Raw genomic sequence first — 72,089 nt, 5'->3', positions numbered from 1 at the left:
TTCGGCTCCACTACAATCTCTTCATCAACTTGTTCATCTTCATCCTCACTATCAACCTGCATAGGAACATTAGTAGCACTAGAAAGAGGAGGAGAAATAGGAGAATTAACTACCTTACCGGACCGAGTAGTAATGGCATTGACATGCTCATTCCTAACATTCGGGTGTTGATACTTATTACCTCCATCATTTGAACCAGAAGGCTTAGGATTTTGTTCGGTATTACTTGGCAAAGATCCTTGTTGACGATTAGAATTACCCATTCTATCAAGCCTCACACCTAAATCCTTGATCGCCGCTTGTTGACTTTTGATATTTTGATTCATCTTATCATTCAAAGCAGTGATATCGGTTCGGTAGTTCTCATTCTTCTTGTCTTGATCAACCATAAACTTTTTAACAAGATCCCTAAGCTCGGCATTAGGATCAACAACTTCATCCGGTTGAACCGAAGGACCTCCTTGATTTCTTCCTTGCCATGAAGCTCCCAATGTAGACCTATAATTTCCTGCACCATTAGAATTAAAATTAGAATTTGAATTACCATGGTACCGGTTTTGATAAGCTCCATTCCTTTGAAATAGCCCTCGATTTGCAAACGGTGGTTGATATTGATTTTGAACATAATCAACTTCTTCATTTCGTGGTGCTTTATCACAATCTTTCGTGTAATGCCTATCACCACAAATATCACAACCCGCAACCGCCGTCTTCAAATCCTTTTCAATCAATCCAAACCTACCATCCATACTTGCAAATTGCTTATCCATGTGACTTGCCAATGCCTTAATTTCAGCCACAACATCATTACTTCCACCACTATCAACCCGAGCCACACTTCTTCTTCCCGTTTTCACAAGATCCGGTTTAGTTCTACCCGCTTCTCAAATCACACTTGTATGAACCATATCTTCCATAATCTTATAGGCTTCGTTGTAAGTGACATTGTTAATGTTACCTCCACAAGCCCAATCCAATTCCCTTTGAGTGCGACTATCTAAACCCCGGAAGAAAATAAGAATGTGCTCATTTAATCGAATACCATGCCTGGGACAATTTCTCATCAACTCCTTCAATCTTTTTCAAGCATCTACCAAATCCTCACCACTATGTTGCTTAAACGCCCGGATCTCCAACTTCATTGTTTCAACCAATTGAGCCAGAAAGAACCGCTCAATGAATCCTTCCCTCAATTCTTCCCATGTCTCAAATATGTTTTCATCGAGATTCTTATACCAAGTCGCCGCCTCTCCCGTGAAAGACAACGGAAACAATTCAAGCTTAACACGTGGCATTTGAGTCTCCCCATACTTGAACAATCGACAAACCTTTTCAAACTTCTCCACATGATCATACGAATCCCAATTAACAACCCCGTCAAACTGATTTTCCTCACCTGAGACAAATGATTACCCTTGACATTGAAATTCGGAGTGGTGGTTGGAGGACGGATAACCGAGCCCCTATTAGGTGCAATGACTCGAGTACTCTCCCCAATAGTCCTATCAAACGGATGAACCATGTCTTCGACCATGTTTCTAGGTGTAGTAGGAGGTGTAGAGGGTGGAGTAGAGTTTGGTGTTGAATGTTGTGAATTTTTAGGTGAAGTTTTGGGTGGAGTTGGTTGTTTATTTTCCGGTGGTGTGGAATGGATGGAACTTTCAACTTCAACGTTTAAGTTTAAGGAATCTATTTTGCTAAGTGAAAGGTTAACGGTTTTAGAAGGTTTCTTCCCACGTCTCTTCGTTTTTCCCGGATTATATTGAGGACTTACTAGCGGTACACCGGCAGCCCTTGTGGTCATCAACTAAGAAACAAACTTGAAAACACAAACAAAGAAAACCGTAAAATGCACCGAGTTACACAAACAAAACAAAACAGAAAATTTAAAACTAAAAATCGAAAATTAACCTAAGAAAACAAGTAACTCTCTTGCATGTGAGTACAAGAAAGGATCAACTACGAAATCTCAAACTAAAGCTCTTAAATTAATCCCTGGCAGCGGCGCCAAAAACTTGATGTGTGAAAATCTAGTTAAATTAAAATCCTTAAAAATACTCCGAATCGAATACCACACACAATCGGGCAGTAGACTCGTCCGTATGCAATATAGATTAAAGCAAGTAATGGTTCGTTCCACGAAGACTACAAAGAGCTAGCGAGTTTTAAGTAGCTAAAAAGATTTTTGTTTTTAAAAGACACCACGTCATCTTGATTTTTATATTAAAAAGTTAGTTGATTGAAAGAATTAGAAATTCCTAAGAATTTATCGAAAAGAAAATCGTCTTATATTAAATAGGATGAGAAGATCATCCACTTTTGACTCCGTGATACACTAACTCCGGTTGCATTTAAATCAAGACCCTATCCAAATATGTTGACAAGATAACCTAGACTCGAACAAAGAAACTCACTTGGTGGCCGACAAGCTTATAACTCTATTCAAACCCATTAACTAACTAGTTCAATCCTAGAAAATTGGCACCACCAACGTTTAATAAGATTTACCCCTATTAATTAATTTGTTTTGGTTAAGTATTAACAATTATGTCTACTTGAAATTAATGTGACACCATCAACTATTAACTCCAATTAACAAATCGTTTCCTATAATTACTATGCCGTTTACTATCACTCCATGAACTAGCACCAATTACTCATAGACAAATAATTGAAATCAAACTTATATACTTCGACACAATCGGCAAAGCATGTAAGAATCACCAACAAGCACAATAATATAGAACAAGAAAACTATTCATTAAGATCACGACATAACGTTAATAAAATCAACTTGGATTAAAAATATGCAACCATAGTCAATGTATCACTTCATCTCAGTGGATGACGAATTATTTAACTACTCATAATCATAAACATAGCACAAAGAGTAAAAGTATGAAAGAACATATTGTACCAATGTGTAGAAAACAAGTAGAAGCTAAGAAAATCGATAACCAAATGCCTTGAAGCTCACGAACAACCCCTAGACCTTGATGGACGAAAAAGCTGCTGAGTATTGCCCCAAAGAACCCTAAAATCGACTGGAGGTGATTGTATATCGAATGGGAGGATTTTGGTCTTGTATTTATAGTGAAAAATCAAAAACCCTTCAGCCGACCTAGTTTATGCGCCGCACAAATGGTCTGTGCGCCGCACAAACCTTACTTTCCTTATTTTTGGGCGCCCGATATGCGCCGCATGCCCCTCCTGTGCGCCGCATAGGAACTTTTGCCAAATTCCTTGATCAAAATTCCTTCTTCTTGTGCGCCGCATAGACCTTCTGTGCGCCGCATAAAGCTCCAGAATTCACGAAACTTGTATTTTTCAACTCGTCTTCACTCGTACTCGTCCAAGAATTATCCTAATGCATCTTTTAACCTTCCAAATGCCATTTCTAACCAATGTACCTGTTCTAAGCCTGCAATCACTAACAATGCCATCAAAGTATCGAATATACATACAATTTGCACATTATTAAGCTTAAAACGACTTATAAACGATATGGGAGTATACATATAAATGGACATATCAGTGGAGCAATTGTTATGCTCTGATTACCATATTGATGAATGAATTGCTTGCATATTATTGATTCAATGAGGGCTTTAAATAGCCAATTACAACTTGTTCTCCAAGACTAAAGATCTCTATAATCTATTAAATAAATAGAATATAAAATACATATATAACTAAGGTAATTTCCTTAATACCATGAAGGTTGGAACTTTGAGTTACTTCATAGGCTTGTAAATCGTTTCATCATCAAGACATCTTGGTGATAGTTGAACTATGTTACTATACTAGTGCTCAGACTCGTCCAATGGAGGGGTAATCTCAAAATATATTGATCAAATATCACAACTTAATCAATACAAAAGTTAAAGAAAAACATATGAAAATTAATTCCATATAAATATTGATTCCAGTTTACTCTATTTTTTTTTTCAACTTTAGTTAAATAAAATTTTGCAGTTTGTTATATCTAAAGTTACTACAAACACAAACAACAATTTTCGATTAAACGATTTAGAGTTAAGCTCAACAAATAGAAACAAAAAATGTATAGTATATAATTTGAAAAATACATACCAATTCATCAACAAAGACCATCTAGAGTGTTTTAATTTTTTTCGGATTGTTCCACTCCGAAATAGTTCTTACATGCACAACACGGAGTCGTAGATGATGGTTAATATGTGTTGGCTTAAGATCTTCAAGAGAATAATGTGGTCTTATATTTTGTTGTTGAAGAATAAGCCATAATGAACCTATAATAGACAACAAACTAAATTAAAAGAGATAATAATAACAATAACATAAGAATTCAATGTTAAATAGTAATAAGAATAATAATAATTAAATATGAACAAAGTATTATATAAAAAAAAAACCTTTTTGGTAGTCAATTGTAAGATTTTTTTTTTGGTTGAAAATATGTGAGAAATTTTTTTAGGTGGTATACATAATAATAATAATAATGATGATGATGATGATGATGATGATGATGATGATGATGATGATGATGATGTTGATGATGATGATGATGATGATGATGATGATTTTAAAAAGATTATTAAATAAATATTAAAAAAATAGAGGATTAATAAGGAGAGAGTATTAGGCTAAAAGAGGTGATTATGGGTGACCTCCTCTTTTAGTTATATTATAGATAAGTTTTGTTTATTTATTATACAAAACATATAATTTTGGATATTAAACTTGAAATTATGTTACTATATAACATCTTTTTATTTGTAACTGGGATAGCTAGTTAACCAATAACCATCATTAACAACAACAACAACGGTACTCAATCCGGCAAAGCAGCCGGGTTTGAGGGAGGTAAGATGTAGACAGCTTTACCCATACACAAAGGTAGGGAGATTGGTTCAGAAGGACCTCTAACCTAGGGTTTTACCCCGTATAAAAGTTCTCGACAGCAAGACGGAGACAAGCCGAAAAGGGGGAAGTCTCAATCTCAGATCTACTCTCGATCTCAAAGAGAAGCTGCGAAAGCTCCCAACGGCTCTCTAGAGAGAGAGAGAGAGAAGAGAGAAAGAGAGAGAGAAACAGACCTAAAATGATCATCATTAAGCTTGGTGATTTATTAGTCAAGATGTCTTGAACGATCATGAAAATTCCTGTTAGATCACATACATATCAGTCAAAAACTCATTCTTTTTAAATAAAAAAATTTTTTTCCGTATAATTATGAACAAATTAATTGCATATTTAAATTCTTTTGATGAATGACCAAATTAAACTACACTAGAAAGTAGGTAATAGACTGTATTTATTTTACATGTCTAACAACAAAAATGTATAAAATGAAAGGAAAAAAACCAAGTTTTTTGACACGGATGAAAATATCCAACTGTCTAAAAAATGAATTCAGAAATTTTGACAAAGTCATGTAAAAAGCCCATTAATTTCAAGGTTAACGTTTTAACACAACTTTTTACAAAACTTTATGTAAGAAAGCTAGTAAAAAACCTCATAAAATTCCACGTTAAAGTTTTTACACAACTTTATTCAAAACCGGTGTGAAAAAGCTAGTAGATGGAAGTCATGAAACCCTACTGATATATCCCTTATTAGATTATGACCGTGTTATCATGAATTTCACAAGATAATTAGTTTATTTGTGGCAACATAAAAGACATGAAATAAATATTATTCATTGAAGATGTAACATGCACTCTTAAAATAAAAATATTTTATATACATTGCGAATTTGGAAAAAATTGTCACTTTTGGAGAATTAGTTAGGAAAATTAATTTGAAGAAAAATGTAAATATAAGAGAATTAATTAATTTAAGAGAAAACATTTAAATTACATTATATTTAAGAATATATATTAAGAGAATTAATGATCATTTTTCATTTAAATAATTATTTTACTAGATTGAATGATGATTAAATGGGATCTTTATTAAAAATTTTCTTGTGTTATAAAAGAATTAATTATAAATAATATATAAGAATATAAATAGGATTAAAGTTAATAGTTGGAACATGGAATTAAGTTAATTGATTATCACCTCATCAATCCAAAAAATCTTATCTTCTTTTCATAGATAACACTTATCCCATCCTCAACTCGGTAATTTTTACTGAGAATCAAGAGATTTATTTTCAACCAACAAAATTGAAACTTATCAAATACTGTAACATCTGTCGTTTAAAAGTATGGATTTCCAAAAGTTTTCGTCTAACGGCGTCAAACGATAGCGGAAGTAACTTTAAAAGACCAAACCAAAAGAATCTGTTTGGTGCATTTATCAAATAGTGTTATTAGCAATGTCATCATAAATAGTTCAAATAGAAATCCAACGGTTGCCTTACATAAAACAACCGACATCAAAGTAATTGCAAGTCATCAATGTCAAGACAAAAGCAAATGTCTAATATGGGAAGCTAATATGGGTAAACTAAAGCCAGCTTCATTGTAATCTACCCATGCCTCTCACTTTATCATCATCTAGCTCAAGCTTGCTAAACCTGAGGGAGCAACACATTTTAAGAAATAAGTGTTAGCTAACGAATTAGTTAAGTAAGATAACACATAGTTTATAAATCATTTATCCATTAAAATATTTGAACGAATACATTATAATCGTGAAGGCACATGCCATAGCATAAAATCATCTCACATTACATTAAACATCATAGGATTATCAATCCTAATTGTGCCTGTCCACATCAAGCATCACACATCTCACGTTTGCACCACATATCATATCTTACGTTTACATCAAATTATGTGCGACTTAAGCCACACATCTCACGTTAGGTGAAAGTTTAAGTGTTGGCGGTCATAAGACCTCACAACAACCCTCACACCCGACTCGATGCTGAAACCTTTCGACAATCTATCTTTGTCGTTAAGGAAAGATAAGTCGATCCAGGAGTAGTCCGTATGCTCAAAGACATTGGTGGCTAGTTAGGCTTACCCGGAATTACTCATCTCTTGTTAACTATGTTGTAAGAAGCCACCCAAGCAACCACATCTACGCACTCGCTGGGTAAGGGCAAGTATGGGTTAAGCTTAACACTTCTCACATCAATAGCTCAAGCATTTCTCACATATAGTTTAGGTGTTTACATTACCTAAACATTAATAACATATCACATCACATCTTATTAATGTTTGGGTCCTTAAACGTGCACGTGTGATGGCAACTTACAAAGTCTAGTGAACTAGATGTACACGCCATGTAACATATTAAGCTTCATTACATATCGTACATTGTTACATCACGTACATCATCATATATCTCATATCGTTACACATGATATGTGATTGCATATCGTATATCATTACATATTATCTTTCATTGCACAACATAGTTCATTACATATCGTATTTCATAACATCTCAAAGCATTTAATATCATTTCACATCATATCATCTCATAACGTCACATATCTTTGGGGTAGTATTTCAGGCTTCAATATGCATATACATAGCCCATATCACCTCTCGTGTAGTCCCAATTAACCATAAGTAAACAACATACCATTTGGGGAAGTTATTATATGAAAACCTTGTTTGTTGAACCCTCAACATGTCAAAACTGTGTATCTTACCTCATGGAAGCGCACAACAAATGATAACGTAAGTTACCGAGCTTTGCAAGTATTCCCGACTACCTATAATCATTGAACGACCATAATGAGCTAAACAAGTACCTACTTAATTATGTTCATGAATCAAGCTTAAATATCTTTAAACATGACTTATGACAATGCTTGAAGCATCGAACATTTGATTAATACTTTAGAGCTCACAGAACTCGACGAAACTCAATCTTCACTCACTCATTCAACCTTTCAAGTACTTTGAAATTAGATTAATCTTTTAAAAGCATTACCATTAGAAAGTCGACTCTCTCACGATTCAGTAGATAACTTATTTGTCAAAAACGGAGTTACGGTTCAAAAGTTATGGTCATTTGAAAATTATGTTGTTATTGCGTCGCAGTGGGCAAACTGCGTTGCAACTTAAGTTACTGTATTTTAGTTGCGTCACAACCTAGGTATTGCGCCCGAATCTGCATACACCTCATTGTTTAACCTCCAAAACTTAACCAAACACACGCCAAACAATCGCAAATCTTATGAACGACCTTTGTACCTCAAAAGTCATCATTGTAAGACCATAATGATGCAATGAAATCATTGATTAACCCCTACTTGATTTGCATTACAATAACAAATGTTTTAGGTTACCAAATCGATCAAAACATACGTTTTTGACATCAATCAACCCTCTCAAGACCTAGATCAGTTATGGAACGAATCAATGGATTAAAAGGACATGAAATCAATGTGATAATACCTCAGATACCTGGAGATTACAAGAAGGATGCAAACTATAGATCAAAACCTCTTCAAATCATCAAGAAACGAGCAAAACGCGTGAGGACTGATCAAGGAGTTGGAGGGGGAGGCTAGGGCTTGCAAAAGATAGGCTAGGAACTGAAATGAGAATGTGATTAGGGCTTAATGAACCCTTAATTAGCTGGATCATCTTTCCTAATCTCACACTTAGGTCCCTCCACTAATAAACATCACATTTAAGGTTTAAACGACTTAGCGGTAATACTTACCGACACATTAAACACCTCTTAATCATCTGAAACACATTAACACATAGATCATCAAGGCTTTAAAACCTTACACATAAAGCACAATAATCACACATAAACATTAAATCTCCTGGAGACTTAACGGGCACGTAGTGTTGACTTAATGACTCATGTCAACCGTTAATCAAAACGTTCGGGATGTTACAATTACCTACCCCTTAAGAGGATGCCTTCCTCGGAATCACTTCTGCATCACATAGGTCAGGATAGTTCTCCCGCATCATGGACTCGGTTTCCCAAATTAAGCTTTCTCCACTAGTATGCTTCCATTATACACAAGCACAAGGTCAATGTTCTTCTTACGGAGTTTCTTTAGCTTCTGGCCAAGAATTTCAACCGATTCATCTACAATCCTCTCTTAGCATCAATGCTCACAGATTTCCAATGGAGTCACGGTGGTTTCATCGTCAAGGTTTATGCTTAATAGCACCCATGAGAGTACTATAGATATCATCCAAAAGAAATACACATGTACTTATAATACATCATCAAGTTTTTGAGACAAACCTCTTATTTAGTTCAAAAACAACAGAGATGGAACTCCATGCTTAGTTCACCTTTATACAAAGTGGCAAGCTTCAACAAGCACACACTCCCGTGAATAGCAAGAAAATGAATACTTTTCGTCCAATGGCTCATGATGACCTATATCATTGATGTTCGTTTTTACTTCTGCTTTTAAATTTGTAATAATGTTGTACAAGTAACTATCTTAAAACACACGAACACTTACAAGTAGAGAACCCAGTCAGTGCAGTATAGTCTAGTGATAAGCTATAGGATCATTCGCAAGGACGCTTGCACTACCTAATCTAATAATACGTGTAATTATAGTGGTTGGGTTGTCACGATTTCCTATTATACTAATACAATAAAAAGTAAATAAAAGTTGCAACCGCTTATTCAGCGAGAGGCTCAGTCTGAAAATAGTTTGAAAAAGCAATTAATAGTAATAAAAATAAAATACTTGTTTGGCATCTCCGATCTCATGGTACGACCAAATACTATCCTTCCCGTTTGTTGGACTGTTGGAAACTTAATCACGGCTCTGATTCTCGTTAGATTCACTTTACCTAATTACTAGTGCTATCGTTAGATTCACACTAACCTATAAACAAATTGTCGTTAGATTCATTGTTTAAGCATTAATGACCTAAAGTTTGTGTTACTAGTTCATCGTTTAGTTACTTGGCTCTTAAGCCATGACCAGATAATAATTCTCTCCGGTAACCACAGTGTGTGGTTACAAGTCGTTGGATCGCGTCTGACATTGTTAAGCATCATGTTCAATTCATTCTAATTACTATGGTTCTGGATCCCTCGGTTACAAGTGAATCACCTTTTACATCTAGTTATAGACCGACTAGTGTTTTCCATCCTAGCATATTAGTCCTAATGTATTATCATAGATAACCATCAGAATTAAACTAATATATTCGGATATAGAACCTATAACAAAATGAATTACAAATAAACATGGATCTACGATAAACAGTAAAACACACTCCAACAGATTCTCACAAACAAAGTAAAACAATAAACGTCTACATGATCACATTGATCCAAACAAGTATTCAGCCTACTAGCCTAGCATTATTAAAGGAATAACAAAGTCTGAAATGATGAAAGACATTGTTTACCAAACTGAAAGTAAAATAGAAAGATAAATCTAGACCGCGGATGAAGATCAGAAGGCGTTAGAAGCTCCAAAACCTCTGGAAATCTGGAACTACGAACTAGGGTTGATAAATTGGCTCTCTCTTAGGGTTTTTGAGGGTTAGTTCAACTTAAATAGAGCTAAACGTCGGTTGCTGAACTGCGCCGCCCAGCGGCAATGGCTGGGCTTGCCAGCGGCGCTGGATCATAGGGAGCGGCGCTGGAATTTAGCCAGCGGCGCTCGCTGGTTGGTCCTGCTGCATTTCGTTTTTCTTCGTTCGGCTCTTAAGTCGACTCCTTGTGTCTTGTAACTTCATAGGACTTCATCTTGAGTTACTTGATGTCATTTACACTCTCTCGCATCTTCCGTGAACCTGCATAAACATAAGATTCCATTAAGTACCAATTGTAACATCCCAAACTTTTCAAGATTGACTTATTGACTTGACCGTTAGTCAACGTTAAGTTTCGTCAAGTTTATATGTCTTAATTGGTTTATGTGTGATGAAGGTTCTATAGGTGTAAGGCTTTAATGCCTTAATGGTTGATGTGAATAAGTGTTTAAAGGTATAGTTTAATGCCTTTAGAGGTGCTAAAAGTGTTGGAGGTGTTGTAAGTATTCCCAACATGTTTTTAGCCTAAAATGAACCATACGGAAGTCTAGGGACTAATTTTGACATATGTGGAAAGTTAAAAACGTGATTAGGGATTTCTAATCAGATCATTAGCCCTAAAATCTGATTCATCATTCTTTTTGGAGCCCTAGAACCGCCCCTTTGTCTCTTGAGCAATTCTAGAGAGTTTCTTGCGATTTCGGGTTGAATCGGAGTGATTAACCGCTTGTAGATCGAATCTATAATCATCTTTAAGGTAAAGATGGTAATTTCTACTAATTTTTGGTAATGTTCATCTATTCAATTTGTTCATACCTGGTCTTGATCGATTATATGCTTTTCATTGCTACAATCGTTGATTTCGGGTTACCCGGTAACCGTTATTGCAATCTATTGGTGTGTTGGAGATTCCGAAGGTATAATCTTGTTGTTACTGATATTTTTATGATATAATGGAGTCATTATGGGTGTCATATCAGATCTGGACCATAGGGTGTGTTAATCTATTGAAAATCGTTCGTTTTGTCGATTCGGTAACCTAAAACGTTTGTTATTGTGATGTAAATCAAGTAGGAGTTAATCAATGATTTCATTGCATCATTAGGCCTTAAAAGAGTCTTCTTTTTGGTGTAAAACCCATTTTTGGAAAAGAAAAAAAAAAGACAAAAAGAGACTAACTACCTGGGGTAATAGTCTAGAAATAGACAAAAGTTGAGAATAGACAAAAAGAGACTAACTACCTGGGGTAATAGTCTAGAAATAGACAAAAGTTGAGAATAGACAAAAACAGACTAACTACCTGGGATAATAGTCCCGAAGTAGACAAAAAGAGACAACTTACCAGGGGTAATAGTCAAAAAGGGACTATTATCTGGAGTGATGGTAATTACAGGGTATGTGACACGTATTTAGACTGTAGGTCAGTTTAGTCTCGTTATACTCATAAATCAGTCCTATGTTGATTATAGGTAGTCGAGAATACTTGCAAAGCTCGGTAACTTGCTTTATCATTTGTTATACGCTTCTACGAGGTAAGATACAGTACTTTGACACGCTGAGGGTTCAACATAAACATGGTTTTCATATAATAACTTCCCTAATAATAACTTGTTTGCTTATGAGTATTCGGGGTTATACGGGAGGTGATATGGGCTATGTACATGACTATTGAGACCTGAAATGCAGTCCCTATGATATGAAATGTAACGATATGTTATGCAATGATATGATATGTAATGATATGCTATGAAATGTTATGCAATGATACGATATGTAATGATATGCTATGACATGTTATGCAATGATATGAGATGAGATGTGATGATATGAAATGAATTGCTATGAAATGTGATGTATGATGATGATATGTGAAATGTGCATGATTATATGGCTTGTTCATCTAGTTCACTAGACTTATTAAGTTGCCATGACACGTGCACGTTTAAGGGCCCAAACGTAAAAGATGTATATGTGATTATTGTTTAGGTCGTGTAAACACCTAAACTATATGTGATGTGAAATCGAGCTCGTAAATTTGATGTGAAAGTGTTAAGCTTAACCCGTACTTGCCCTAGCCCGGTTAAGTGCGTTGATGTGGTTGCTCGGGTGGCTCCTTGCAACGAGGTACAACGTGAAGAGTAAAACGGGAGGTCTTACCAGCCCCATTGTCGACCTTGAACATACGGATTACTCCTGGAATTGGCTTGTCATTCCTTAACGACATTGATGTACAGCTGTAAGGTTGTTCATCTAGTCGGGTGTCACTTATGTCTCACTTATAATGATGTATATGTTATACGAGATGTGTGACTTATGTCACAATTATAAAGATGTTCAGATGTGATATGTGATGATGCAAAAGATGACTAGGCACATTAGGATGACCCATCCTAATATGAATGATGTTGATGCTATGATATGTATATGAGATGATATGTTCGATGATATGTGCCTTAACGACTTAATATGACTTTTATATAATGTTTTAAATGGACAAACGTGTTATAAATTATGTGTTATCTTACTTAGCTAATTCGTTAGCTAACACTTGCTCTTTTAAAATGTGTTGTGCCCTCAGGTCCAACAATAGTGAGCAGGTAAGGTAAGGTTAAAACCCGTTTTTGTTCTTCAATCGGCAGATGATGATGTCCCTAGCGGATGGTGTGCGCGGATGACGTATATACATCATCCGCCAGAATTTGTCCTCCCCGGATCTCGTCGACTACTTTTCATTTCCCACTTCGTTCTACATTCAATCGACTTATAACTTTCAGGGAAGCCTTATATCATCATTCTAAGGTCTGCAAAATTGTTAAAACACATTTCCAAACACTTTGATTCTACGTCAAATTTTGGTACTAAGTCTTTAAACCGTGCCTAATCAAAACTCTTCCTTTGTTATCCAAACATGTCGAAATCACTTCTAATGTACCCTTGGGGATTGTAGCATGACTTAAACTAGCTAGGCCTTATTGTTTGGGGTGTGTTAACTCGATACTTGTGAAGTAGGTTGTGATCATTGTGGCACTACGGTCCTTATTTACTCATCTTGGAAAGCGGTAATACTTGTTTGATCGCATCAGGTGAGTTTCGTAGCCCCTATCTTTATGGAACTTTGGGGTGGAAAGTGTACTCATTTGGTTAAAACTAATGTCGATTAACAATGAAATGCATTATATGAGAACTAATTAGATGCTTGAGAAGTAAACTCGATTCTTTTTGTGATCATTGGGTTGGATTATTGATACTTGAGCTATCACACAATTTAGTGTCCCGTGGGGACTTGAGCTTAAATATGCAAACACTTCGCCAAATTGTGTGTCCTACGGGACTTGTGAGCTTTATGAACGTTCATTATGATGATTATGGATTGTGATCTTGTTATTTAACATGGTTGTGTGTTTGTGTGATCTTATAGAGATTCTTGTGCCCTATTTTAAGAAGTTGCAATATGTGCATTGATTTGGCTCTCTTATTATCGTCTTACTTGCTATAGTCACTTTTGGAACTTGATACTTATTTTGATGCTTAAACCTACGAACTCACCAACCATGTATTGACTCGATTTAGTACACTTTTCAGGTAAACAGGTAGAACAAAGGTGTGCTGGTTGATGGCATAATAAGATAGGATTGGACTTGGACTATGTTGGATCCATGATCCTTTGATCTCGTGTATGGGTTAGGCTTAGGATAGTTAGCTATCTTTTGAACTATATTTTGTAAACTCTTGATGGTGTTCTGCTCCTTATGCTTACTTTTAATCCGGTACTTATATTTGACTTGATTTTATGAATGGATAGTCCAATCTTTTGTTGCATTTAGTTTGTCTCTACATAATCTCCATGTCATGTTGTGCTTTTCTCGACGCCCCATGTCTTCCGTCTTATTAGGGTGTTACACAAACAGTTGCAGAAAACCCAGCAGCAATACAGCTCCCAAGCAGTTCTAGGACATCACCAAAATAAGTGCAAAATAGAATGAAATGTAGACATCAAAAATTTTGTCAAAAAACAGTCTAAGAACATAATATAAGCAAAAAAATATGGCCTAAAAACAATGTTTCTTTTATTAAACCATGATAAAACAAGTTACAAACTACAATGTTCCTTTACGAGTACCCAATTTGCTAAAGCAAACCATGACATTTTCATTTTTCACATTGGCTAAAGCTTCTTTTTCTATAGTACAAGTTAGGCAAGTATTCAAAAACTCATCTCCTATTCGATTATGCAAATCCGATTTCACAAGCTTCATTGTTGAAAAACATCTCTCAACCGTTCTAGTTGCAACAAGCAAAACCAATGCTAGCTTCAACAACCGATGGACCAACGGATAAACTTTTTGTTTGTTAGTTTCCACCATCACTCTTGCAAGGTCGGTATTACCATTTAAGTTAGCAAAGTTGTCATCATTTTGCACATTATGATGGTAAAAGTCAAGTTCATCTTCAAATGTTCTCCTTTCAATACCCTTAAAATCATATAGATATAACTCACTCAACCTCATTATTTTTGATATGTCAAACTTAGAAAATGATGTGCTAAGAGTTAACTAAAAAGATCACAAAATTCTATAATTAACTTATCCATGTCTTGCTTTTTCTTTTGAAGAGCTTGTGACAATATGTTAGAGATACCTAGAATATGTAACATCAAATGTAAATATAATACACAATCAAATGATTATAAATACTTCAAAACACCACTTGCTTCATTTTGGTTAGAACCATTATCCCCTTCCCGTTTAACATAATCAAGTACTCTAATAATACTTGGAAACATATCTACCAATAACAAAAGTGTTTTATAATGTGAATTCCATCGTGTAACATCAGGCCTTACAAAAAAGAGTTCTTGATATAACCCACTTCCCGTTTCAACTACCACTACGGATGCACTTTGATGTGTGAAAATCGAGTTAAATTTAAATACTAGAAATACTCCAAATCAAATACCACACACAATTGGGCAGTGGACCCGTCCGTATGCAATATAGACTAAAGTAAGTCCGTTCCACAGAGACTACAAAGAGCTAGCGAGTTTTAAGTAGCTAAAAAGAGTTTGGTTTTTAAAGACACCACATCATCTTGATTTTTGTGTTGAAAAGTTAGTTGAGTGAAAGAGTTAGAAATTCCGAAGAATTTATCGAAAAGAGAATTGTCGTATATCAAATAGAATTAAAAGATCATCCACTTCGACTCCATGACACACATTATTTAGGTTGCATCTATGTTAAAACCAATTCAACTTGTTGATTTTATAACAAGGTTTAACAAAGAACTCAATAGTAGCGCTCCTAGGTTATTACCCTATCCGACCCATTAACCAATCTTTCGACCCCTGAGTTCCGGTGACCACCTTCCCTATCAAGACCTACTAAATTGACAAATTTGTATTGTTATTGTAAACAATCTTGTCTATCGATTTTACCAAACCATTAACACTTCAAATTCTATTATCTATTGTTGTTTATTGTCTTGTTACCACAAGTCAACACCTATTAATTGTACCCAATTAACTAGAAAAATGTACTCCTAAACTTAGATACATCTAAATCATTCATACATTATCAACAAATCAATAGATAAGAGCACAAGAACTCAAAACATTAAGATTACGACAAAACGTTTAACAATCAACTTTAATTTAAAAGATTATGCAACCATTATTCAATGTGTCACTTCATCTCAGTGGATGATGAAGTTATTTAGCTAGACATAATCATAAATAAGTCACAAATAGTAAAAGAAAGAGTGAACATCTTGTACCAAAGTGCGAAAGAGAATGAAAAACTAAAGTAATCGATGATTGAATGCTTTGAATCCCTCGAGCAACCCTTAGATCTTGGAGAACGTAAAAGCTGCTAAAAAGTGCCTCAAGAAACCCTAAAATCGACTAGAAGTGAAAGTATATCGAATGGGAGGGTTTTGGTCTTGTATTTATAGTGAAATCTCAAAGGGTTTTCAGTCGACCTAGTTTATGCACCGCACAAGGAATCTGTGCACCGCACAAACTAGAGTTTCCATAATTTGGGCACCCGTTATGCACCGCACAAATTAGCTGTGCACCGCACAAACTTCAACTTCCAGACTTCTTTCCCATTATGCACCGCATGACTTCCCTGTGCACCGCATAGACACTTTTGCTCGACTTTCTGACCAAAATCACATATTTCATGCCCGCATACCCTTCTTATGCGCCGCACAAGCTACCAGAACTCGCAAAACTTGTATTGTTCAATCCGTCTCCACTCGAACTCGTCCAAAAACCATCCAAATGCATCTTTTAACCTTCTAAATGCCATTTTTAACCATTGTACATGTTCTAATCCTGAAATCACTAACAATACCGTCAAAGCATCGAATATACATGTAATTTGCACATAATTAAGCTTAAAACGACTTAGAAACGATATGGGAATGTATATATAAATGGACATATCACACTTTCTCACTCTTTTCTTTTCAATCTCTAGAAGGATATCTTTTCTTTAACAAGAACCACAAACCACATTCATTAAAGTGTACAACTTGTCAAAAAACTTTGTAGCACTCAAATTTTTTTCACAACCGCAACAACCACCAATTGAAGTTGTTGTGCAAAACAATACACATAATAAGCCAACTTATTTACTTCCAAGATTCTCGCTTTCAACCCATTGAACTCACCACGCATATTAATTACTTGCCCCGTCATATATTTGTCCTCTTATCCGACTCAGACTTAGATTATGTTTAGCAAAGAAAGTATTAATGACATCTTTAAGAGATAAAGAAGTTATCTCCTTAACATGAATAAGTCCACAAATCTCTCCGTGACAAGTCCATAAGTATCAACATATCGTAAAACTACTAGACTCATCAACTAGCAAAGAAAATACATCATTACCAATTTCTTGAAAAATAGATTCAATTACATCAAGTCTAAAGCAAGTAACAATATCTTTTTAGATAGATGGAGCCCTATATTAATTATTCCTGGTGGTTTTTAACAAATTTCAGAGTTACACATTTTAACTTAAAATTAAATCCATTGCTTCCAATAAATTTTATTTGAAAAGAGATGTTTCCAATGCATCATGGCCACGAAAAGCTAGTGCACATTTCAAACAAAATTTACAAGCACAAACGGTGGCATTAAGTGGAATTCGATTCGCATGCCTCACATATTTCATCTCGTATATGAAAAGCGACTTCAATATGTTGTTTGATCCTCACAATGTTTAAGTGCTATATTATGATAATTATTTTTTACCAACATGCTTACCAAAACTCTTGGTCTTGTTTCAACAATTAGATCCTTTTATTGTAAATGAATCACCCCCACCTTGATTCCCCGCATAATCAACACATAAGTAACAACACAATACTCTAGCCAATTACCATACTTCCCAAACCACTCCATGCAAAAATGTCGTCTCTTATTCCCTATAATTCTTATTCTGAATGTATGACCACGTGGTTGACGTACGGTTGAAATTGTGGAAATATCTCAACGAAATTTATACGGCCATTTATATATGATCCAAGAAGGGTCACACCCAAAGAACAATGAAAAGCTAGTTGAACTTGTGAAAATTTGTAAAATATAAGAACTTTCCAAAATTAGATTTGGAAATGATTTTCGTGTCGAAACCGCACATCGGGTAAAAATCGGATCGGGTACCTAAGCACCATGGACCAATCCATTTGATCATGGACCAAACGAATTTGGCCCATGGATATCACCATAGGGACGGTCGACCGAAACAAGGAAGGGAGAGAGAAGGAAACTTGGTTTCCTTATCACACATTGATTCAAAGTAGGAAGGTTAAGGGTTTTCTATGCGTATATAAAGAACCCTTGATCCCTCTTGTTTCTTGCTCATAATTTTCCTCCCTCCCTCCTAGCTTGGTCAAAATTCCCTATCAATTTTGTTAGGCTTTTTGGTTTAAGCCTTTTAGTTATATTTTATATATTTACAGTATATATATATATATATATATATATTAAATAACAAGTTAAGGCTAGCAACTAGCTAGTCTTGAAGATTTGTTCGTTTGTGTGTACCTCTTGAGGAGTTATACAGTTGGACTCTTAGTTCATGACAAGGAGTTCTATTCGTGGCTTGTGAGGTAGTCGTCGACTTTCGCTAAGTCAATTTAGGGCTTTCGCGTGCTAAAAGGTTAGTGTTCTTTCGTTCTATTTATTTATGTTTTGATATTTTAGGTGGTGTTTGTTTTTTCTTCAAAGGTCTGCAAGGGTCTTATGTCTACAAGCACGCAGACATAACACGTGAAGACGGTTTGTTTTTTTAAAAAAAGAAGGTTTGAAAGAAGCTTCAATTGGCTTGATAAAAAAGCTTTGGTATAACCCCTTTTATCATCTGCACACATTTGATAACCTAAAAAAAAAACACATACGCTCCTACTCCTTTAGCAGTCGCCTAACTTCAACAACATCTGTTCCCTTCTCCCGCTACCCTTCGCCAGCAAACCCCTTCTCCGGTCATCTCCTTCACCGGAAACTCAGGTATGTCTCTAGTTATTTTTCTCTATTCTTCTTTTGATTTTCTTTCTTCGATTTATACCTGATTTCCTTTCTTTTTCCTTCCATCTCTACAAGTTTTATGTTGCTAATTATTACACTCATGAAAAGAATTATTAGATTGTGAAGATGAATTTTGAGCATGAATATTCTTTCTTTAATTTGTTTAAATGTTACCAATGATATTCCCATATATATTATTATATATTTGTTATGTGATTTTTGTTATATATTGGTTGTTGGTTTGTAATTTTTTTCTTTTTTATGAATTTAGATGAATACACTTCATATAAATGCATTGCTTTCTATTTAATTTTTGTTCGTTCTTGTTTTATCATATTGTTGATTTCTTCTATCTAATGTGTATTCTTGTTTTATCAGATTATTGATTTCTTGTATCTAATGTGTACATGATAACAAGTAATAAAATTTCATAAATATTTATCCTATTTTATGGAAATTATGTTTTATCTTGCTTGTGATTAAATTCTAGATGGAAACTAATGATGGTCGTCAACAATGGACGGATGTTAAGCGGAGATTGTCAAGAATGATGGAGTTTGCTAAAGAGGCTATAGTACCAACATCATTCAATCCAAATCCAAATATTCCGGGCTATCATAAGAGAGTACGACGAGTTTTTAGGGTACATTATACAAATACTTCCAATCAATCCTAACCCATGTATATTATTAACTACTCGTATTAAATTCTATGTAGGGAGCCATTGGTGCACTTGATGTAACTTTGATACATGCTATTGTCCCGGTTGAAAAACAACATTTGTACAGAGGAAGTGGAAAAGGAGAATGTTATCAAAATGTTCTGGCCATATGTGACTTCAACATGGTGTTTACTTTTCTCGTCGCTAGATGGGAAGGAGTAGCACATGATTCTAGAATATTCTCCGAATCTTTAACAAATGCTAATGCACCATTTCCACTTCCTCCTCCGGGTATTTATTTATGATCTCAATTTTCACTTATTAATATCATATAGTTTGAAGATGGATAGTTTTATTGTCTTTTGCATATAAATATTATTTATGTGATGTTGCGTATGCACACACTCGAGGATTTATGGTACCATATAGAAACGTAAGGAATTGACTTGGAGATTTTCAGGGAAGGCGTGCTTTAACCGATAAAGAAAAATTCAACCACGCACATGCAAAACTTAGAAATGTTATTGAACGTTCTTATGATGTATTAAAAGCACGTTTTCCAATATTAAAGAAAATGGACCCCTTTTCGTTGGTTACACAACGAAATGTTACAATTGCATGTTTTGCGCTTCACAATTTTATATAAAAAGAGGGTTTAAGTGATGAGTTTTTTTGATGAATATGATCAACCAAATGTAACCCTTCCAAATGGAGATGAAAGGGTAGGGATGGTGGTGAAGATGGAGAACTAGTACCAAGACATGGAAGTGCAGCGGACCGCGAATTCATGAGTCAACTTCGAGATCAAATAGCACAACGCTTAATGCAAAACAATGTACTTTAATTTTGTTTTGCTATTATTGTGGATTATTGATACTTGGTGCTATTATTGTATTTTTAATATAACTTGAATGTTAAATAACTTTTATCTTGTAAGATCAGCTTGACAGGTGATATTATCAGTTTATGCAGACATTATCCAGTTTATAAAACAAACAGTCTTATATTTTCAGCTTGCAGATCTCCAGACCACATCTTCAGTTGCAAACATGAAAATGAAATCAGCTTGCAGACAATTTTTGTCTTCAAAAACAAACAACACCTTAGTCTGCTATATTTGCATGCATGTTAAGGTCCTTGGCTTTGATTATAATTAGGAATTAAATTAGATTTAATTATTTCGTTAACTATTCCACTTTAATTAATGGTATTAGTCTTTAGACGATTAAACTATTAATTCATTTATGTTGAGACTAATGATTGTTAATTATGAACGTTCGTGGTTTTACAAAACATGCTTTTAATTAATACAAAGTTGTTTTCCAATTTAAATAATTAACCGTTTTAATTATTTACAAAAGATACCACACATTATTTAATAATGACTCTGATAACCTTGCGGAAATAGAAGGTACGTTCATTGTAGACCGAAAGTGTTTGCGCGATTAACGGAATCCCAACACGTACATGGTCCATTATCCAATATTATTTTCTTATTTCATCCCTTTGATTAAAATGTAATACAAAATATGTATCCTATCGATGGGTTCCCATGGAAAATTATCCAAATCAACTAATTTAGGCATTGAAGGTGTAGAGATTGGTGGTCTTTCTTTACTACTAGCCATATTATTATATGAAGATTTTACACCAATGGCGTTATTTGACGACGGTTTTTTCCTTTTGAGATACTTTTCAATGTTTACTAACAAATAAAAAAAAAGTATATAACTAACACATAATTTAACAACAACTCACAAGCAACGTATTACATTAATACTACTAGTTATGCCCTAACTCCTAATAATAAACTTTATAGCAAATTAAAAAATATATATATGGAAATTAGGGTTTATAAATTTACTTTTATCTTTAATGTTGTAGCGAAGAAGAGGATTAAGAAATTGTGTCTTAGGCTCTTAGCATGTGAATTGGAAATTGTCTCTTACATGTGGGAACCATATTTGTTAAAGAAGTAGGATTGTTGTAACAAATAGATGACATATTAGGGAAAAAGATATTTGCGTGAAACCATGATGTGTGATGACTGATGAACGTAGGCATGAGCACGGGTCAAAACTCAGACCGAACCGGACCGACCCAGCTTGACCTGAAACCCGAAATGGCAAAAAATTCATAACCGAAGCCCGGACCGTTACCCTATCGGGCGGTTCGGTTCAGTCTCGGGTAAAACCGGGTCGGGTTCGGTTTTTTAAGGCTTAGCCTGAAAAGAACATAGATTGAGATGCAGAAACTGATTTAACGGGTAGAAGAAAATGATTTAACGGGAAAGAATATAGTTTCAGATTTGCTGTGAACCCAAATCTTTAATCTTCTCCAAGATGAACCCACAAAGATTGGTTGCCAAAATCTTATGGAGGATTAGTCCATCCATTCAACTTTGATTTGCCAATGAAAATTTATAGACGATAAACGGATCATGCTTTTTTCTAAAGAAAAAAAAGATTATAGAGAGAAAATTTGGGCTTTGAAACTTGAAAGACATTGAAACTTGGTTTTTCTTATTAATAGTTTATTGATATGGAACAGTTTGAGAATTGGGAAGTCACGTGTACCTATAATAATAATTTATTTGAAAAGGCTTTTTTTTAGGCTTTGAAAGTCCAATCTCTGTGTTGTAATGTAGCTGTCATCACAAAAATATATAGATATATTATATATTTATTTATATTATATTCTTTTGTATGGATAAACTATAATATTTTTTATTGAGTAATATATAATATAATAAAGTAATAATATCATGTATACATATACATATACATATATATAAGAAGATTATATGGCTGCAACATAACAACCCACCCGGCTTTTTTACTATCCCCTTCCCCTTTCTAACCGAGATAAAAAAAACCATACTACTATGCCCAACCAAGAATTACAAAAGTTCAAGTAGCAACCGATGATCTCAAATCTTAGAGGACATCTTTATGAAAGAGTAATAGACGAGCTTGAAGATGGTTTCCTGTGGTTTTTCTCGAAGTGAAGATGATTTACATTCAAATTAGTGTGTACCTTCGGGTTTTTGGGTCAAACCGACTTTTTTCGGGTTTTGGACCGAACCGACCCGGAACCCAAAACGGCAAAAAACTGGGACCCGAGAACCGGACCGTATGGCTTTTGGGCGCTCCAGGTCGGGTCGGGTTCGGGCTGTTTTGGGTCGGGTTTCCGGGCTATATGCTCATCCCTAGATGAACGTGTGAGTCAAGAATGGAAAAGAAGCTTATTTTATTTTAGTTTGGACCTAATTTTAAAAAATAATAATTTAGTTGGGCTTGTTTTTTGACAATGGACCTCCCCCCTTCCCCTCCCCTCTGTACATACCTCCTCCGCCACTGTACCATACCTCATAGTCATACCTCATAGTCAAAAGTGGTCCATGCACACCCATTACGTAAAATTAAAAAGAAAACTCTCCATGAATATACCGTCAACTATGAAAAACACTATCATAAATTTCATGCTAGTGTTTAAACTTTAACCCAAATTTACATTATTAATTTTATATAGATCTTTTGAATCGCACGCACTCACACAAAAATGTTTATATATATATATATATATATCCTTCTAAACAACATTAAGTTGTTAATAAAAGCTTAAGTTATATAGAATCCGTAACTACATTTGACAGAGGCATTGGCTTTTTGCTTAACTTTATTTATTTGAGATAATAAACCATATCATATAATGTAACTTACTTACTTCATTTGCTAGCTGCTCACTCGCATTCCGTTTTGATATTCGATTCGTACCTTAAACAAAACTAACCCCTACCCCCCCCCCCCTTCAGCTCCACCACACACACAAAAATATAACTTAGATTTGAGAAGACTCTTTAACGAAATTCTCATCATCACTGGTTTATGACTCATCATTTATTTAATTTTATAATTTAAATAATAATAAAACTTTATACAACTTAAAATAAAATATTATTAAACATTAGGATATGTTGGTGCAGATTCTGTGCACCTATTATTGTCCGTTGCAATGCAATTTGAGTGTAGAGACTACTGTATGAGACGTCGTGTATGAGACATTATCTATACTACATTGTGTATGAGACGTTGTGTATGAGATGATGTCTATACTACATTAATCTGTATGAGATGCTATCTATACTACATTAATCTCTATGACAGGATATTGTAGTGTACGTGAGATGCCGTCAGTATATATATGTATTATAGGTCTAGGGTTTCAGTTGAGTCTAGACAGATTTCATTCACGACAAGCTGAGGTATGCGCAAACCTCAATCCGTAAGTCCACCATATTATTCATTATTATTAGAGTCATCTTAATAGGTTGTATTTTGATCCTGCTTTGATGTAATCAATACCAATTGTAATCATATGACTGAAATAACAAAGGAAATCTTATTATCTTCTGTTCTTATTATATATATATATATATGTGTGTGTGTGTGTGTGTGTGTGTGTGTGTGTGTGTGATTATGTTAAAAGCCTCAAGAACGGATTCAGGTGAATTCCGTACATCGGGATTTATACAGATCTCGATGTTAATGGGTCAACGGGACCTAATAGGATATTTAAAAAAACCTTCCATTCTTAAAAGTTAAACGAAATACAAAACACACGGATGAAAAACATTACATTAAATTAAAAACTAGTCTGGTCTCCATCATCGAAAACTTGAACGTAGTCTTTATATACTCGTGAACTCGTCCATCAATGTCGCCTTCACTTTTTCGAGAAACTTTTGTTCATATCTTTTTAACAAAATCTACTTAAATATAAATCGCTTTAAAAACAGGAAAGAGTAGTAATTGGGCTGAATTTATCAAATAGTTTCTACTGAGCCCATACTTCTAAGCCCATAGCAAAACACATCATCAAATCATCCTCCTTTTTCTTCCTACAGCTCAGGGTTTCTATTATTTACAGCTCAAATTTTGAGCCTTTTTTCTGCACCCGTACTTTCCAATGGGTAATTCCGGCAAGCGGCCGCCGTCTATATTCGAAATTCGTCTCCGAAAACGGATACAAGAAACCTACGGCAAATCACCTCCCTCTATTGACCAGCTCGTTGACCGTTTACGCGCCAAGTACCCAGATTACAGCCGCCATAAGTATCAGCCGTTTATGAGAATGGTCAAACAAACATTAGATTCTGACCCCACCAACAAAAACAAACGAAAACAAAAACCCAGAAGCAATTTGGTATTTGCAGATTCTGAAGATTCTGATGACGTCACGCCGGCGAAGAAGAAAACTAAGAACATTGATGACAGGGAAAGGAAGTTGGAGATTTTGGAAAGGAATCATGTTGAGAGGAGACGTCTCGATTCGGGTTCTGGGTCGGGTTCGGATTCGGGTTCGGGTGAAGAAGATGGAGAAGAAGAGAATATAAGTGCGGTTTCGACTTCCGAGGATGATGAGGTTTATAGTTTGAAATTTGAGCCGGAATTTGATTTAATGAAATCTATGTTGCGAGACAAGTATGGGGGGTCGAAAATGGATAAAAACGATGCGAAAACGGTTGAAAACGATGCGAAAATGGTTGAAAACAATGCGAAAATGGATAAAAACGATACGAAGAAGGGAGAGAAAGGGAAGAATGTGGAGTTGGAGGTTGTTACTAATAGTAGTAATAAAAAAGTTGATTTGATGAAGGAAGGTGGAGGTGTTAAGGATATAGGAAAAGGGAAAGAGTTGAAATCAGATAAAGGGTTGGGTAATGGTAGATTTGGAGAAGGGAACGAAGGGCCGAGATTTAAGGATTTGGGTGGAATGGAAGGGGTGTTGGATGAGTTAAAAATGGAAGTGATTGTGCCTTTGTATCATCCGGAGCTGCCAAGGAGTCTGGGAGTGAGACCAATGGCTGGGATATTGTTGCACGGGCCGCCAGGGTGTGGGAAGACTAAACTGGCTCATGCTATTGCTAACGAGACAGGTGTTCCGTTTTATAAGATTTCAGCTACTGAGTTGGTTTCGGGTATTTCAGGTATTGTGAATTTTGGTTAAATATGTGTTTTGAATGTTATATGTTGTATTGTGAATTGAATGAATTGTTGTTATTGCCATGACATGCCATCATTTGTCTTTTAATTATCTTAGATTATGTAGAGGTTGAGTTAGTTGATACCATTTTGGCATTTTTAATGGTGCCGACATTTTTATTATTTTTTGCGTTAGTTTGCATATGTTTTGGAATTTATAAAGTTTTGTTACCATGTTAAGAGGGTGTTTGGGATTACGATATGAAGTGATCATCTGATTATTACCTTTGTAAAACGCAAATAATCTAAAATAGTGTTCATATGAAAAAGTGATTATCTGCTATGAAAACGCAGTTTTGGAGAAGCATGTACATGCATGCTTTTTCAAAACGCAGTTTTGAAAACGCATAATTTATTTTGAAAACGCATAATTTGTTTTGTAATCGCAATACCAAACACCCCCTAAAGCAATGCGCAAAGGTTTGTATTAATAGAGACTTAGATACTTTGAAGTTTGCTATTTTCTTGTTTGTGTATAATCACATGTGCAAGGTTCTTGGTTCGGCGATCCTATTCACAATTCAATTCGCGAATTGAAGACAAAAAAACCGAACTAGTTTGAGGGTGGTAATTGTGTTTGATGAGGTTGTTCTTTTGGTTAAAAGATTTTGGTTTAACTAGTAATTAAACTGTTTAATGTTATGTAGTTGGTTTTAAACTTCCGAGTTTAAAGACTTGTAATTTGTTTCTCAACTATTGAAAATGTTTGGACTTCAGAGTATTTAATCTTCGATTCTATTATTGTATTTTCAAACTCGGGTTCACCGAACCGAAATGAGTCTACCCCCTCCGAACCGGATTCATGGTACCCCACAGAATGCGATCCTGAATCGCGGACCCGAACTGAAGCGAACCGCTAATCAGGTGACTATGGAGGGAAGGCTGTTTCAGCCAAAACACCATATGTTAGGCTAAGTGGTGCTGCTAAGTGGTGAGCTTGACCAGCTACCTATTAAGGCGGGGATTTGTCAGGTGCTAAAATTTTGCTAAATGGTCTTTTTATTAGATTAAACAATCTTTTGCAGACTTATTTCGAATCAAACTTTTTGTCCCTGCGTAGTATTCTACATATACTTTAAGGCTAAGCTTAGTAAGAAACAGATAACCCTATCCTTTCTCCTCTTACATGTTGTGAACTCTCTGTGCCCTATATTCACAAGCTACAACACAACAGTGCACATACAGTTATATATTATAATCTCTTTACTTCTGTTTATTCCTTCACATGTTAAATAAACCACTAGTTATCTAAAAGTTTAATCTGTGAAATGAAAGTCTGAAACCATTAGTAATCAGTGAGTGCTAAAGTAATTAACATTGTATGTCTTCTATGAATCTAATTGTAATACTTATAGCGAACTTTTAAATCTAGGCAACTAGAATTTCTTATCAGAACTGCACTATTGTTGTGTCTTCTGCTCTTCTCCTAAGTCGTAAATATGTTATTGTAAATTTTGGGCTATAAAGATCAAATAGGAAATAGGATTGTCATCACAAGCGTCATCTACTTGTAATGTATGACATACATAATTACTATGCCTCTTTATTTATATTGAGAAAGAGATTTTTGATGGTTTTAAGTTTGTATTCAGTGTAAACTATTTAAGCTTTGAATAAAGCCAAATATATTATGGTTTAAAGATTTTTACGACATTTCGTTATCGATAATTTCTTTTAAGTTTGTTTCAGCGTTCTATATGTTATTTGGTCTACTTTTAAACACAATTCTGACCTTTGCCACTGTTCAGCGTGTCATGTTAAGTGCGCCTCTCACTTTTAACTACTTTAGGATCTTTTCAATATTCCGTGTATGATATTCAGCATTTAGTAACCAATGATCAACTCAAGCATAACAAAATAGTATTCTCTAATCCTTGTTTATAGAGTTACCTACTTGTCAATAAACCTTCAATGCATTGGTCCGAAACCCATGCTTGGGTCTTATAATGTCGTTACTTACTAACACTCTTCTCATTTAAACATTCCTCTATAGAATTTTGAATAATGGTACTGACCAATTATTTCCTTATTAGACCATTTCATGATGAGTAAAATTGACCTGTAAATGGCCTTGTCAAAATTTACGAAATTGTGAAGCATTTATAAAAAACATAGGTGAGAACTTCATGGAAAGCTTGTTACCATTTTCAGATCACCATGAATCCTTTTATTGAAATACACAAATCTATTTCCTAGGTTGCTTGGGGCTTGATATAGTGCTCTTGCAAGGCTAGACCATAGCTGGCTAAGCTGGTATCCTGTTTTTGGGTTATGGACCAAACCATGAAACACTTTGCTGTTTGTATCTATATGAACTTTAGGGATTTCTTAAAACTCTTTGATACCAACGTGTCATCACAAACTTACATGTGTCAGTGAGTGCATCATCTTCGTTATAGTTATTTATATATTTTGTTTTTATCGATGCCTACTTTTGGTAACCTTAGATATGCTTTGCCCTTTTGTCGAGTTCATACTCAGTTCACCAGTCTAAACAAGAATTTGTTCTATTTGAAAATAACCAGGTGCATCAGAAGAGAACATACGAGATCTTTTTTCAAAAGCATATAGAACTGCACCATCTATAGTTTTTATTGATGAGATTGATGCAATTGCTTCAAAAAGAGAAAACCTTCAGAGAGAGATGGAACGGCGCATTGTGACACAGTTGATGACTTGCATGGATGAATCTCATAGGGTTGCTAAACATGATGATAATTCAAAAAATACAGAGATGTCTGATGGAAAACCGGGATATGTCTTGGTAATTGGTGCTACAAATAGACCCGATGCTGTTGATCCAGCACTAAGAAGACCTGGACGGTTTGACAGAGAGATTGCTTTAGGTGTTCCGGATGAAAATGCGAGAGTACATATTCTTTCTGTGCTGACAAAAAATCTGAAACTTGAAGGTGCTTTTGATCTGTTAAAAATTTCTAGGGCAACCCCAGGATTTGTTGGAGCTGATTTATCAGCATTGGTGAATAAAGCTGGTAATCTCGCTATGAAGAGAATCATTGATGGGAGGAAGTTGGAACTTATTATAGAAAGTACTGACACTGAAGAAAAGGAAGACTGGTGGAGGAAGGCTTGGACAGCCGAAGAGATGGAAAAACTTAGCATCACAATGTCTGATTTTGAGGTAATAAGAATCAACCGTTGTTTGATAATTAATTAATTATCAACTTAATTTTATTTTTGCTTTTAATGATTGTGTTTAACTTTTTTGCAGGTAGCCGCTAAACTGATTCAACCCTCTTCTAGAAGAGAAGGATTCTCTAGCATACCAAATGTCAAGTGGGAAGACGTAGGTGGTCTTGATTTATTGAGAAAAGAGTTTGAACGTTATATAGTTAGGCGTGTAAAATTTCCCGATGAGTATGAGGTAAATGTTTGTCCCTAATGCTATGTAAACTGTTGTGATACTATTGAAGGGATATTGTTAGTAGATAATTTTTTAAACTATGTTTCTTTTAGGATTATGGAATTGATTTGGAGACTGGGTTTTTGCTTTATGGACCTCCTGGTTGTGGAAAAACATTAATTGCCAAAGCTGTTGCTAATGAAGCAGGAGCAAATTTCATACATATTAAGGTCTGTTACCAAGTCTGATTTCTTCAATGTTTTATTGACCTGATAATTTCAATCATAAAACTTCTGATCTTTTTACTGTAAAGGGTCCTGAGCTTTTGAACAAATATGTCGGCGAGAGTGAATTGGCAGTTCGGACAATATTCAGTCGTGCAAGGACATGTGCTCCATGCATACTATTCTTCGATGAGGTTTTTTCCTTCTTTTTTTTTTAAATTCAGTTACTTATGTTACACTAATCCTTACTTATAATTGAACTGGTGTTCATAAATATAATGGCACTTAAGCTTGATAGAGAACTTTTTGGAAATCACTATTTGATGCTTTGGTGCATGTTTATTTTAGGTTGACGCTCTGACAACAAAACGTGGAAAGGAAGGTGGATGGGTTGTTGAGCGACTTCTAAATCAGGTTAGCAAGTCATACCTTGAAAGCTCACTTGATGTGCATCTAAAGTGGTACGATGGGTGGGTTGGGTGTCACATCAAAATAGGATTTCGGTTAAACACGTCATGTTACTATGGGTTGAGCCATAGCGGGTGGGGCCGGGTTTAAATGCAAACACTTTTCTTCCACCTCTTTTTTTTTTTAAAAAAAAAAAAATTACCGTGTTAGTTATGATTGATATAACAATTATGTTACTATAATCTAATCTTTGGATAAACATTTCTTAGGGTTGTATAATATACTTTCTTTAGCCTAAAAATTAAGTCACTCATTTTGACCTGCTTGGATTAAAAAATCCCAAGCCAACTCAATCATGAGTTAATGAGTCAAAAACTCAAAATTGTCAACTCATTCAGTATGGTTTCCTCTGCAAAATTTGTTCACTCCTGATTTTTAGAGATGACTTTATTTGCAGTTATTGATAGAGTTAGATGGTGCTGATCAACGCAAGGGAGTTTACATAATTGGTGCCACCAACAGGTGCAACATATAATCTCTCTCTTTTATATGTTTTATTCATGACAAAAGAGTGTAGCTACTGATGCTAAAATTATCATAGGCCAGAAGTGATGGACCCAGCAGTCTTACGGCCTGGAAGATTTGGGAAACTTATGTATGTCCCTCTGCCAAATCAAGATGAGCGCGCGTTGATTTTGAAAGCTTGTTCTAGAAATAAGCCACTAGACGACGATGTGGACTTAATTGCTATTGCCCGAAGTGAGGCTTGTGCAAGCTTTAGTGGAGCCGATCTGTCAGCATTGGTTCGTATAGTTGTTTTGTTAATAATGGTATTTCAAGAATCACAAGATAATAATGCAGGAAATACAAGTTTATTTATGCTTTTTGTGATGCCATTACGGTATCATTGAGCTATGTTTTAGATGGCCTATAAAATGATGTGAGTAATGTATTTCTTTGACTTGTTTTCCAAATTTCAGATGAATGAAGCTGCCATGGCTGCTGTTGAAGATAAATTTAGTAAAATTGAAGCTGCAAAGGCAGATGCTGCTCGTGAAGGGACATCAGTATCATCATTATCACCAACACATACAATAAAAGCTCTACATTTTGAGCAAGCATTGAAAATAATCTCACCTTCTGTATCAGAAAAGGTATGAGTTAGCTCTATCTGTCTTGTCATAAACGAATACTAGAGTTGGCAGGATGGGCAGGTCAGATGAGTTGGGTACTGGTCAAAACGGTTTTCAGTTGGAGTATAACATTTATAGACCTATCTTCTAATATCTAATGTACCTTGTATGTTGTGTTGCAGCAAAAACAATATTACCGTATACTGCAAGAGAGCTTCAAAAGATCTTAGAAGTGGGATTATGGAGCATGGCATTGTTTTGTGTTAATCTTTATTATCTCAAAGGGTAATACTACTCATTTCGTTACAAAACGAGCTATAGCCCCCTTAACCACATCAAGAGGGGTATCCAGTTTTGATCTGTGAAATATAGCAATTTAGTTGGTAAGTTATTTTGCATCTCATTGCATTTTTTGGTAACTATAGAATGTCAATGTTTTAAGTTTTAGTTATTAGTTAGTTTTTTATATTGCCCAGTATTTCTTTTGTATTTCCTCTTCTCGCCTACAAGTGAGCTGGCTGTCCAGTGATTTCTGTAAAGAAATTATCAGATTACATATAGTTCTTTCTTTTGTGTATGTAGCCCATATTGTACACAGTTTGATTACCATTTCATTTCGTCTTTTTAAGTACTTATGAGTGATTATGTTTGGCTGCATTTTAACACTGAAGGATATTTTGAAAACAGCTTCGAAATCTTCCAGTTGTTTTACCGAATCTTACTTTGAAGTTTTAGCAAACATATTGCTAACTTTTCCTGATTTTGCAAATCTCCTCAATATGTTAATAAAACCATGTATGTTAAGCAGTTTAATTCTGTAACTAACAATATAAATCCTAGAATATAACAAACCGATATATTGGTATGTATACTGACAACAAATTGTTCATTGAAGACCCCCCAATAATCTTAAACTTTATAAAGTCACCTATCTCATACGCAATCAAATCATAGTTTTCTAAAACAAATTTCAAAGACAAAAACATAATTTTTCATTTTTCAATCATAAATTGTATCAACTATTCATTTTTTGTTTTTTAAAATTTAGAAACCTCAACTTATACTAAGGGTGTGTTTGATAACACATAATGATTTAACGCTGAATAATCTCAGAGTCTGAATGGTTCAAAAACTCGTAATAAAATTTGATCCTGAATACAAACTATGTTTGATACATATTCTGAATGGATAATCTAAAATACAAAAATGACTTTTTTTTTTAACCTACTTCAAAATCGATTGTCATTATGCTGTCACAAAAATATAACAAAACATAAACATAAAATAGACATTATGAGGGAGTGGGGAGTGCATCCCTTCCCCTCACTACCTTTTTACATTTTCTCTCCTCCTATCCCTTCCTCTCTCTCATGCAAGGAATGTCCATCCCTTCCCCTCCCTTCCCTTATACAAGGAATGCCTCTCACCTCCTTTTCCCCTCTCTCTCTGATCACTTTCATTTAATACTAAAATCACGATATAGACAGCGAGACCTCTATCCCCTCTCTTTTCCCCTCATCACGGTATCTATTACAAGGATTGATGTTCACCTCCCCTCATCTCGGTATCTCTCCCCTCATCGATGCACTCCCCACCCCTTGATAATATTAACAAATCAAATTCTCTGAAACAATTACTCGTAAGACGTAACCTCATGCCGACAGATTCCCCTTCTTGATAAGAATATAAAAAGTGAAGGTAAAGCCCCTGGTTTCAATTTCGGTGATACGCTCACATAAACACGATTTCCTTCTACAAATTCTTTCACAAACTATAATACCCCAAAACCGATAAATGCTATTAAGTATAAACCCACTTTCATAGTAATGCATAAATACAGAAGTGATATATAGATAAAATATACATACATATATGTATATATATCTGGATATGTTTGTTTTAATGGGGGGATTATACCAATAAAAATTAAATACTGATGAACATCATCTTTTGTATGTATAGGTTAATTAAATAATGTAAAGAAGTTGAAAAAAAATGTGTTAAAACGAGAAGGGAGAAGAGTATTTGGGGGAAGAGTTGGTTGCTGAATGGTATAGAGACCTTTTCAAGATGGAATGGTTAAGCATGAAATTTATTCTCGTTCAGCATCATTCATTATTCAGATGGACGAATCAAACAATCTGATTGCTGACCGATTCAGCACTCAGTGCTGAATGATGCCATTCAGTTGCAATCAAACACACCAGTCGCCCCTACCATCCACCCTCATTTAGGGTTATAAACGAACTGAACAATTCACGAACAGTTCATGAATTGTTCGGCGGGAAGTTCGTTCATGTTCGTTCGTTTAGTTAAACGAACGAACATGAACAAAACTCTCGTTCGTTCATTTACGTTCATAAACGCTCGATAATCTGTTCGTGAACGTTCGTTCGTTTATGTTCATGAACGGCCGTTCGTGAACAATAGTTCATTTATGTTCGTGAACAATAATCCGTTATGTTCGTTTACATATATATATATATACACACATAATAACTTATACTATAAAAAATAGTTTAAATACAAATAGTTCTTTTATATAATATATATTACTCGTAATACCTAATTATTTACGAAATGTTTAAATAAAAATACTTAGTTTATAAATATTTCGTTCGTTTTGGTTCGTTCGTTTGTGTTCGTGAACATCTGTTCATGAACACAAATGAACGAACATGAACAAGACATTATGTTCGTTTATCTGTTCGTGAACCGTTCGTTAAGCTAAATGAACGAACATGAATAAGGCTTTGTTCGTGTTCGTTCGGTTCGTTTACAGCCCTACCCTCGTTGTCGCCCTTGTCATATCTCGCCTAGCCTACGCCCATGCCACCTGTCAACCATCACCCCTTGCACCCATCCTGCCCCCATGCCCCCACATCCCGTCACCCCCCCCCCCCCCCCAAAAAAAAAAAAAAAAAAAAAAAAACCCTACCCACCCACCCTAAAAGCTCTTTATCTTTATTTAATATTTCAAACATTTTCACTAATATAAGTATATTTATATCTTTAGAGGACATTTGCACATGAAACTTTGAAAGACATATTGGGAAGTCTTTGCCAATGAGGTGGAGCATGGGGTTTTCTCTAGCATTTAGCTAGTTTCCTCCAGAACGATAGTTAGACTTCCACCTCCAGTCATGCCCTCGGATTGACTGTGCCGGTAACGTGGTCGATCTCTACCGGACGATGAAGAGACATGTCGCTGAGTCCAATCACCACTGCTGTTCAAAAAAAATAATCCTAGCCATTGGATCTTTCCTATTAAATGCCTAAGATTAACCCTCCTTTTCTCCTTACCCATAAAAACGTGAATACAACTCTTCTGCCCTCTCTTTCCGGCGACCATCACCACCGCCATCATCTCCAGCAACGACAGTTGTAACCACCATCATCCCTGTTGAGACCTCCATCTCCGATCACCACTACCACCATTATCTCCGACCACCACCATCATCATATCCGCCCACCACGTCTGCTCTCTCTCTCTCTTTCCTGTTCCGAAGACGGTGCATGCGACGACTACGACGATGGCGACACTCGTATCGTATCCAACCACCACAATCTCTTGGATCGCCACATATCAAATTCATACCATTCTCATATGCGTCTGGTGACAACTCCTTTATAATGGATGAGGGCAACGCCCGTATCGTACCGTATTTACTGGAAAACGAACTGACGATCGCCGGAGATGTCGCCGCTGCTAACGGAGATAACGAAGACCGCCGGAGATGTCACCAGAGATGACAAAGGAAGAAGATCGGATATACCTGTAAATTCTCTTTGGATCTTGATTGTTGGGGCTAAATTCATTCCTTATTATTCCACCAAACATGAATACTATCATATATCTTTATTGAAGTTAATTTACAACATCTATTTTTAACTTCTAAAATAACTACACAATTTTTTTTACGTCAATAACTTACACGCTATTTGTCGCCATTATTACCGCTATTGACGTCACATCGAGTGGACATATGTATAATTTATAAATAACTTGTAATCTAATTATTAAATTAAACTTTAACCAATGAATATCACATTAAAATTATCTATACTATATTATAAAAAAAAAATATTAAAAATATGTAATATTTTCAACCATCAATGATTTACCTTTTAAAATATCACCATTAAAGTTTTAAATCAATTACTTTTCCATATTCATCGATCAACAACAATTGCCCTCACGGCCTCGCCATCAAATCGTCCCACCGCCGCATCACAACGTGCTAGTCTTTTTTTACCAAGTTATAATAGTAGTGCCTTGATGGCTAGACCGATAAATTTGCGTTTATAGTTGCACATTTTCTTTCTCTTTTTTTCTTTCAAACTGTTTGTGTTGTGAGTTCATCACACACTTTCTTCCAGAAACGCCGTTTTTGTTCGCCTGTTTGTTCGTTTATCACTCTCTGGTAATTATTATTATCTATTATTCATCTTCCTTTTTTCTAACTTTTAATTATTTATCTAATCTTATAACTTTTTATTCACACTTCAACTAATTTCAATTTCAGTAACTGTATATTCTATTTTAATTTAGTTTAATCTATAGATATACGGTCTCTGATATGTTTAATAACATTGATTTAGTTATTGGACCCTGGTATTAAAAAAGAAACTTCTTTTTTTGTTTTACAAATTTATTGTATTTTTAGCTCTTTTGATGTTCATTTTGCAGTAAAATGTGAAAATGAAAGTTTGATCAATTTTGAGGTTGGATTATATAGTACATTTTAATGTAATGTAATTTACTTGTATCGTATAACACTTGTGTGTGTGTGTGTTTTGATATATAACTGAGTTGGATTTCACATTACTATCCGAAGATTTTCCCTTTTTCTCTTAGATGATATATATAGATATTCAAGAACTAAAAAAACACATATTCGACATTCTTTTAAGTTTTTATTTCTTCTAGTGTTCTGGGTTTGCTAATTAGGAACATTGTTGAGTTTGTTTTTTATATTCACTTCCCAACTTTATCTTTCGGTGGTTATTCTTGCATTCTATGATTGGTTTAGGTGCTTGATCATTATTTATCATTGTGGTACTTCACCGTATCTGAAGAGCATGTTTAGCATATATGAATAACTCAACGCGTTGATTCTACTTTGGGGAAAGATATTAGTAGTACTTGGAAGTTAGAGATGAGCTTTTATCTAGTTAATTTTTGTATTAAGAGGGACGTGACTGTTTATCCATAGTTCAACCGTTATACGACTGACCACCTCATCATGTGGACTTTCTTGAAACGAAAGCTGAAATGTTTGAAACTGTTTATGGTTTAGTAGGTCTGCTTTAGTCATGGTTTTCTTGTTTTTATATCTTGTTCAGTCCTCTTAGTGAGAAGTTACTGAAGTTGATAATTTACCGACGTGGGATACTGTTTTATGTGTCTTTCAGGGTTTCCTTCTTATAGATGACCTTGTCAGATTCACCGTTGAATTCTCAAATCTCCTTCCTTTTTATATGACGAGAGCAAGTACCCGCGCGTTGCGGCGGTGAGATGGTGGTGGTGATATCTAGGTCATAGAGTGTGATAGGTTATAGGAATTAATATGTCATAGAGTATGATAGTCAAATGCCTTAGCCGTACGGGCTCCGCCCTCGGATTTAAAAATTTGTCGAAAGTATATCGAATGACATCTCTAATGAAAGAGCATGAAATTTTAAGAACACCCATACACTTTTTATAATTTATCGATGTACGGTTTTTGAGATAAAAGATTTTGAATGAATTGGAGAAATAAATGATTTATAGAGGAGTGAGAAAAAAGATGATTGATTGAGATTTGAGGAGAGAGAAATGATATTATAGTTATTTTAGGTAAATATAAAATAGATAGCTAGGAGGGGCATTTTGGAGAAGTACTTAAAATCAATATTGAAAATTTTAAGTTCAACGTTGAAAATCTAGAGGAAATCTGCTTTATAATATAGTATAGATAATATCGATGTTTAATTTATTCTGAACAGTAGCGTTTATGAATCTGTTTACTCTTGTTATTATTATATTTATAAAATTCTAAGTATATTTGTTTCAAATGAAAAATAAAATTCTGGATAAATCGTTTAACCCATGCCACATTTTGATCTGTCCCAGAGAAAGTTTTCCGTATACAATCACCTGTTTGAGCATTATAAATTATATATGCTCGTTTTTATTTTTACACTCCTACCTTAAGAAGATGTCTACCGGCCTAAATGTTTAATTGGCTTAACATGTAATCACTATGATAATGGATATCAATATGCCATTTGCGGTAACCTATCCATCCTTGGTCCATATGATCATGATTAAGAAAAATGAAAATCACAGATGCCCTCCCATTGACTTTATAGTGCATGATACACTTACATCTAAATTATGTATTTATGTGGATCATTGCCAAAGTTATAAAGTTGATCTTTTTATTACCAGAAAAACCAATATAATTCAGATATACTATTCTTGATTTTTGGCAGATGTCACAACGAGGTGTTTGGCAGCTTCAGAAGCTCGTCGTGAGCTATTGTAATTGGGGTGGCAGTAGTAGGGGCATTAGGTATGACGTTATATAATTTTCATGTTTATGGTTTTGCAACTTATATTGAAAGGTAATCTTTGGTTGTAATGTATTCCTAATTCTATATGCCATGCTTTTGTTATACATAGCAATCTTCAAAGCTACATAGTTATGGAAAGTGTTTGACTCAATGTTTTGTAAGAGCTACTTATGTAGTCAATTGTTTGTGATACATCTTTTCTGAAAAGATTTATGATTACCCCTTACCTTGTGAATTGTTTTATCTATGTGATTTTTGCTTTACTTAGAGCATTCTAGGTTATTGATTGTTGCATATTTTGCTCGTTTTTGATCAAAGGATCTTCAAAATAATTGACTCACAAGTCATAATGCAAATCTGATCATGAGAAGTTCATAGTTTTATACCTTTTAATATTTAGAAGTACTCAGTAATGTGCCTTTCCCCTTCTGGCCTTCTCAGCTTTGGAATGTTTTCAATCTGCTCTGGCTATGCCAGTTTTGTGTACCAGCAAGTATATATAGATGTCGCCAAGCAGTTATTATGGGTGTCAAATTTATGAAAGTGAAACACATTTGGTTGTTTACAGGACTAACAGATGCCTTTGCAATGTGTAGGGCATTTATGGAATCTGATTTGCCATCTTTTAAGCAAAATAATCCCCAGCTAGAGGTGGTTACCGAGCTTAGCCGTGGTCAACATCCATTTTTGAAAGGATTATATAGTAAGACTCTCTTGCCATTGTTGTATGATGTGCTGTTTACCTTGGCATTTTTTTGTTCTCTTTTCCTAATCTAAAGTTAGCAAAATGGTGGGTAGTGTGACCGTTCAAATATGGGTTGACTTTGAGCGATCTGTTAGATATCTCTATTATAATGTCAAATTTGAATACAAATCACTATATAATTTTATATAGAAGCGCATACAAAAGTTTCTTTTTTATTCTTTTTGTTTCATTACCTATTTGTCTGAATAAAATTTATGAGGTTCAGTATGTTTAATTCAGTTTCACACGTGGAAATACCTTTGATCTGTTTAATTCAGTTTCATTTTTGGCCCATGTTGTCTGTCATTAGCTAGTGTTTTGCTTCTATCTGTTAGACTCTGTTGATATAGAAAAACAAACCATAATCCCATTTATAAATAAATTGCTTTACCACCTATACTTTAATCAAATGAGGTGTTGAAATGTCCTGCTTTGGTGAATTGTGCAGAGAACAAGAATGAGCGTGTTGTATCTGTGATGAACATGACTCCAGAAGAGGTCCTGCTTTGTGCAACCAGGCTTAGAAATTCACTGGGAAGAAAGGTGGTGAAGCTGAAGACCAGACATGTCACCAAACACCCCAGTGTACAAGGAACATGGACCACGGACATGCAGATCTAAATCATAATAATTGCATCATAAGTAGACTTTTTTTTCTAGTGTTTAGAAAGATTTTGTGGTCTTTTTCTTTAAACGTTTATGAGACATGCAGTAAGATTCCCCTTTTCTCATAAGCATTATCATGATTTGCAATTGATTATTGAGCAATTTGACAAGCATGTTTTGTATCAAAAAGAAACCAATCTCAGTTCCCTTGGTCTTTAGAAATGCTTATATTCTTGTGAGCGAATTTTGGAAGTAATAGATCAGTCATTATGTATGGTGTTTGTACAATAGCTTGATTTTGTCACATACCCGCAATTTCAGCTGTTTGAGATATTTCTTAAATGTTTTCCTATTGAGAAACTTTTTGTGGAAAAACAACTAAGCTGTGTTCCCCTTGTGCAAAGTACCCAACCTAACTATAGGCAAACTTCTAATGGCTTTAGATATGTGAAATCTAGAGATCTGTAGAAGGTCCAATGATTAGGGCCTGACGATCCTAAAAAGGTTAAGTCTGTCTAGGACTGGTTAGGCCTGATTAAGTTTGCAAATCAGCTGGGACCCAACCTGAAAAGCTCGGGCTCTATTTAGTTTTTACCACCTTAAACCAAACATGAATTCAATTTGCAATCTTGAGTTGGGTTTTAGGAAGTTTTGAATTTGGTTAGCTTGACGGTACTGGGTAAAACCATACTCGACCAAAGCAAGCCTGAATTGAGCTCCATGCCTCCATTGTAGAGCTTGATAACATTTTACTTGGACAGAGGATCTTGAAGAACTCGATAGATGCTCGATTACATAAGAGCTTTAGATTTAAAAAATAACTGTCAGCAGGCCCGGCCTATTACCGCTGATTGGTAGCGTTAGTGCTAAGGATCGAGCTTACCAGGTGGAATGATGGAAACTTTTTGCAGTTCATGTTCTGTCTACAGAACATGATAACCCAGAGTAACCACTGATCAATGTGTAAGTTGTACTTCAGAGTTTCAATCAGCTCAGATGCTATGACCAGCAGAAGGATAGGGTTGCTCCTGCTATAAAGGAGGAGGCACACGAGTGATTGAATGCATGGATGTTGAGAAATGTTGAGCCGCTGGTTAATATCTATCTTATTTCTTGGAAATCAACCATGTAAATTTCAGGCTCATCATGATGGTGTTATGTAAGTTTGAAACACTAAGAATAAAACATGAAAGCAACATTAATCCCTCGACCCTATTTATTAATATATGAAGCAAATGAAATGAAAGTATTCATTTTGATACGCACATTGGAATATAATTTGGCACAGAGGTTTCTATTCATTACTAAAGTTCATTCTATGTTCCCTACATTTATGATGAAAGTTTGGCGAAATTGAGTCGAAAGTAAGAAAGAATGAAACTGCTCAATTTTGTGCCTTCTTCTGGCTTTGGGCTTCAATACCTCAACGGTATACGTAGGAGGTTAAGATGTAGACAGACTTTACCTTTACCTAAGTTGAGAGGCGGTTTTCATTTTTAACCCAAGTGGTAAAAAAAGTCCTCTAACCTTTGTATGAGATGAGGATCGAACCTATGACTTTTGTCTCAAGTGGTTAGAGTATTTACAATTGGGTAGATCACGAATATTACGTGAAGAAGCCGTTGGGATGTAAACTTTGTGTATACTTTCATTGCTCACAATTTACTTCTTATTTTTGTTCTTCAGTTACCAATCTTATTTAGTACGTTTCATTCAAAGGTTAGATTTTTCACTTATTAGTTTATTAATCGATAGTGACAATTTGATTATAAATTGGGGTTGCAAACATTTTTTTATTCAAAATATAAAACAAATGCTTACCGCTAAAAATAGTAAATAAAAAAAAACTACTTTTAGGTTATAATGACCTTAAGATACTTTTACTTTGCTTAAGCCAAAATTTACTTTTCAGTCATTTAAAAACTTTTATAAAAGACCACTTTTAATTTGTTAAGCAACGTGACAACTCGGCCACAATCCCCCGGTTCTACACTTTCTTTTTAAGACTAAATTTAATATTGTTATTAATAACTAAAACTTATTAATCTTGAAGTCACTACTAGCTATACTTTACGCAACAGGACACACTATGCTATTACTATATCCTTGTTTTATAAGATTAAAACTTAGGTAATTCTTACTTGTAAAACGATTCAATAAAATATACATTAAAATACACGTATCACATTTTTACATTTAAAACATATTCCATTTGACGTCACCATTACCATAACCATCGGTTATTTATCATTGTCGTGCATTGCACGGGACCGTGCTAGTAGCAATTTAAAATTATTTCGATTTGTTTATTCTATTTGTAGTCATTCAAAAGTTTAAACACAAAAAAACACCCTACCACAAAGAGATAAAATGAGACAACCCAAAGACTTAAAAATAACACAACCAGTTTCGCATTATCAATATTATATTATATATAATATAAAAGAAAACCCAAGGGGGGTAAAACCTCTTTGGACTTATTAGAAACAACCAAAATCAGTCATATAGAAGTTGTTTGTTGGATTAATGGGGAGCAGCGGTGGTGAAGTAGGTAAAACCCTAAAAGGAGGAGGAGGAGGAGAAGTAAGAATAATTGAGGCGACCCGAAGACCCGACGGATCACTTCGAAAAGAACGTCGCGTTAGACCTGGTTATACTCCTCCCGATGAAGTTCCCAAATATAAATCCAAAGGCGCCTTGGTTTGTCTTCCTTACTAAACTATTATTATTATTTTCTTAATCATATTTGTGTGTAGTTTTATACTAATGTGTATATATATGTGTGTGGTTTGTGATTCTGGTTATGATATGGACAGTTAAAGGAGAAGGAATCAATAGTAACAGTGCCTCCTGGTTATGATCCTGATGTAGATGTTGTTGCTAAAGCTAAGAGCAAGGCGGCAAAGCGCAATGAAAGAAAGAAGGAAAAGCGTATGCAGGTTACTCTATCTCTTGTTTCCAGAATCATTATCATTATAATTGTGTTTCCGATTACTGTAAATGTAGAATTACTTCAATTAACAATGCCATCATGTATGTTGTTCAAGTTGTATGTTAGTTCAACCTTTAAAGATATCGAATTTCTGACGTGAGTTGAAGTGAGCTAAAAAAAATACTTGTTGGGTGAAAACTTCACGGTATCGGATTCATTATCTCAATGGTTTATAGAGTGTTTTATCTTGCATTTGCTTATTTAAGAACACACCCAAAAGAGACTTTTTTTTTTTTTTTTTCATTAAGGATTTAAATAGATGAGTGACGGTTTGTGTGTCAAGAAGATGCCATTGTTCTTTATTGATGATTTTTAGTCAAGATTACTCATGTTAACATGTAGAGATAACATGTAAATTCATTGAAGCCATATGCTATGATAACACAAGGGGGGTGGCCTAGTGGTAATGGCTTGGTCTCTAACTCTCTATGGGCCAAAATACCCGGAGGTCCTAAATTCGATTTATAAGAGTAACAAAATATAACCCCTTTTGGCCATGGAGGTTCACATCCGAAGACTCTGGGCTATCAGCAAAGCAGATGGTCGCCCCAGCCCCCGGGTTAGTTGGCGTGCAAAGCAGGTCGGATACTAGGGTAGCCACACGCACGCAAAAAAAGTTTCTTGTGAACTTAGAATATTTGGATTAATACGGGAAGATGTGAGTTGCAAGACCTTTAGTTATCCATGTAAGTTTGCCATGTGACCATGTGAAGTTTTTGACCCAAGTCTCCACAAAGCAATTAAGCAATCTCTTGGCATGATTAAGATCTTCAGTCTCGTTAGCCAATACGTTTCTAGGGTAAATGGAAATATTTTTTGATATGCATTGTACTATATTAACATGTCTATAGAAAGACACCTCTGAAGCAACGAAGATACTACTGATAGTTTTGGGAACTTCTTTTTAAGTTTACTATTCCGGTAAGTCCCCTTCTAGTTAAAGGTTCAAAGCTCCATCTGTTATAATGAAATTAGAGAACTAGGTACCTCCCTCTCAAGTGTATGAACTATGAAGCTCAAACTTTTGCAAATAGATATTTTTCATGTTAGATGTGAGTATTTGTTAACCCGAAAAGCTTACAAAACATCATGAGACAAATATATAACAAGAGAATATGATACACGATTATACATACCAAGGTGCTGTAGATTTGTATATGGGGACTTCATCTTCAGAAATATAACCAGCACTAATACAGCAATACAAATTGGCTGTCTAGGGTTCTGTCAGGTCTTCGTGTCAGGACAAGAATAGTCTCTCCTTTTTTTAGGGTTTCTGTAAGCTGAGCAACAGTTCCTGTCTTTCTCATTTATTCGACAGTCTGCTCTGACATATTCATTAGTAGCTCACGCACCATTCTCCACTTTATGCTAGTTTCTCCTTGGATTTGTATGAACTCTAGAGTGCTTCAAGGCGATAGATGAGTAAGATTTGTTAGGGGATTAGATCTCTTCTTTGCAAAACTCTAGCTTTAAGATTGTTGATTTAGAAGGATGTAAGTATGTAATCTTTGTAATATAAACACAAGGATTCAGTAGAGAGATGTTATTGATATGGATAACACTTCGGAGCTTAAAAGGGTTATACAGTTCTTCAGAGTCCCGTATTCCAATTTTGAACTTTTATTGGACCACGTAAAGTTCCTTTCAAGTTCCATTGCAACAAATATCTTGTTACAATATATTTTGAAGTGAATTTTCTTTCTTCTAAATAAGTCAAAGACCTCCTTCGAAGAATACTAAACAAGGTCACTTTCTTCCTATCTGACAATATGCTTGTGTCGATAAAAAGTTATAGAGAAATAACTTTCTCATGTTTTACGATTATACAATCGTAGGAACAGAAGTTGATGTATAATATCATTTTACATTGTAGCGTGTCATATTATTCTATAATGTGGATGTGCGTCTTTTTTACTCGCTATTAGTGCCAAAGGTATGTAAAGGCTGATATATGTAATATGTAAATTAACATGTAGAATTGGAGAAATTTCATCATGAGTTGGGTGGTTTATCGTTCTTTGCTTATTGACTTTGATCCACGAAACCTTTAGCTGATATTAGAAACTAATGAATGATGTGAGTTTGTGATATGAAAGGCTCGTGAATGGAGAGAGACTCAGGTATAGTTTCATATAGTCTTGAAAACATGTATAGGATTTCATTACTTTCATTTTTTTTTATTTTTTTTTTTTTTTTAATTTTGTTTGGTCCACACTCTTTGAATTCAAATGTTCTCTGCTTATTTCCTTGTTAACTCATCAATCAGCACCTGATAATCTAAATATTTTCATAATTTTCTCTTGTTGAGTTATTGTACCATGTTTATTCCTTTTTAGTGAGAATTTTATGTTCATATATCTGGATGTAACATGTTTCTTCAATTTAATTCTCTTTTCACTATGAATTTCTATGATGCTTATGGCTGGGCACAAAGAAGACACTAGATAATTTTAATTATGTTAATATGTTGTTTATTTTGAGCTTGACATGTTGATTTATTCCTTGTATGTCTATGCTACTTCTTGAAGCAGGCCTCCTCTGATAAGGGAAAAAGTGAAGCTTCATCTAACGAAGATGTAGACCACGCATCGGAATGTGTCGAGTCCCTTGTGTCTCAGATAAATGACATAACTATCTCTGGAAATTCTTCGGCTGCTAACCCTCCATTGAATTCAACCGAGGGTTCAGCAACGGGAGATCATGTTCCTGATATTGATAAAAGAATTCGCGCACTGAAAAAGAAGGTAAATTTCTGCATGAGAAAATGTAGAGTATCATTTTTACAATGATAAATTGCATTATTAAATCATTGGATGTTGCTAAAATAAGTAGATTTTTTGAGCTCTTCAAGTGTTTTACTCTATAGATATAACCCGGTCTGGTAAAGTAGGATGATAGCACAAACACGTTTAGTCATTTACTTATATGATTCATCGTCCCATGAAAATAGCAACATTTGACCTGGTAAAAGACTGATAATTGGTGACTTTTTTCCAACATCAAAATACCCTTATGGGAACATAATTATGGATCTGATACTACATTCGATAGCCTTGTTCTGTTTTTGTAATGATAGTAGAAAAATATAATTTTTGAATTATTGATGCTGCAAATTCTCCAATAAGTGTTGTAGTTAGAGTTGGATGTTCTAACTTGTTAACTTTTAATGGGGTGATTCGTGTTTGATTTGTATTACTAAACGGGTCAAATGAGTAATATATAAGCATAACTAAAAGTTATGGGTTGAAAGTTGCCTGAAACGCGTTTGAATGTATAAGACTTCCTAAATCACTCTATTGATATCATTAGATTAATATTTGAAATAATCAAGTCTTTCAGTTATGTTGGCACTCCAATTATCTGTAAATATTTTGAAAAATTTAGACAAAATTTTTTTTTGGGTCAACCTTTGCCTATACTAATGGTCACCCGATTTGATCCCTTATCCAACCCTTTCGTCTTGGCACCTCTAGTTGCAGTCTTGACGAGCTAATTCAAAAAGTATTGTACTCTTAAGAGGCCAAGAAAAAAATGAACAAGGCTTCGTTCATGTTTATCTGGTTTATTTATACTTCATAGCCCTGGTTATGCTGCTGGGATATAAGAGATTTATATCTTTTTGTTGTGTAACTGAATGATCAGTCATGATGACCTGACATGGCATGATTTGGTTACAGATCCGGCTGACAGAGGCTCAACAGCAGAAAGCAGGAACTGATTTGAAACCGGAACTGTTGGACAAGGTAGCTAAGTTAGACAATTGGCGACAAGAATTGAAGCTTCTGGAGGATGAAAAAGCTTCTTTGGAAGCCCTATAAAACCAGTTCTAGTGTGTTTCGTTAGGATTAATACAATTGTAGTTTTTCTTTTATGGTTTGCTTTGTTATGATTATAGCTACCGTTCATTTAAAACTAAATTCAAGCTAAAATTAGATACTGGAAGCTGTTGACATAATGAGCAAGTTATTTTTTTTCGCCAAATTTCTATGTATTTTAGAACATGTCAATGATTTTTTAAATTTCGCATTCTTGAGGTGTTTGGTCGGGACTCCATGGAATGGAATGCAGTTCCAAATCTTTATAATACATTTTTTTGGCTAGGGAAATGACAGAATTCTAATTTATAAGTATTTGTTTAGTAATTTTATTCTTAATGTGTTTGCTTGGGGCTTCAATTATGTATGTTATTAACTATTTCGTTATATGATCATATCATACATTGTTACTCTGATCAATTTATTCTTACAAACTATAAATTCTGGAACGATTATTAAAAAGTTTAGTAAACGAAACACTTACTGATATCGGCAAAAATAAAATTGTTGTAACTTTGAAGTAAAAGTTTGTGTTTTGCCCTAGGTGCTTATATCTGGGCATCGTCAGATGTATAGAGTCACTTGTTGGATTCGGTTTCATATAAATCATCATGGGATGTCAATGGGTGAAACTTAGAGACTTGTGTTTACACAGTTCAATATCAATTTGTATGATTTTGGAGATATTAATTTGCATACGTTTAAATGAACAAAGGCGTTCCTATGGTATTATTCTTGTCACAATAGATATGGAAATGGAGAATCAAAATTATTCATAGAGGCGAATGAGGTGGAAGAAATTATCTTGAAAGACATTAATCTGAGACATCCAAACTTAGCTTTCCTTTGGATTTCTAATAGGAGCAGAGGCAGATATGGTTCGTGGAATACATTCACTAAGCATAGGAAGTGGACTTCTTTGGCTCATTGAGGGATTGCTTGGTGACTACTTCTTCGGTAGTTATGTTATCTTATTATGAAATTTCAACTTCATGTTTTCAAATGGCTACTTTTCACTCAAAGTATTGATTTAGCATGTAAAACTATTATATTTATGATAAAATCTTAAAAATATTCGCCACAGGTTTTTCAGCAAGAAAAAGTGCCTAGAAGCATTAGAGACGGGTCAAATTCATTACTTGTAGCCTAGGAGTCCTTTTTTCCATGCTCCAACTAGACCCAAAATTTTGTATCCATCTATGTACTGAATGAAGCTTAAATGTAGCCTCTATTTACATCTGAAAACCACATAAACATATGAAGAAATCACTTACATCTTATTAAAATGTAACGGAATAACGGTGGAATAACAATATAATGCTCACCGACGGTGGAATAACGGAATCGGTGACGAAAGTAATTAATGATCGTGACAGTCGGCGCCTATTCAGGGTTTGAATATGTCAGCGGATATTTATTAAGGGAATACATACATTTAAGTTGGAAAAACAATATATGTACTCTACTTAAGTGTACTTATTTTCTTTATGGTGGCAGTTGGCGTCTATATTAATACATACATTTAAGTAAAGTACGTAATTACATATAAATAAATATATATAAATATCTGCCGACACATTCCAACCCTAAATAGGCGCCGACTGTCATGATTATTAATTACATCCATCAACGCTTCCGTTTTTCCACCGTCGGTGAGCATTATATTGTTACCTCTGTTCCGTTATTCCGCCGAAGTAGCATGAATGAGACAAGGTTGACCATTTTGAAACCCACCAAAGGGATACGTTCCCAAATCCATTCATCTTACCATAAAGTAAAAACAACACATATGTTATTGTGTGACTTGTGTCTCATACATAACTATTCCGAGTTAATCATAAATATGTTTTAATAATATATATGTTTGTTAATATATACGAGAGAAAGTATCCGCGCGTTGCGGCGGTGAGATGGTAGGGGTGACAGGATATAGACTGTGATAGCCAAATGTCTTAGCCGTATTGGTTCCGCCATCGGATTTAAAAATTCGTCGAAAGTTTATCGAATGACATCTCTAATGAAAGAGCATGAGATTTTAAGAATATCCATATAATTTTATAATTTATCAATGTACGTTTTTTGAAATAAAAGAATGAATAAATTAGAGTAATAAAATGATTTATGCAACAGAGAGAAATGAATGGTTAAGATATGAAAAGAGAGAAAAATGAGTGGTTGAAAATTTATTCTAAGGTTGGGTATATAGATGTATTATACATTATGCATTAATAGGTGTACATTGTTAAAATTGAAAGTTTAAACCCTATTTGTTTTATTAATCTCTACATATATATAATTCTCTATCTTGCCACATCATCTTTTTCTTACGTGACGTTTTCACGTTGTTTGTCTCATAAAGATCGACACGTAAGCTGCCACCTATATATATACGTTGTATGCATAACTTTTTTATTAATTAGATTCGAACTCATAACCGTTATTATGTATAAATATTAGTCATGCCAATTGATCTAACTTGGATTTTGTTACTTAATTTATATCTCAAATCTAATAAAACATTGATGTCGGCCACTTTCAATTAACTTCCAAAGAGCTATATTTGCTTTCTATGCTAAAAGTTAACAATCTCACGTTCATAAATTTCCTTATATTTATTTACTATTCGATATATAATAATATTAACGTCAAGTCTTTCTATACAAATGGATGGTTTTTAAAATTTAAATTATTATGAGAATTAGGGGTAATTTGTGGTATAAACTTGTGACTACCTGAATTCAACAAATCATCATTAAGTTAATAGCCACATAATTTTTATTAATTATAAATAAATAGCATATTAAAAAGTCATAAACATGATTAAAACCTACAACCTCTAGCTTTTAATATAAATAGCATATTAAAAAGTTATAAGCATGGTTAAAACCTACAACCTCTAACTTTTAATATGAAACATAAACCACTTGATTTAATGAGTTTTTTGTTTATATTTTGCAAAGCAAAATAGATATTCGGTCTAAAACCTTACGAAACTTATTAAAATTATTATTTATATAATTAGCTAGATGACACTTAACAAATATAGAAAAGAGATATGTGGTAATAGTTTCTTACCAAAAATATTTAATATTAATATATATTATTGCAAATCGATTAATAGGAATTCATCATAAATATATATTAATGTCGTTTTCAAATTCACAAAAGTTTTCATATTTTAAAGATTTTATCTTATTCTTATTAAAAAGTAATCATGATTCTTAATTTTTTTAATATAATATCTTTTGAGATATAAACTTTTTTATTTATATTTAACTTTTATTTTCCAATACAAATATATTGCGAAAGTATAAAATTTAGATTACTGGAAAATTAAAAAATGAAAGAAGTAAGGATGGTGTTATTACATTCAAGATTAATATATTGTTTCGTTAGTTTTATAATTGCTAATAACTATTCAGCGCAATAATATTAATTATAAATTTATGAGAAAAGTGAATGTGTGGCTAAGCTTAGGTATAAAATTTCCCACTAACTAATTTGTTAATATTTATTTTATAATGAATAAGTGATTATATGTTTATCTCGCTTTTATAATTGTTTAATACGTGAGTAATTTTGAGTTAAGAAATATATAATTTATTTAATTATATTATATAAGTTTATGTTTAATTTTATAATCTGATATATTCTCTATTTATAAACAAGGGTTGTGTATAAGAAAATTTATTAGTATTATAACTTTATAAGTATCATCCACTTTTTAGTAACGAGTAATCAGATTCGATGAATAAATTGTCTTAAAGGGTCTGCCTAGAATGCTCAATAGCAAAACATGTTACTATTTGTAAATAATCAAGATAATAGTTGTTGGTGCTCTATTTACTTTTCTCTGTTTAGTGGTCGTCTTTATTACCGTTTAATTCAAGTTATTACATGTTATCTAAAAAAGATTAATTATCTAAAAGAAAAAGTTATTAGAGTGTATGTAAACACATAAAAGTGTGTAACCTCTCAAATAACTTTACTATATAAAAGAGTGAGATGGTTAAAATTCTTTATAAATGTATACAAAACATGTAAATTTATAATGTATCCCTTTTTGGCTTTTAAATTGTTAACCACTATGACTTTTAGTTATTTTTAACGAGTTACCGCAAAAAATGTTGTCTTAATTTAAGTTGAAATTATGTTTGTATATACTCTATGTTAGTTTTTTAACGGTGGACGTGGTACGTAAGGAGGTAAGGTGGTGATCGACGGTGACCAGTTGGAACATCACCCGCCATATACGTACCTATCGGGCGGGTAGAAAGTGGTGATGGTGGTGTCCGGTTTATTCTTCACTCTCTCAGCTTATTAGTTTTATCTTTTTCTTTGTTTATTTTTTTGTCTTCTTCTAAGTGGGGGAAGATGAGGAGAGAATGATGAAATGTTCATTGTTTGTGGAGGGGATGGGGGAGGATGAAAAAAATGAGGAGTCTATCGTGAGATTTATAATTTTTTCTTTGTAATAATGTTTATTACTTTGTCATTTGTCAAAATTTTATTTCATTTTATAAAGAATTATGTTCGTTTTTCGATGACAATTTTTTTTATATCGAGTGTTTATTAAATTATTTGTTAGAAATTTATGTTATCTCGTGCAACGCACGGGACAAAACCTAGTATAGTATAGATATAGATAATAATAAATATATATATAAGGAAAAAGTTTAAGAATGTATATGATCGATAAGTATTAAAGCAAAATTCTTAATATTTTAACACCTATATTAGTAAACTACAAGAAATAAAATTTAATAAACATAAACATTATCGAAATGTACAACAAAACCTAGTATAGTATAGATATAGATAATAATAAATATATATATATAAGGAAAAAGTTTAAGAATGTATATGATCGATAAGTATTAAAGCAAAATTCTTAATATTTTAACACCTATATTAGTAATCTAATCGTGTGTACAAGAAATAAAATTTAATAAACATAAACATTATCGAAATGTACAACAAAATGATACCAACATCCAAATCATTAATGCTTCATCTCAAAAGGCCTACACAAAGAACATCTGAAGAAAGAAAATGCATCTTTACAACGACGCAATTCAGATTCAAAGAATGTTTTTCGATTCATGAATGTCAGGAACGTAAACAGGTCTAGGGAATCAGTAAATTACAAACATAAATTAGAAGGTTTTTGTCGTCCGAACCTACGGTCAACGAATGAAAAGATAAATAAGAAACATTTCATGATTCTGTCAGGGCTTCACGTCGGAGCTCCTCCGTGAGAGGCAATAATGGATACAATTGCTGACAGGTGACTGGGAAGCATAGAAACCACTTCTCCATTTATCTCTCCCAAAACTACCTTTAAACTACAATTTTGACATCTCCCTGATTCCCTTCTTTACATTCACTTACCTTTTGTACAGCTATGTTTGATCTCTGTTGACTACTCTATGCCGCCTTCGCCTTCCCGATCTTCCTAATAAAACTCTACCATGGCGGCGCAGGCGGTTAACCAGTGACATCCCATTGTTGTTACCATTACCATCATTATCATTATCATCGTCATCATTACCATCACGTCTTCTAATCCCTCCAAAACGGACTGTGTTTCCACCTGAACCAAATGCATGAAGCAAAACAAGCATGTTCACATAGTTGTCATCGACTCCCATGTCTACTTCCCTACCAAAACCCTCATCGTCATCAGAATCTAGACCATTGGAGTGACTTTCTATGACATAGTCACCAAAGACCACCGAACCAGGCATAGAGGATGTGATGGTGCTAATGACATCATCACGCTCTCGTTCTCGTTGGAGCCGTCTCCATTTCAACTCTTGATCCGGGTCCACTTCACGTGGGTTGGCAAAAGGATGCTCGGATCTCACGTGTTTCTTCAACTCTTTGTACCCTCCTACAAAAGAACAATTATCATGCATGCACGTCCTTTTCTTGGCATTAAAATACTCTCGAGCCGAATCCACCACAGTCCATCCTTTGACTTGGCCTCTACAAAGGGGGCAGGTAAGTTTGGACCCTTCCTCACATTTCTCAACTGGCCAACCAGAAATTTGGCCAAAAGCAGGACCATTGTTTGTTTGCGGAGACAGAGAGTCATGTGGTGAAGCCATTTTTGTGTAGGCATTCTTATACTGGTCAAGGCAATTGGAATACCGTGAGCTCGTGCCACACATATATGGGCGACAACCCTTATCATGAGAAGAGCATAGAAGAAGAACGGCATTGTGAGGATACTCCATGCATACAGAGCAGGTTATGTCTTCCCAATCTTTAATGGGCATCACCAGTGATGATTTCTTCTTGCTCGCGTCCTCTGAAACATTGTGCCTGCATCTGAGCACTGAGTATGGGGTTCTGCAGTGTCGTGAAGGAATCCTACGTCTTCCCCTGGTACCTTTTGCCATTTTGATGATACGCCTGACATGGACAGATAAATTGTGGGACTTGAAAAATAATACAAGGTTTCGAAAAATTAGATTGTTGAAAGTTAGAAGTGGACAAATAAACACGTGAGAGGGCACGTTAACTGGTTAAAATGAGATAATGGACAATTAATGGAAAAAAAATGGTAGACCTAACTGGTATACCTAAAAATCAGCCTATCAACATGATAATGATACGCGACAACATGAATGCAAAAATTTCGAGACAATAATTGAACCATGGCTCAAGCATTGAATGGGTCATTGTCGTAAATTGTTTTATTTTTATTAAGTTAGAACCCTATGTATAATAGTCATTACATCCTTTGAATTCAAATATCAATCCAATGCCATTTCTCCTAGCTCATAAGTACCTATTAACTATTTTACATGTTTAAGACTATGACAAACTTTCTAACCCTAGCTTGATGAGTGAGTTACAAACAAAACACACAAGAAATTTATTTTTTACAAAAAAAAAGGGGGACAAGAATGGCATCCTCCCACGAGCCCTAAATAAAACTTTTTATCAAAAGGTAAGATAAAATTACCTAATTAATTACTTATTTTCACAGGATGTCCTGTTCAGTAAAATTATTAGAGTCAACAATCACACAGCTCACAAACAATTATTACAACTTTGCACAATATATACACATCCAACCACCATCTCCAAAAATCTCTTCAACTACAGATAATTATCTTCTTCTATGTAACAAAAATCACATAATTATGTGTATCCGATACCTATGAACAATCACACATTTTACTGAAAGGTGACTCAAGATTTAACTTAGTTGTACTAGAGCAACAACTAAAGCAACAATACTTGATCCTGCCCATATGGGAAATGTGAAATGTTGACAATCACACCTCTACCCGAGAGCAAAGAGACTTCTTTTAGAAAGACCTCCGACAATTAGTTCTGCTAAGATCAAATCGAGTAAACATGCATGCCAGCACAATGACATACTTAAGGCAGCCATTTTGCCTAAAAAAATCAGTGAAGAGCAAGACTAGGGCAAAATATAAGATATCCATGTTGCAAGCTCAAAGATGGTACATTAATACAGCAAGTAATATAATGCCAACAAAAAGTCCATGATATTTAACTTCGATGTGAACAAACCTGTAACGAAAACACACATATCTAGTAATCATTTTTTGGTCAAGTAAACATATAGTATTAAGGGGCATTTAAATTTGCATTCTGGATATGATTGTCTATTTGTCTATCTTGTATGATATTAAAATCGCTTAGATCAGATTTTAATGTTTAACTAAAACATTGTGCAAGCAGCAACAAAACTTACTATCCAAGGGTATGACAAAACTACTAACTCACCCTTCCTTTTAACCTAAATTGAGATACTTTTATGCCCATTTAACAAACCGCCTATACATTTTACATAAATGCGTTACTTTAACTAAAAATTCTTATTAATGAAAACTTGTCAGAAACTAAAACATCTTATTATTACAAAGGTCTGATTCGGCATTCTATGATACCTGACAAGATCCAAGATACTCCTACAGAACATATGACTGCACTAAACGACGTTATGAAGCTATTCTCATATCTGCCATTTGAGAAAATAAACTAACAGACTGAAGTTCGAAGTTAGCTTATAAATCGAAAATATAAAAACGTCCGGTTTCTAAACAAGGTATAGAACTTAAGAGAGCATTGATAAACCCGTTATCGACAAAATTGCTAGTAGAATATTGACAATCAAAGGAAATACAAGATGCCCATGTAAAAGATAATCTAGATAAAACCGACATTTTCTCGCCATTTTAACAACAGCAAAAGTGTTTAAAATGAAAATTAATAACTTAAAAGCATCAATCAAGTAACTGGCACACAAAAATTAAGTAACTTTAACAAATTAACTTAAAAGTCAATCTGGGTCCAATTAGGGATCATATCAATCAGATAAATTATTATTATAATCAACATATACAGATAATAAACAAAGGAATAAGATTATTATAATATTATCATTATTTTGTGATAAAGATAAATTATAAATTGAAAAAGAATTAGCAATCTACAATAATCAGTATAAAAAAAGAACAGATTATTATTTTTTGAACGAAAAAATCTACAGAAATTAAGGGAGATAACATTTACCTGGAATTATTTGAGAAAGAAATTAAGATAAATAATATTATTATTATTAGGGTTTTTAGTTTAATTCATATGAAAAAACCATAAAATAGAAATATAGATATATGAAATGAAGTATATTCTGAAGATATAATAAAATAATATTCGCTTTTCTGCTAGAAATATGGCGAGTGCCGGATCCACGCGCTATTTACTGAGCGTCCATCTCACTCTTCACTCTTTTGTTCCTTTTTTCTTTGAAGAACTATTAATCCCCTTAACTAAATAGCCTAAAGAGCTTTTTAATCATGAGATAATGATATGTGGAAAAATCAGGGGACAAAATTAAGAAAGAGAATTAGTAGATAACACATGTCACATTCTTAGAATTTTAGGTGAATTTTTAGGCTATTCTTTAAGAGTATTTATCATTTTTTCTTTTCTTTTCAATTTTCATATAAACAAAAACTTTTAAAAACTAAAGTTAGCCAATATATTGTAAACGAACCGAACGAACACGAACGTGACTTTGTTCATGTTCATTCACTTAACTAAAAACAGTTCAAGAACAGATAAACGAACATAATATTGTGTTTACGAACGGATACATGAATATAATAGCTTGTTCATGGTCGCTCATTTGTGTTCATGAACAAATGTTTACGAACATAAACGAACGAACACTAATAAACGAATACAAACAAACGAAATATTTATTAAAAAGAAGGATTTATATTTACATTTTTTTCTAAAAATATAGATAACTAGGTATTTTATAATATATATATATATATATACATATATTATATATTATATATGATATAAAATAAATACTATATTTAAGCTAACTTTTAAAGTATAGTTGATTAGGTATTAATAAATGTAAACGAACAAATGTTCATGAACATAAATGAATTATTGTTCACGAACGACAGTTCACAAACATAAACGAACGAATGTTCACGAACAGATTATCGAACATTCATGAACATAAATGAAAATAAAAAAAGTTGTTTAGTTAAAATACAATAAACTAAAAATAATAAAATATAATTGTATACTTTTTTATCTTCCTAATATACTAAAGGAGGTAAAAAAAAATGACATAAAAATAGCCGAAGGTTCAAGCATTTAGGCATGCGATTTTGTGATGTCATTGATAATGAAATTGGTATTTTTGTTAAGGTGTTTTTAGTGTATGAGTTATTTGTATATGTATTGGGAAGTTTAGGCGACATTTTTGTTTTTGAAAAATTAGACTTTTTCTTTAGTAATTATCCCCAAAAAGTGTTGTCTATCTCTCAGAACCTATTTCCCAATTCAATTTTCTCTTCATTGCTTAAAATGTGGTATCATAATGAAGCCAACGGGGGACAAATCTAATAAAGAATGTTTTTAAATGTGATAAAAAGGTTCACTATCAGAAGAATGAAGGTCATCGATGCTACTAACACTGGTAAATTTGCATTTAAACTCAGAGCTAAACTTGTTGTAATAGAGGAAGCAAAACCTCAAGCAAAAGAATTAAAGACTAAAGAACATGACTGAACTGACTCTGATGTATTCGATGATGAATATGTTAATGTCTTATGCTTAATGACACTCATTGACGATAATGCTTTAACAAAATATCAAATGCCTTTACGATAGTGGGTCAACATGACACCAAAAAAGATGTGGCCATAGAAATGTGTCTGGTGAGGAGAAAACTAAATTCTTTTAAATCATTATCTTGTGACCTTAAGTTTGTAGAAATGATTAGAGCTAATCTCACAAAATCCTTCGAATCCTCTACGTCTAAACTGAAGAGCAGTAGTGAAAAGCCAAATAAGTTCAGAATTGTACATTTAACTATGTAAACTCAAAAACGTTTAGATTCAGTTACTAAAAAAGAAAATGAAAAATTAAAATCAATGGTCACCATTGTTGAGTCATGGTCCATGTCAGCAAAGTTTGCTCGGAAATGCATCAATGTGTAATTTTCAAAACTGGTCTAAACGATCTTTTCTTTTCTCTTTTTTAATTCTAACGGCAGAATGCCTTCAAAACTTTGCTGCTATTCAAGAAATATGTAATCTTGATCTAATTTGTAGGCCACCTATTGACTTTTCAAATGTAAAAAAAATTTTAAAAAAATATGATGATAAATAGTTTAACTAAATCTCTATAAATAAGTTGTGATAGTTTGCGTATTAACAATGATTACGCAAATCCTGACCAATGATTACAGATCCTAACGCTTTTTTTTAGATTTTGACCCGTTGACTCTATAAGCAGATCTTTTTGGGTACATGGAATTTGTCCAACTCCGATCAACTGATTTCCGAGGTAAGACTGTAATACAGTAAGAGTACTTGCCAACTGAGTTGGCCGACTTTAAAACCAAGGCGACAATCTACTCGTACCATAACGAACAGAGACACAAAATAGCCAAATTATAAAAACAGAATCAACAGGTTAATCGAACAAAGAGCTTGGGCAGGGGGATGCTTTGGACCTGAACGGATTACTCATACGGTACTCATGGTTACTGCATTTCAAGACCACTGAAAACTGACATCCCAACATCCCAGAAAACTAACTAATCTCATATATAATGACTCCACTCATTCCACGCATGAAAAACATAGATGATCCCAATGGCAAAGACATTTTAGTCGACCAGAAAAACAAAGATTACCTAATTACTCTATATTCATAAGAAAGATGCCAAGATTCAGTTCAAGCTAAGTACCACCTTAAGTTTATGTTATGGTAGGGGTGAAATAAATCCTAGATTAAGAGAAAGCGAAAACCTAGCCTATGTATCTATATTATTGAGTTGATCGGCAGGCACATCATCTTCATCATAGTAGATATTTTCAGCCATCTGCCATATTTGGAGGATGTTATCTGAAGCGACGCTAGCAATGACCCAATCTTCGCATGGATTCCACGAGAAATCAGAAACTTTACTAGTATGTCCACCATGAATAAATAGCAACTCTGGCGGCCCATCTTTTGCTTCCTCTGGGGTTTGCTCCATGTCGATCCTGCGTTCCAAAATAACATTTAATAATTTTATGAATAGCAAGCTCACACAACCACTTCGTTGACGGGCGTACCTTATATACAAATTGGATACCCGCTACATTAAGGCATTTGAAAAGCGGAATATAAGATATAATAGGTTTTCAGTCGATGAAAGAAGTTATATTGAATGTAAAGCATAAATCTTTAATGCAATGTGTGAAAACATTGACATAAAAAGAATATGCAAGTTCAGCGTAACATCGTTTTCCGTTTGGATATGTTGTTGCTATAAGCACTCTTCTGTATTACAAGGTTAGATTACTTATCATATCTTCATTCTTAAAACTACTCTTTTTTGTCTCACATAAAATATTATGATGCATACGTTTTGTGCACAATACAATCCTAGTACTACTAAACTTAGATTTCATTCTACAAGTCGTAATAAGTAACCAGTTAATTTGATATAGTTAATCTTATCTCACCCGCATTAACAATGAAGTATTAGGGTGCATACGTGAAGATTAAGTGGCATCTATAAGGAAGTATCACATCACTTTTCCCAACCAAGAATAAAAAATTGATATGTTACCCCTCTTAAACCACCAGTGTCATCCAATGCAACGAGCCGCTACCACAGCACCACCCCAGCCACCAAATTTTCTATTTATTTGATAGTTAGATTTAAATTTAAAAATAATAGAGAAACTGACTAAAGCCATCGGCTGCATCACATAGGTTCTATTCTAGTTCAAAAAAGGAAAGAAATTACAAAGATCAGAGTTTGGAATGAATCAGATACATACCTACTCAGATCCCATACCATGAGTCTCCTGGAAAGACAACAAGATGCTAAAATTGTCTCATTATTTGGACTCCATCCAACCTGAAACACCTCCTCCCTGAAAACCATGACAATTGATCAGGTGGTGCCATAATAAGGGTTAATAAGTTTGCAAATGACTAAAAAACTGTCAAGAACTCCTACTGGTGACGATCAAACGTATGAACAGCAGTCGTGAACTTTCTTAAATCAAAAAGCTTCACAGTCTTGTCTGTTGACCCAGTCGCCAAAACCCACTCATTAAGAGGATTGAATGCTAAGCAATTAACCTACCCAAAAAGCATGAAAACAAGTTAGTCAAGATATACTGGCAGTAGTTAATGCATAACAAACAGCACATGTCTCGTACATTATAAAGTCGCTTTTCTAAGGAATGGAAACAATTACACAGAGTCCCAAAGTTCATTCCTCGACTTCCTATTACCATGATAAAAAGTTATCCCTCCACTTTACATCATCATTAGTATCATCCATTGACTTAGTCATGCAATTAGCACATGCCAGACATAATGTTCAAATACTTACTATAAGACTGCCAACCACTAGAATGCCATTTTCAATAAACATGATACATACAAAGTGGGTTGGGGTCCTCAAGTTGGAATCTCTAAAGTTGATCGTGTTGATCCAATCAATTAAACTTAAACCTTATAATAAAATAATAGGTATTATTTTTTCCATCTCCAAAATACTCAACTTGAGACAACTAGACTAATATCATGCAAACCTGAGAATAATGACCAAATAAAGACACACACAGTTACTCATAATCGCCACATCAGCAAGCAACCACCACATCATTGTTTGAACTTTCAAGACGGTCATCAATTACTGAATTACCCGCTGAATAAGTGGAACAAAATACCAAATTTCAATGACCCATATGGGACAATTCTGAATACAACGACTAATGGAAAACAAAGCATAAAGTGCATGGAATTTATGTAAACCCCTTTTCAAATTAGACAAACATGTATATTTATTAAGTTCACGGCCTAATTCGGACTGAACCTTTCCTAAATCAGAACCCAACCGGCCCTTTATCAGTTTAACTGGTTTGGTTTTTGGTTCCATTTAATTTTACCTTTTAGTTAGGTTCCAACTCGATCCACGCTTATATGCTATAGCATAAGATGCAAACCCACATTCCTTATTTCCATAAAACTGTAGGATAATCAATATGTGACACGAAAAAAGTATGCTTACCTCGCTTCGATGAGCTATTACACTCTGCATAGGCTTGGTAGTCGATGGAGATCGTGTATCCCATATGTGCAAGTATTGGTCATCCCCAACCGAGCCAAATAGCTGTTCATGCCTAGAATGCCAAGCCACGTCTTCAACAACGCCTTCATGAATCTTTAAACCATATAAAATACTTTAATATTAAAGAACAATAGAAACCATTTAAAAAGTAGAAAGTGTTATTTACTTATATTATGTGTAAGATATCAACTACCCACTTTCATAGCATATTTGCCACTGATAGATATATACCTTGTATATTTATGTGTAAGATATCAACTACGCACTTTCATAGCATATTTGCCACTAATAGAAACGGTTATATTTATGTGTAAGATATCAACTACTCACTTTCATTGCATATTTTCCATTTATAGATATATACCTTGTATATCTGCTTAGCTTCCAAGACCTTGTTTTTTGGCGTTGCTTGAATGTCCCACAAACAAATTTGGGCATCATCAGAACCACTCAGCAAATGACCTTGCTTGAATTTACTCCACGATAAACCATATCCTTCAGTGTTGTGACCCCTCAATCTTAAATCAGGATTACATTCTCCATCAAGAGGAGGCTTAGATGGGTGCTTGCTATAATCAAAGATATAAACTTCTGCGTTAATTGTCTTGGTGGCTATAATGAATGGGTTTTGAGGCATATAACGAGCTCTGTTCACCTCCCCCTCATGATTTATTTGCTGAATTATTTGAACCTGAAAGCAAAAACATCACATTAAAACACACCAAGATATGATGCACGAAACTGTGCCATGTGAAGTGTGGCTGTGTTCGATACTGAATATAACAGAGCTAATACAAACTTTACCCGAAACTTAGAAACTAACGATCTTCTTACTACACAATCTTTTCCAGCATAACTAATAAATTGGTTAATCCCATATATTTTTGCAGATAATATATCCACTTGATAATATTAGGTCCTTAACTTATTAATATGCCAAGGCAATTAGAGAGAGACATTATGAACATATATACTACAAGGGTAGTTACTGCAGTTTTACCAAATTTACAATAAGCATAGTCATTGTATATCATTTAAGGGTCAATTGACCTTTAGACATACATGACATGTTAGAAATAGCACCTTTCTCAAATTTGCTAAACTACATCCAAAGAGAAAGATAGAAAGACAATCAGTTCAATAACATACTCAATCTACCCAGGTAGGTTTTTGCATCTTCCTTCCATTATTTATGATACCTCATCTTTACAATCTTGTAATCCATAGATTCATTCCTATTTTATTACTCTTTCTATTCATATGTCACTTACATTCATACGTTAACCTTTTCTATAATAAAGGTGATGTTTAATAAATCATTGATACCCTCCCAATCACCATGAATATTGGAAAATAGATTAGCAACATCCAGATAAGTTCAAACTTTAACAGACAACACCACAACATATGTCACATAATCCGATAATACAGAGAAAAGCTCTAAAATAATATCATAAAGTATTCTATAGATCAATGATTGATCATCAATCTGAATTGCATATTCAACAACTTAATTTAGAATCTGAAATCCTAAATAATTATAAAATTCTATAGATCAATCTGAATTGTGGTATTCAACAACTTAATTTAGAATCTAAAATCCTAAATAAACAATAAAACCCTACATAATACATACACACATAAAACCCTGAAATTATTTTCGCCAGCAATACATTAAATTATCTAGATTAACTGTTAAAGAGCACCTACCACCTTTCTCTCACTTATTATGCATATCAATCAACTTACCATATCTAGACTTACTAAAAGCTAATCACTACACACACACACACAGACACACACACACACACACACCAAGAACACAAGTTAATCAAGATGTATGTTCAATCCATAACTAACTCTTCATTTGTCACATTTGACTCCTTTTGAGTTCGAGTATGAGAAATAAATCTCCGACCCATCTCTGGTGACCGGGCAGATAAATACCTCTACAATTCTGGATTATCAGGCTGGCACAAGTAGCCCTTACCATGAGGCCAGCAAATACAGACAAAAATTTCCGTCTCATTAACCACAATCATCATGATAATCTATACTTCTAAACTACTTCGTATTCTCTAAAAATAAACGCCCTACCCCCAATTTAGAATTAACATCAATAGAAAATCACCACATCACCCTCTTTCGCGACCCAATAAAAAGGGAATACATCACACATCTCATACACCCTGCCACCAACCTCCACTTCAACTGCCGGCCACTGCCGAAGCAGCCACCCCCAACATTTAACTTCTACTGGCTCCATGACCGCTGTACACACACACACACACACATTTAGTTTTTTTGCTATTTTAATTTAATTATGAAAAAACTAAATGAAAATTTGATCTGCATCACGCGGATACAGATACACAGTTTTGGTTCAGTCAAATTGACTTTCATACAACAATGGCATATGTTAAAAGTAAGATGTTTTCTAATTAGATCAAATACAACCAAATTGGTAACAATTAGGAATCAAATCTCAACTGTTACCAATACGGCCTCTCGTCACGACTGGTTAATATGCCAGCCATCTTAAAAAACCTGAATGATGTTTTATTGAAAATTTGAAAATACTAGAAATGTGAGGGTAAAAGATACAAAATCAGTCTGCTTATAAGAGAGAGCCATCTTTCCAAAAATGATGTTCATGTCAACCCTAATTTTTCAATCGAACCAAACATAGAAAACCGAATCTTATAACGTCTAATTATATAGTAGAGTCATTTAATTATGGATATAATTACGTTGCCTGTTTTAACCATTACTATTTTATAATTCCCTAAACTTAATAACAAGAATACCACTACTGTCAATCTTAATATTTATTCCTATACAAATCAATTCTAGAAACTTGCATACAGAGCACCCCAAGAGAACCTTAACATTAATGCTTTTCGTAACTTTCTTCTTATCTGTGTAGTTAATAGCGGCGCTATAGCGGATAACGGACCTGAGGTACAATAGAGGTCAAAATAGCGGTCCCGCTATTAGCAGCACTATTTTACCGATATCGGTGCTATAGCGGTCCAAAGAGTGGTAAAATAGCGGTGCTATAGCGTTTTTTTTTTTTTTGGGCCAAAACTTGAAAGAAGCACTAATTTTTGCAAGTAGTAACACTAATGTTTCAAATATTGACACTTTTAAGCTTGACTTTTGCTATTTCTATTAAGTATAAAGTATTAATTGATATTTTTATTAAATATTAAGTAATAAGTATTATATATATATATATATATAGATATATAGATATTGCATAATATTTTCATTACCGCTATACAACCGCTATCTCACCGCTATAACCAATATAGCATATAGCGGCCTTGACCGCTACACCGCTATTTTAGTAATTAACTACTTAGCTTCTTATACAAATTAACTCCGCTTTTTAAAAAAAACCAAAGAAATTTTTTACTACATGGAGAACAAGTCCCCGGAACTACAAAAAAACTCGCAACCCATATTCATTTTTGCAATAAACCCTAATAAACTCATAATTTTCGCTTACTAGTCAACAAACCAACTCTAGTTCTAGTGCAACATCAAAAGAAGTTCAATTTACAACACACCAGCATTTGTTAGTAATCCGATACTAAAAGACAAGCTCTAAAACTCTATCACAAAGTAATCTACACATTAATCTGATTTGTCGTATTCAACAGCTTAATTCTTAACTCGTATATCTCAAAAGAAACAATATACAAACACTCATAAAGCATGCACATGTTAAAGCCTTCATTTTCACCAGCAATACATTAAATCATATTGATCAATTGTTAAAGAGAACCTACCCACCTTCACTTATCATACATATCGATCAACATATCATATCTAGACATTTGGGTAAAGTCCATTGAAAAAAAATAACTTATACATTTTGTTCCAAGGTAGGTCATGTACTCAGTATAGCTAGGAACTTTCAAAATCTCCTCCAATAACAATAACTAGTATCATATCTAGACCGACAAAGACCTAATCATTGAATACACACACACACACACCAATAATACAAGTTAATCAAGAATTTACGTTAAGTACACTGATAGAAACATACTTCTATCTTTGTCCCATGGTTCGTAATGTACTTGGTAAAATACAATTATAGTTGGTAACTTAGAAAATCTTCTCTAAAATGAGTAATAATGTGACTCGTTCCAGCTCAACCAGTGTACTTGATTAAAAGAGCTCGTAAACTTTCAAAATCTGTAGCATTATAGGTAATTCTCTTAAGAAACTGTACTATTGGATGTAGTAAACTTTTGAATTTGTTCAAACAAAGGTAATATGTGTACATATAGACCATATAATTGAAGATAAAATTTACCTTGTAAGAAAGTTGGAATATTTTGATATGAACACATTACATCAACTACATCACCTATAGTGGTAATTTTACAGAATACACTACCTACCTTGGTACCCTTTGCATTCACACCACAAACAACATTCATTTGAACATGGGACAAGAATAATCTAGGAAATAGGCCCTTTTGTTTTGGGCATGATGAAAACCCCACCCATGCCACCTTTGATAACCTGGAAGGTAAAGCCCCGGACGTAACAAACCACTCTCAAAGACCCCTGGGAGCATCCAAGAAGCACTGGATTATTAGACTAGGCACCAACTCCCACAGTCCCAATTCCTTGCTCCCAAGAATGAATCTCATAGCATCAAAACCAAACAATATAAATAAAGTTAAAAAAGAAAAGAACAATAAGAACAGTCTACAAATAAGAGATTCTCTTCAAAAGTGATGCTCAAGGCAACCCTAATTAAGCAATCAAATCAAAAATACTAAACCATATCTCATAACGCCTGTTTATGGTAAATTTATTTCATTATGGATATAATTATCTAGCCAATTTTATTGAATAACTATATTACCATTCCCTATTTTATTTTGTTTTGCACATCAATAAACTTTCATTAAAAAAAACTAGCAAGAAGCTAGACAATACAAAACACCACAAAAACATCATATACAAAGGTCACGGCCTAAAAGGATAGCACCTAAATAACCAAATTAGCTAACAAAAAGCCACAACCAAACACTCCTACACAAAGATCAACTAAACCAATCAGTTTTTGACACCTCATAAAGAGTTACCACCTTCAATATACCATCCCTGTTTTCATTATTAAGATACTATTGTTGTCAACTTTACAGCTTTTATTTCTAAACAATGCAAGTCTAACACCTAACATAATGAGTAACAGGTTCAAAAAAAATTCAACGCTAGTCCAAAAAGAATGAAACAAACTGCAACTCAAATCACCCTTGATGTCATTTTCAACTTAACCACATCCCCGATCCCGCCCCTCTATCATTTGTTTAGTGATTAAAGAGCGCTGTTTTTCTAACTAGTAGTGGCTTGCAAATTATGTGTACCTGAATCCGTTCCAAAAGATCACAAACCATCATTTTTCAGAAAATTAATACTAATATCCAAATAATTCTTTCAGTGCATTTTTTTGGTGATAGATATATTGTTTTGTAGTAATTATTTAGTCCAACAATCTTCAAATGCTAATCATGGAATCAACTCTAGAGTAGACTTATTCTAGTGTCATCAACTATAGTAGTTCCGTTATCCACCATATATATATATATTTTTTGAACAGTTAGTCCGTATTCGACATCAGGGAACACCTCACCCTATAATGGTGAAGTCACCGTATAACGGTGAAGCCCTGCACGTACTCTAGACTACGAGATGTAGACCATAAGCCGTTACAGGCAATTCAGGAAAAAAACTCACAGACTTGCGACTCATGAGAGCCGAACCCAAGACCTGTGAGAAAAACCAGGGATGCATCTACCAGTTGAGATAGCTTCATTTGCTATCCACCATATTAATCTCGACTATTATAACTAATTCATATAATTCTACATATAATTCTACACACGTACTCCACACCATTAAAAAGATAAACACCAAAATGGTCTACTACAACATAACCTTATGTTGCATTCAATCCTAACAAATTCAGCATTTCCAATTAATCGCCAACATAGCGGTCATAGTCGACCTTTGTTCTCATAAAAGATCAACAAAAGTTTCAAACTGACTTGCACTCCCCGGCATATGTTAATCCCATAATATCATACAAGCTCCAACACCATGACATAAAGTACTCTATAGATTAATCTACATAGTTGTACTCAACAACTTGATTAATAGTCTCGAATCTTATATCTTAAACTAGACGGATGGCCGAGCGATGCAGCAGCGATGGTGCGATGGCGGCGACCGGTAGTGATGGCTGCGGAGGCGACATGGTTATTGATGTAAAGGTAATATATGTAAAAGAGGATAGTGTAGTTATTTTAGAACTTATATAGATTATAAATCATTTTACTAGGGGTATTTTAGGTAATAATGTAATATGGGTTGATTATAAAAAGAAAGCTTTTAATAAAAAGGAGGGGTTTGGGTAGATAGAAAGTTGAAAAGGGAGTAGGGGGTTTGTTTTATATGGGAGCAAACATTGTATACCTTAAATTAACAATATATGGGAACTTTGTATAAGACATACACATCCAACCCTAACATCAATTTCACCGGCTAATCATTAAATTTTATTAAAAAGCACCCTATCATTAAATTTTATTAAAAAGCACCCTTTTTTGGGTAAAGGGTTCTAGCTGGTAAACTCTATAAATAAAAGGCAAGTAACTAATACCCAATGACATCTTCAACGACTTTTGGGTCCCAATATCACGACAGTGTATTGGGTTGAGATACAGACAGCCTTACCCCTAACTAACATAATGAGGTTGTCGATCGAAAGGACCTCCAGCCTTGCAAGGCATGAGGCTGGAACCCTTCACCTCAGTCTCCAGAGTCAATGGTTAACCACTTAATCCAACCTTAAACTCTATAAATACATAAAAAAGTCCTAGACGTAACTCCGGTGAATAAACACACACACACACATAAAAACACCAAGGACACATGTTAACCAAGATTTTACATTCAAACTACAAAAAAACACTTCATTTGAGAAATTTGGCTCTTGTTTTAATTCTAAATTTATGAGGGAAAGAGCATCCGGGCTACCATTTTAGTGATATATACAACTCTACCGCATGAACTCCAAACCCGACAAACCACCCAACAAGACCTATAGAGCTAGATAAATCGATCCTCTTCATGGTTCCAAATTCCACCATTTTAAATTATTATCACGTGGCATGACTCCTAAAGATTCCAAGCCCTTAGGACCTTACCAATAAGCTACCAAAGACATAAACTTTTTCCGCTAATATAAGCGCAATGATCATGACGATCTATCTATATTATTATAAATAGATTTATTCTCGTGTATACACGTGTGTAGGTTAAGATAAGGATGCTATAACATCTAGACTTGTTTTGTATGCATAATGATATTTTAGATATGCACACATATCTTTCAATTTTCAAGCAATTCACTCTCACTTAGATACAATATTTGAAAGTTCAATAAAAATTGTTTCTATCAATATTATTGTCATATTCTAATTTATATAAATTAGATAAGATATAAACTAGATAAGTTGTATATATTTTCAAGATAAGAAAATCTATTTTTGAGTAAATTGAGCTTAAATTAAATTCAATAAATTTGAGTAAATTGAGCTTAAACTAATTTCAATAAATTGTAGAGATATTTTAGATAGGAAATTCTAACTTTGTTAAATTGAAAAATTAAAACCTCTTAGCGGATAAAACAACCCTTTTATTATCACCAGCCGTCACCCAAAAAAAAAAAAATGAAAACAAGTCACCACCACCAGTGCCACATCAGACTGCCGCCGCCGTCAGGACCATCCCCAACCTTCAGCTACTGCCATTGCTGTATATTTTTTCTAAACTTTTTTTTTTTTGATAATTTAATTAAATACTTAAATTTTACAAAATTACATATATCAACCAACCAATCCAGCTCATCACGCATGTACTATTCTATTCCAGTCAATCCAACCAACCTACACACATAACAAACCCTAACCTAATTTCCAACCCCAAAACCCTAAATAAAAAAAAAATTAAAACATTAACAAAAAAAAGAAAGAAAACTTTTTTTTTTCAAAAAGCACCAAACTTTAATCTCATAACATCAAATCCAACTATAATTCAGCACACCCAAATCCCCAATTCCCAAAAAATTACAAAAAAAAAAACCAACAACAACAAATTGAAAAAAAAATTAAAAAAAAATTAAAAAATAAAACAAACCTTGCCATTATTGCAGCCGAACCCACCAACATCATTGTTGTGATCATCATAAGAGCGAGCATCATTTTCAGCATCATCAACCGGCAATTGAACTTGAGCTATCATTAAATAATTTGGCTCATTTTCTGAAGTGTGGGTCCCAAGAATCAGCTTCTGGACCGAGTAGTCTTTTCCGGCCGGCTCCTCTCGATCGGGAAGCCATTCGACGGTCAAGGAAGGCCATTCGAGGGCGTGAGTGACGACCAGATCGTATAAAAAGGGTGTGTTTTTCTTCCAGATTTTGTATTCTTCGTTGATCACTCGTTCTTCGACTTGTCTTCGAACATCGTCTTCATTTTTGCCCATATTTTTTTGGGTTTTTGGAGGGAGTTTGTTTTATGGAATGATGATTTTCTTACACAGGGGATGTGGGCATATAAATCATCAGAGGGTTAAAGTAAAATTATGGGTAGTGGTATGCAACAAAGTTTATCTATCAACAATATAAATTTCATTGCAAAGAATACAACTATAGGTAATGTTATAAATGGTTAAATCTTATTCTAGCAATATTATTCTTTAAAATTATATACATTTATACTCCCTACTTTATTACTTATGCTTTACTTACTTTAAAATAATAACTAATAATTTAAGATTTTTACAAGTGGTATGTCCGTGCAATATAAACATGGGTGGTAGCGGTGATGGCGATAAGTGGTGTTGGCAATGGTGGCGGTGATGAGTGGTGGAGGCGGCAATGATGATAAATGCAAAAGTAATTCATGTTAAAAAAGCTAATGTAGTAATTTTAAGAGTTTGAGATATTTATATTATAAATTATTTTGAGTTAATTACAGAAATCGTCCCTGTTGTGGTATCCAGCTTTCAGGTTTCATCCCTAACTTTCAAAAATTACAGCTTTAATCCAAAAAACTTTGCCCTGTCAACAGTTTTAGTCCTGGCCATAAACATCCGTTTAAAACCAAGTCACGTGATTCACACGTGATGGGTAATCTCGTAAATTGGTTTTATAATACCCATAGTTAATTATAGAAATCGTCCCTGTTGTAGACGATCACTTGCAACTTTCATCCCTAACTTTCAAAAAATTACAGTTTTGGTCCAATATCCAAAATATATATAATTATATATTATGTTTGTATACAGATCATGTATTGATATGAAAGTAATGAGATTTGGAGTTTCATTAAATTTTGGATTAAATTTGTGTTTGATTTTGGATCTGAGATTGTATATGTGATAAATGTTATGCATTAGAAATCCAAATGATTTTGTGTTTAATTTTATTTTGGATTTTGGACCAAAACTGTAAATTTTTGAAAGTTATGGATGAAAGTTGCAAGTGACTGCCCACAACAGGGATGATTTATGTAATTAACTCTGGGTATTATTACGCCAATTTACGAGAATACCCATCACGTGCGAATCACGTGACCTAATTTTAAACGGGCGTATATGGTCAGGACTAAAACTGTTGACGGAGCAAAGTTTTTGGACTAAAACTGTAATTTTTGAAAGTTAGGGATGAAACCTGCAAGCTGAGTACCACGACAGGGACGATTTCTGTAATTAACTCAATTATTTTATTAAGAGTATTATAGGTATATTAAGTGAGGATTTTTAAATTAGTAAACAAGGGATAGAGATATTTTAGGTAGATCAAATCATCTTTTGAAATTTAGGGGGTGGGTTTCCTCTTTTATAAGGTACGAGTGAAAGGACTCAACCCAAATGAAAGCGTAATTATTGAAAACCAAATCTTTATATCTTATACTTAGAAAAATACGATCATTTTTCGCGAAAAATCAAAATGTTGCAATTCAAGAAAAAACACTTAGAATGTTCTTAAAGTGATGTAAATAGACTACTATATACGTTTCAGGACCCAAAAAGGTCAAACGAAGGCTCGGAAAAAATCAAGGTTCGAAGACAGTAGAGCACGACCTTTGCAGTTTGCAAGAGTCGTGCTCTGTGACACAGAGGTCATGCTCCGTGACCCAGAGGTTGTGCTCACGGTTGTACTCCTAAAACATTCTTTTTAACAATTTACAGCATTTCGACTCACATTCAAACTTTCCCTTACCATTCCGTGATGCAAATAAATCATAAACACATTACTCAACATTATAAAAGGTTTCAAATGTTCAAGAGTAAGTTCTACAACTTTACGAGTCATTCACCCATTTAGTCAAACATCTTAAATTAACCAAGTTGTGATGAGTTAACAAAAGATCATGCCTTCAAACCAACATGGGCAAATTTTTACATAACCCAACTTTATAAAACATATCAAATGTACCAAAACCAAATTTACCAAAATGACAAAGTATCATGAGCCATAATGAGGCGGGATACCTAAGTATCTACACAAAATATCATTCCTCCATGAATGGCAATACCTTCAATTCTTTAAAATGCAACTTCTTCTAATCAAACTTCACACCAAGATCCTAGTTCCCTGTTTCGGAACCGCCTATAAAAATGGTAAACAACTAAAACGTATAGTGAATATACTTGCATACATTTACATAGACGAAGGAGGGAAACACACCAAGGACTATTACATATAGCCTATGACACTGTCGTGCCATATCTACATGCCCACCTTGGTACTTTAACGCATTATATTGATCCATATAAGCAAAACAACACAATCATAATCACAAACAAACCATATCATTCACTTGGCATTCTAAGGCCCCATATTTCATATCAAGAGGTTCTTAGGCCTCATATATCACATATCAATCGACTAATAAATCTCATATGAAATATCACTTTTCAAGAGGTTCTTAGGTGTAACACCCCGAGCTAGGCTCGAATATTACCGAAAAGATATAGCGTATGCATGGGATTACCGTAGAACATGAACTACATGAACAAGAAAAGGATTCGGTGAATCCAACATCAAAATCAAACACAAAAATGCATAAAATAGGGCGAATGAATCCTGGATCCATGTAAGTCCAAGCCCAAGTCCTAGTGCAAGCATCAATCAACCATCACTTCTTGGATTCTCGAGATTTACTTCAAAAAGTGTACTAAACAAGGTCAACACTAGGTTGGTGAGTTCGTAAGAGAGAATGACAAGGATCTAATGACAAATCCATTCCCCATGCGAACAAAATAACGAGCAAGGAACACACTTACAGTAAGTCCTGAAAGGACACAAGTACTCAATTTAGGTTGGCTTATAGTGCAAACTAGTCCCACATGTATCCATTGCACAAATTATACAATAGCTAGAACACATATAATGCACAAGAACACCAAAATATCGACATCAATACGTATCCACTACGTTCTAAAATGTCAAACATGTTCGTCAATGTCCCTCAATTGTTCTCATGTCATTCAATTGTCATCAAGTACGTATCGTACCCGTTCACTGTCATCAAGTACGTATAGTACCCGTTTATTGCACTTGCACACATTGTCATCATGCACCTCATTGTACTCAATTGCACATCATGCACCTTATTGTACTTAATTGCACATCATGCATCTCATTGTACTTAATTGCACATAAGTTGTTCATCGATGACCATCAATGTCCGCCCATAACCAAAAACACCATGTGTATATACTTCGTACGATACTACTTTTGAACGGCCTTTGATGCTTATATATAGGGTCACCCGCAGCCTTCCCACCACATCTCCAACCTTTCAAAGGCATTACCGTCCTCCATATATACACAACTAATCTGTAACAACTCAACATACATATGCAATAACCATACAACAATTCACATAATTGCACATCTACAAAACCGTTACACAACATGTAAATCCATAAATCAATCAATGTTTCCATAACAACCATGTACATCAATGACCCTCACACGTGTATTCACATAATGAACTACATCAAGATATTTAGAATACACCTAGTTAGCAAGAACAAGTAATAATGATATCAAGAATTATCCTAACAAGTCCTATGTTTTCATGCATGCACACATTGTCCCTCAATTGTCATCTTGTCCTCCATAATGTCATCAATCAAGGAAATCAAGCGTATACACAATTTAACTATGTCATCAATCAAGGCAAAACATATAATTGCACAATCAAACAAGTTAACACACAAAGGTTGTACACTTTTCAGCCCGAATCTCAATTGAGTAGGGAGCTACGAAACTCACCTTGGTTTCCAAGCAAAACGACAAGATAATGTCGAGCTATAAATGTCCAACAACCGTCACGTGTCCACAACCTATCAACATATATCATAGTATCATCAACGTCAACTCTATAACCCAACACAAGTTGTTTAAGTAAGTTTAAGTCACGCCAAAATCCCACAAACGCCTTAATGACTCTCCCGAGCATGAACTAGAACACTTTGATTCAACATTTTAGAAATTGAGAAGCATTCAGTCAAAATGGATAATACCATAAGAAAGTAGACTCTGATACGATTCCAAACGATAGGTCATACGTTAAAAAAGGAGTTACGGTTTGAAAGTTAGAGCCGTTTAAAAATGTTATCAAATTCAGTCCTTAACGGGCGTTACCAAAAGTAACGGCCGTTACAGGACTAACGGGCATTACAATCTGCAGATTCTTGAAGGTAAAAACGACCCAAACTCAATTCTTGACCTTGAAATCGATTTAGGAGGTTCCAAGACTCATTTTGAAGCATAATTAAACATCATTAAATATAACTAAACGTGTTTCATCATTCAAATCCAACC

General features: G+C 34.2%; 5 protein-coding genes across 6 annotated transcripts; 3 read left to right on the top strand and 2 right to left on the bottom strand.

Moving 5' to 3' along the window:
* The first annotated feature begins 24,511 nt into the window (after nucleotides 1–24,511).
* LOC122600088 (cell division control protein 48 homolog C-like) lies at nucleotides 24,512–31,365 on the top strand. The gene is made up of 10 exons (XM_043772745.1): nucleotides 24,512–25,604; nucleotides 28,185–28,801; nucleotides 28,892–29,044; nucleotides 29,137–29,253; nucleotides 29,337–29,441; nucleotides 29,596–29,661; nucleotides 30,113–30,177; nucleotides 30,257–30,458; nucleotides 30,636–30,809; nucleotides 30,971–31,365. Exons 1-10 carry the CDS (start codon nucleotides 24,584–24,586, stop codon nucleotides 31,016–31,018), a joined length of 2,568 nt encoding a protein of 855 aa, XP_043628680.1. The 5' UTR covers nucleotides 24,512–24,583; the 3' UTR covers nucleotides 31,019–31,365.
* Nucleotides 31,366–35,004: 3,639 nt separating this feature from the next.
* Nucleotides 35,005–38,859, top strand: LOC122600821 (54S ribosomal protein L51, mitochondrial-like). The gene is made up of 4 exons (XM_043773592.1): nucleotides 35,005–35,212; nucleotides 37,266–37,345; nucleotides 37,943–38,049; nucleotides 38,540–38,859. Exons 2-4 carry the CDS (start codon nucleotides 37,266–37,268, stop codon nucleotides 38,710–38,712), a joined length of 360 nt encoding a protein of 119 aa, XP_043629527.1. The 5' UTR covers nucleotides 35,005–35,212; the 3' UTR covers nucleotides 38,713–38,859.
* Nucleotides 38,860–41,124: 2,265 nt separating this feature from the next.
* On the top strand, nucleotides 41,125–45,693 carry LOC122598889 (partner of Y14 and mago). Its single transcript, XM_043771371.1, has 4 exons — nucleotides 41,125–41,397; nucleotides 41,514–41,636; nucleotides 44,224–44,436; nucleotides 45,370–45,693. Exons 1-4 carry the CDS (start codon nucleotides 41,224–41,226, stop codon nucleotides 45,508–45,510), a joined length of 651 nt encoding a protein of 216 aa, XP_043627306.1. The 5' UTR covers nucleotides 41,125–41,223; the 3' UTR covers nucleotides 45,511–45,693.
* A 4,796-nt stretch (nucleotides 45,694–50,489) lies between these two features.
* Nucleotides 50,490–54,154, bottom strand: LOC122599225. Its single transcript, XM_043771692.1, has 2 exons — nucleotides 54,064–54,154; nucleotides 50,490–51,924 (listed from the first exon to the last, which is right to left on the bottom strand). Exon 2 carries the CDS (start codon nucleotides 51,909–51,911, stop codon nucleotides 50,910–50,912), a length of 1,002 nt encoding a protein of 333 aa, XP_043627627.1. The 5' UTR covers nucleotides 51,912–51,924; nucleotides 54,064–54,154; the 3' UTR covers nucleotides 50,490–50,909.
* A 2,542-nt stretch (nucleotides 54,155–56,696) lies between these two features.
* Nucleotides 56,697–67,816, bottom strand: LOC122599223 (WD-40 repeat-containing protein MSI1-like). Of its 2 annotated transcripts, none has more exons than XM_043771690.1 (6): nucleotides 67,388–67,816; nucleotides 59,526–59,852; nucleotides 59,102–59,254; nucleotides 58,040–58,164; nucleotides 57,858–57,953; nucleotides 56,697–57,071 (listed from the first exon to the last, which is right to left on the bottom strand). In XM_043771690.1, exons 1-6 carry the CDS (start codon nucleotides 67,730–67,732, stop codon nucleotides 56,840–56,842), a joined length of 1,278 nt encoding a protein of 425 aa, XP_043627625.1. In that variant the 5' UTR covers nucleotides 67,733–67,816; the 3' UTR covers nucleotides 56,697–56,839. The 2 variants fall into 2 exon arrangements, with proteins under 2 accessions (XP_043627625.1, XP_043627626.1); XM_043771691.1 differs by lacking the exon at nucleotides 67,388–67,816 and adding an exon at nucleotides 63,577–63,743.
* Nucleotides 67,817–72,089: the final 4,273 nt, after the last annotated feature.

This window comes from Erigeron canadensis, chromosome 5, assembly GCF_010389155.1.
Source record: "Erigeron canadensis isolate Cc75 chromosome 5, C_canadensis_v1, whole genome shotgun sequence".
In the NCBI taxonomy this organism is placed as follows: domain Eukaryota; kingdom Viridiplantae; phylum Streptophyta; class Magnoliopsida; order Asterales; family Asteraceae; genus Erigeron; species Erigeron canadensis.
The sequence above is the reverse complement of the archived record's forward strand: the minus strand, read 5'-3'. Positions and strand labels throughout refer to the sequence as shown.

Bases quoted from the DNA above. Each gene is read 5' to 3' on its own strand.
- LOC122600088 (XM_043772745.1), top strand. From the start codon at position 24,584: ATGGGTAATTCCGGCAAGCGGCCGCCGTCTATATTCGAAATTCGTCTC. The intron at 28,802-28,891 runs GTAATAAGAATC...ACTTTTTTGCAG, and splicing joins TCACAATGTCTGATTTTGAG to GTAGCCGCTAAACTGATTCA. The intron at 30,178-30,256 runs GTGCAACATATA...AAATTATCATAG, and splicing joins ATAATTGGTGCCACCAACAG to GCCAGAAGTGATGGACCCAG.
- LOC122600821 (XM_043773592.1), top strand. From the start codon at position 37,266: ATGTCACAACGAGGTGTTTGGCAGCTTCAGAAGCTCGTCGTGAGCTAT. The intron at 37,346-37,942 runs GTATGACGTTAT...TGCAATGTGTAG, and splicing joins GGCAGTAGTAGGGGCATTAG to GGCATTTATGGAATCTGATT. The intron at 38,050-38,539 runs GTAAGACTCTCT...TGAATTGTGCAG, and splicing joins ATTTTTGAAAGGATTATATA to AGAACAAGAATGAGCGTGTT.
- LOC122598889 (XM_043771371.1), top strand. From the start codon at position 41,224: ATGGGGAGCAGCGGTGGTGAAGTAGGTAAAACCCTAAAAGGAGGAGGA. The intron at 41,637-44,223 runs GTTACTCTATCT...TTCTTGAAGCAG, and splicing joins AGAAGGAAAAGCGTATGCAG to GCCTCCTCTGATAAGGGAAA. The intron at 44,437-45,369 runs GTAAATTTCTGC...ATTTGGTTACAG, and splicing joins TTCGCGCACTGAAAAAGAAG to ATCCGGCTGACAGAGGCTCA.
- LOC122599225 (XM_043771692.1), bottom strand. From the start codon at position 51,911: ATGGCAAAAGGTACCAGGGGAAGACGTAGGATTCCTTCACGACACTGC.
- LOC122599223 (XM_043771690.1), bottom strand. From the start codon at position 67,732: ATGGGCAAAAATGAAGACGATGTTCGAAGACAAGTCGAAGAACGAGTG. The intron at 57,954-58,039 runs GTAGGAGTTCTT...CATGGTTTTCAG, and splicing joins CATACGTTTGATCGTCACCA to GGAGGAGGTGTTTCAGGTTG. The intron at 57,072-57,857 runs GTATGTATCTGA...TTTGGAACGCAG, and splicing joins ATGGTATGGGATCTGAGTAG to GATCGACATGGAGCAAACCC.